Source organism: Lolium perenne, chromosome 4 (assembly GCF_019359855.2).
Source record: "Lolium perenne isolate Kyuss_39 chromosome 4, Kyuss_2.0, whole genome shotgun sequence".
Taxonomy (NCBI): Eukaryota; Viridiplantae; Streptophyta; class Magnoliopsida; order Poales; family Poaceae; genus Lolium; species Lolium perenne.
The window spans coordinates 231,954,267-232,026,355 of record NC_067247.2 but is presented as its reverse complement, the minus strand read 5'-3'; the positions used below and the strand labels follow the sequence as shown (position 1 = coordinate 232,026,355).

The window sequence follows — 72,089 nt, the reverse complement described above, 5'->3', positions numbered from 1 at the left end:
TTATATATGATAAACAAACACAATTGCATCAAAGAAACCAAAATCAAACCAATGCAAATCTCAAAACCTTCACACATATGATAATGGTCATATGTGCACTTTTTAACATCTTCCTCACTTTACCCCCTGGTTTTGACTTTTCTTCAAACTAAACTTGGTCAACTATTGCCATGTCATCCAAGAACATGTCAAGGTGAACAACTTTCCTGTTGACCATTAGTGCTAAAGTTGACCAGGTTGACCAATATGGATTTGACAAGTGGAGACTTTGAAACTAGGTGAAGATAACCCCAAATTTGAAATCTCACAAACCTTTGCCAAAATGACCACCACCACCACCAATCTTTCACATTATTTATATAATTGAGTTGCACCAAAAAGAATTTCAAAATTTGAAAAGAATTTTCATGCGGCCATTTCATCATACACTTGGCAGGCAGCATCTTGCTTTGGACACACACTCTAATACCCATCAGATTTTTGCCTACACCCCTTTTGGTTTGTGATCATCAACCTCCCTGTACCCTCCCTGCATCATCCTATGCCCTGCAGATCTGCTAAAGGTGAAGCAATGATCAAGAACTCACCATGCCAAGCACTCATGCCGGCCACCATGCCACCCTACCTCAACCCCTCTCTCTGGTCCATCAAACCTTATCAACTAGACTCACCAGGAAGTACTGGACATGCTAGACACGATGCCCCTCCAAACCATGCACGACAACGCCCGGGATGCGTCGTGATCACCACGCCAGTACACGCCAGCGCGCGCATGAGCATAACACTGGACGCCGCAGTACACCTCGCCGCCTGGTCGCGTTCGTCGTTCCCTCGCCTTCTCTCCTCGCACGCGTGATCACCACAGCCTCTGCTCCCTCCTGGACACACCCATTGGCTCGCGGAAGCCCGGACGCCAACGCCATGATCAAAACCTTCCGCCGCGGTACTGCGAGGACACCACCGTCGCCAGCCCGCCATAGACCATCATTCGGCATGCCATCACGCGCGTTAGCTCCGCCTAGACGTCGCCTACACGACGCGCCTCCTAGTTTGCCCCTTCGCGCCCTGGACAGCCATTGCCGTCAACGACCCCCACAGCACCCCGCGGCCACCTAGTACAACTATAAATAGAGACCTCCCGCGGCCAATTCTTTCACACCAGTCGCGTCCCCTCTTCCTCCTTGATCTCCTCGAACACCTCTGATACGTCTCCGACGTATCGATAATTTCTTATGTTCCAAGCCACATTATTGATGTTATCTACATGTTTTATGCACACTTTATGTCATATTCGTGCATTTTCTGGAACTAACCTATTAACAAGATGCCGAAGTGCCAGTTGCTGTTTTCTGCTGTTTTTGGTTTCAGAAATCCTAGTAACGAAATATTCTCGGAATTGGACGAAATCAACGCCCAGGGTCCTATTTTGCCACGAAGCTTCCAGAAGTCCGAAGGAGAGACGAAGAGGGGCCACGAGGGGGCCACACCCTAGGGCGGCGCGGCCCTGTGGTGTGGAGCCCTCGTGCCGCCTCTTGACCTGCCCTTCCGCCTACAAATAGCCTCCGTGACGAAACCCCCAGTACCGAGAGCCATGATACGGAAAACCTTCCAGAGACGCCGCCGCCGCCGATCCCATCTCGGGGGATCCAGGAGATCGCCTCCGGCACCCTGCCGGAGAGGGGATTCATCTCCCGGAGGACTCTACGCCGCCATGGTCGCCTCCGGTGTGATGTGTGAGTAGTCTACCCCTGGACTATGGGTCCATAGCAGTAGCTAGATGGTTGTCTTCTCCCCATTGTGCTATCATTGTTGGATCTTGTGAGCTGCCTAACATGATCAAGATCATCTATCTGTAATTCTATATGTTGCGTTTGTTGGGATCCGATGAATAGAGAATACTTGTTATGTTGATTATCAAAGTTATATCTATGTGTTGTTTATGATCTTACATGCTCTCCGTTACTAGTAGATGCTCTGGCCAAGTAGATGCTTGTAACTCCAAGAGGGAGTATTTATGCTCGATAGTGGGTTCATGCATTGACACAGGGACAAGTGATGTAGAAAGTTCTAAGGTTGTGTTGTGCTGTTGCCACTAGGGATAAAACATTGATGCTATGTCTAAGAATGTAGTTGTTGATTACATTACGCACCATACTTAATGCAATTGTCTGTTTCTTTGAAACTTAATACTGGAGGGGTTCGGATGATAACTTTGAAGGTGGACTTTTAGGCATAGATGCAGTTGGATGGCGGTCTATGTACTTTGTCGTAATGCCCAATTAAATCTCACTATACTCATCATGATATGTATGTGCATGGTCATGCTCTCTTTATTTGTCAATTGCCCAACTGTAATTTGTTCACCCAACATGCTGTTTGTCTTATGGGAGAGACACCTCTAGTGAACTGTGGACCCCGGTCCAATTCTCTTTCTTGAAATACAATCTCTTTGCCAATACTTGTTCTACTGTTTTCTGCAAACAATCATCTTCCACACAATACGGTTAATCCTTTGTTACAGCAAGCCGGTGAGATTGACAACCTCACTGTTTCGTTGGGGCAAAGTACTTTGGTTGTGTTGTGCAGGTTCCACGTTGGCGCCGGAATCACTGGTGTTGCGCCGCACTACATCCCGCCGCCATCAACCTTCAACGTGCTTCTTGACTCCTACTGGTTCGATTAAACCTTGGTTTCTTACTGAGGGAAACTTGCCGCTGTGCGCATCACACCTTCCTCTTGGGGTTCCCAACGGACGTGTCAACCACACGCATCAAGCAAATTTCTGGCGCCGTTGCCGGGGAGATCAAGACACGCTGCAAGGGGAGTCTCCACTTCTCAATCTCTTTACTTTGTTTTTGTCTTGCTTAGTTTTATTTACTACTTTGTTTGCTACACTAAATCAAAATACAAAAAAATTAGTTGCTAGTTTTACTTTATTTGCTATCTTGTTTGCTATATCAAAAACAAAAAAAAAAATTAGTTACTTGCATTTACTTTACTTGATTCATCATGTTTCCTTTTAATTTTACCACAAAAGACATACCGGTAGGACGTGGGTCTATAATTGGGAGAAATAATATAGAAGAATTCTTCAACCATGTTAGTACCGTTGACAATTTTGAGGATAGACACTTGGTAGACCTTGCGCCTACTTATGAAATTGCTGCTGCGCATTTAGTTCGCCTGTTGGAAACTAAATTTGTTAATCTTAATCCTATAATCCAACACATGTTTTTCACACTTGGTGATATGGAAGAAGGGGAAAAGAAAGATTTTGTTTTAGAAACCCTTCTTAGAGAATTTGGTGGTCTAGCAAGAGAAGCTAGAAAGGTCTTTGCTAAATTTAATATGCTTGGTTCTCATACTAATTTTGTTAGTCTCCTTGAAGAGATGGACATGGATAGAATAAGATACACTGATAATATTGATGATGGTGGGGAGATCAAAGCACCAATACCATGTAAACTCCTAGCTATGAATGATGCACTAGAAAATAACTATGCTTGGCTTGTTCCTGAAAACCTGTTTGATGAGAGTAGCACGCCTAAGACTAATGAAAAGGGAGATGCTAAAACTTATGTATCTAATATACTATGCCTGATTGAGAAAAATCCACACCCCGCTGTAGAAGCACCACCCTTCGATAATACTGGATACACACTTTCTGCGCCTAGCTGAAAGGCGTTAAAGAAAAGCGCTTATGGGAGACAACCCATGTTTTTACCTACAGTACTTTATTTTTATTTTGTGTCTTGGAAGTTGTTTACTACTGTAGCAACCTCTCCTTATCTTAGTTTTGTGTTTTGTTGTGCCAAGTTAAGCCGTTGATAGAAAAGTTCATACTAGATTTGGATTACTGCGCAGAAACAGATTTCTTTGCTGTCACGAATCTGGGCAAAATCCCCCTGTAGGTAACTCAGAAAATTATGCCAATTTACGTGAGTGATCCTCAGATATGTACGCAACTTTCATTCAATTTGGGCATTTTCATTTGAGCAAGTCTGGTGCCATTTTAAAATTGGTCAATACGAACTGTTCTGTTTTGACAGATTCTGCCTTTTATTTCGCATTGCCTCTTTTGCTATGTTGGATGAATTTCTTTGATCCATTAATGTCCAGTAGCATTATGCAATATCCAGAAGTGTTAAGAATGATTGTGTCACCTCTGAATATGTTAATTTTTATTGTGCACTAACCCTCTAATGAGTTGTTTCGAGTTTGGTGTGGAGGAAGTTTTCAAGGATCAAGAGAGGAGTATGATGCAACATGATCAAGGAGAGTGAAAGCTCTAAGCTTGGGGATGCCCCGGTGGTTCACCCCTGCATATTCTAAGAAGACTCAAGCGTCTAAGCTTGGGGATGCCCAAGGCATCCCCTTCTTCATCGACAACATTATCAGGTTCCTCCCCTGAAACTATATTTTTATTCCATCACATCTTATGTGCTTTGCTTGGAGCGTCGATTTGTTTTTGTTTTTGTTTTGTTTGAATAAAATGGATCCTAGCATTCACTTTATGGGAGAGAGACACGCTCCGCTTTAGCATATGGACAAGTATGTCCTTAGTTTCTACTCATAGTATTCATGGCGAAGTTTCTTCTTCGTTAAATTGTTATATGGTTGGAATTGGAAAATGATACATGTAGTAATTGCTATAAATGTCTTGGGTAATGTGATACTTGGCAATTGTTGTGCTCATGATTAAGCTCTTGCATCATATGCTTTGCACCCATTAATGAAGAAATACATAGAGCATGCTATAATTTGGTTTGCATATTTGGTTTCTCTAAGGTCTAGATAATTTCTAGTATTGAGTTTGAACAACAAGGAAGACGGTGTAGAGTCTTATAATGTTTTCAATATGTCTTTTATGTGAGTTTTGCTGCACCGGTTCATCCTTGTGTTTGTTTCAAATAAGCCTTGCTAGCCTAAACCTTGTATCGAGAGGGAATACTTCTCATGCATCCAAAATACTTGAGGCAACCACTATGCCATTTGTGTCCACCATACCTACCTACTACATGGTATTTTCCGCCATTCCAAAGTAAATTGCTTGAGTGCTACCTTTAAAATTCCATCATCACCTTTGCAATATATAGCTCATGGGACAAATAGCTTAAAAACTATTGTGGTATTGAATATGTAATTATGCACTTTATCTCTTATTAAGTTGCTTGTTTAAATACGATAACCATGTTCACTGGGGACGCCATCAACTATTCTTTGTTGAATTTCATGTGAGTTGCTATGCATATTCGTCTTGTCTGAAGTAAGAGCGATCTACCACCTTATGGTTAAGCATGCATATTGTTAGAGAAGAACATTGGGCCGCTAACTAAAGCCATGATCCATGGTGGAAGTTTCAGTTTTGGACATATATCCTCAATCTCAAATGAGAAAATTATTAATTGTTGTTACATGCTTATGCATAAAAGAGGAGTCCATTATCTGTTGTCTATGTTGTCCCGGTATGGATGTCTAAGTTGAAGAATAATCAATAGCGAGAAATCCAATGCGAGCTTTCTCCTTAGACCTTTGTACAAAGTGACATAGAGGTACCCCTTTGTGACACTTGGTTAAAACATGTGCATTGTGATGATCCGGTAGTCCAAGCTAATTAGGACAAGGTGCGGACACTATTAGTATACTATGCATGAGGCTTGCAACTTATAAGATATAATTTACATGATACATATGCTTTATTACTACCGTTGACAAAATTGTTTCATGTTTTCAAAATCAAAGCTCTAGCACAAATATAGCAATCGATGCTTTTCCTCTATGAGGACCATTCTTTTACTTTCAATGTTGAGTCAGTTCACCTATTTCTCTCCACCTCAAGAAGCAAACACTTGTGTGAACTGTGCATTGATTCCTACATACTTGCTTATTGCACTTGTTATATTACTCTATGTTGACAATATCCATGAGATATACATGTTACAAGTTGAAAGCAACCGCTGAAACTTAATCTTCTTTTGTGTTGCTTCAATGCCTTTACTTTGAATTATTGCTTTATGAGTTAACTCTTATGCAAGACTTATTGATGCTTGTCTTGAAGTGCTATTCATGAAAAGTCTTTGCTATATGATTCACTTGTTTACTCATGTCATATACATTGTTTTGATCGCTGCATTCACTACATATGCTTTACAAATAGTATGATCAAGATTATGATGGCATGTCACTCGAAATTATCTGTGTTATCGTTTTACCCGCTCGGGACGAAGCAGAACTAAGCTTGGGGATGCTGATACGTCTCCGACGTATCGATAATTTCTTATGTTCCATGCCACATTATTGATGTTATCTACATGTTTTATGCACACTTTATGTCATATTCGTGCATTTTCTGGAACTAACCTATTAACAAGATGCCGAAGTGCCAGTTGCTGTTTTCTGCTGTTTTTGGTTTCAGAAATCCTAGTAACGAAATATTCTCGGAATTGGACGAAATCAACGCCCAGGGTCCTATTTTGCCACGAAGCTTCCAGTAGTCCGAAGGAGAGACGGAGAGGGGCCACGAGGGGGCCACACCCTAGGGCGGCGCGGCCCCCCCTTGGCCGCGCGGCCCTGTGGTGTGGGGCCCTCGTGCCGCCTCTTGACCTGCCCTTCCGCCTACAAATAGCCTCCGTGACGAAACCCCTGAAAGCACGAGAGCCACGATACGGAAAACCTTCCAGAGACGCCGCCGCCACCGATCCCATCTCGGGGGATCCAGGAGATCGCCTCCGGCACCCTGCCGGAGAGGGGATTCATCTCCCGGAGGACTCTACGCCGCCATGGTCGCCTCCGGTGTGATGTGTGAGTAGTCTACCCCTGGACTATGGGTCCATAGCAGTAGCTAGATGGTTGTCTTCTCCCCATTGTGCTATCATTGTCGGATCTTGTGAGCTGCCTAACATGATCAAGGTCATCTATCTGTAATTCTATATGTTGCGTTTGTTGGGATCCGATGAATAGAGAATACTTGTTATGTTGATTATCAAAGTTATATCTATGTGTTGTTTATGATCTTGCATGCTCTCCGTTACTAGTAGATGCTCTAGCCAAGTAGATGCTTGTAACTCCAAGAGGGAGTATTTATGCTCGATAGTGGGTTCATGCCTGCATTGACACCTGGGACAGTGACAAAAAGTTCTAAGGTTGTGTTGTGCTGTTGCCACTAGGGATAAAACATTGATGCTATGTCTAAGGATGTAGTTGTTGATTACATTACGCACCATACTTAATGCAATTGTCTGTTGCTTTACAACTTAATACTGGAGGGGGTTCGGATGATAACCTGAAGGTGGACTTTTTAGGCATAGATGCAGTTGGATGGCGGTCTATGTACTTTGTCGTAATGCCCAATTAAATCTCACTATACTCATCATGATATGTATGTGCATGGTCATGCTCTCTTTATTTGTCAATTGCCCAACTGTAATTTGTTCACCCAACATGCTGTTTGTCTTATGGGAGAGACACCTCTAGTGAACTGTGGACCCCGGTCCAATTCTCTTTACTGAAATACAATCTACTGCAATACTTGTTCTACTGTTTTCTGCAAACAATCATCTTCCACACAATACGGTTAATCCTTTGTTACAGCAAGCCGGTGAGATTGACAACCTCACTGTTTCGTTGGGGCAAAGTACTTTGGTTGTGTTGTGCAGGTTCCACGTTGGCGCCGGAATCACTGGTGTTGCGCCGCACTACATCCCGCCGCCATCAACCTTCAACGTGCTTTTTGACTCCTACTGGTTCGATTAAACCTTGGTTTCTTACTGAGGGAAACTTGCCGCTGTGCGCATCACACCTTCCTCTTGGGGTTCCCAACGGACGTGTCAACCACACGCATCAACCTCCCTTGCCCCAATTTCACCGGAGCTGCTCCAATTTGAAGCCGACGGTCGCCGGAGCCCGCAGATCACCGTCGCCGATTCACGCCGCCCCAGGCCTCGCCACCGCTACCAGACGTTTCCTCGCTGTCAACAACGCCGCCTCGCACTCACCAGAACCCCGCGGGAACCTCCGTCACGCCGCCGACCCCCTACCTCGCCGGCGCAGCAAGCTCCCCTCCCCCGTTGACAACGATGACCCTCAGTCGTTCGATCATCTTCTAATCTGACGGACGAGGTGAGCCCTTACCGTTTCGGTGATTTAAACCCACTGACGCGTGGGACCCCCTGTCAGCAGGCCCGCGCCGTTACTGGGCCAGTTCCGTTATTCAAACCATTTCGGCCCATCTGTTTCCCGCGCAGCCCAACACTTTAAATTTGGTATTAATCCATTTTAGCAGTTATTCCATTCTGGTCTGTGCTATAAATTGAATAGTTAAAAATCTACAAATCCAAATTGAATGATTCAAATTGTTCCAGAAAGCTTATGAATTTATCTAGCCAACCCCACTGGTCTCAACCTCATATCTTGTGTAGAATTTGAATAGCAAAAATAACAAAAAAGATACTTTTCAGTATGCAAATAAATCTTAAAAATCAACCATTGTGAATTTTGAAGTGAATCCAATTGAAATAATTCACATTTAACAAACCCTAATTTTCTATGTGAAAAGATACTATGGGTTCTGTACATGATCATGGGCTAGAAGCAAAATATTGGCTATGTAGTCAATACTAGTCCATTTAAACTATATCCAAATTTTAGGAATTTAAATCTATGAGGTGTAGCACCTCATTTATATCATTATCACAAGTGATATGAAGTAATGTGTTGACCTTTAATTGCTTAGGCTCATACTTGCTCACTTGTAGAATTTAAATCAACATAGTATTTAAATTGCATTAGTTATTTAAATCACATGAGATGATGAATCTCATTTAAATCACTTTCCTCAAATAATAAATGTGAAGTGTTGACCTTGGTCAACATGTGATCATCCCTGGTTATTTGAGAATATTAAATCACCTCAATAGTAGTTTTTAAATTAGTTACAACTATGTGTTAAATCATATGAGAGGTATTCCTCTCATTTAAATCTTGTTCTCAAGTAATTCAACATGAGGTAGTGACCATGGTCTATATAATCTCATATTGAGTTATTTGGTGGCATTAAATCACTACCATGTTAGTATTAAATTGCATGAGGTATGGAACCTCATTTAAATCATTTTCTCAAATGATAAGTATGAAGAGGTTGACTTTGGTCAACCTAGGTCATATATTATTCATAAGAGAAATTAAATCTTAAGAAGAATTCAGTGAGAGGAAATTATTTCTCCAAACCAAAGAGAAACCCTAAGTTCAATTTTCAATGAGAGGAAATTATTTTCCTAATGTTAAATAAGGAAACCCTAGAATAATTGTTGGATAAATGTTAAGTAATGATGCTAGATCAATTGTGTGAGCCATTAAGGCTAATTAAGAATACTTAAGTGTTGTTTGGTGATTGTATCCTCGTATTCGTTTATAGACGCTAGTACCGGGGACTATCAAGAGGAAGAGGTCTTCTACCAAGAGGAAGAGCAAGAGAACTTTGATCACATCACCAACCAAGGCAAGCTATTACCAATGCAAGCTAGACTAACGCAAACTATTTTGGTTGCAAGTTTATATTCTTGCAAAGTGCAAAGCTCTACAAGAGCAAGGCACCATTACATTTTACTTTATGAACCTATCCCAAGTTTTTACTTTACAAGCTTTACTTGATTTTATTTATCAATGTTACTTTTTGGTTTATGATTCACTTGGTTGAATTATAGAGTAGTACAAGAGCATCACACTTAGCCTAGCAAGCTCCAAGATACTTAGCACCCCTCATAACTAGTTGCTAGTGCTCAAGATTAAAAGTGACTATTCTAGTTGGGAACTTGTGAATTGAAATGACTTTGAAAACCTTGGAATGATGAGTCATTCTATTGAGAGATTTTGAAGGTGAATATGACTGGTGAAGGACTTGGTGAATTTTACCAAAATCTGATGGTTGGGTTCGGATGCGATACCATTCCAATTTTACAAGTACCCCCACAATACCTGAATCTGGGTAAGGCTTAGCTGGAAACTTATGTATTTTAGTATGGGTTCCCTCTAAACAAGCGTCATAGGGGTTATGCCGAGGCTGCCTCCGTACTGGTGAAGTGATGTGAAATGACGTGAAATGAGGTGAATGTCCGGCCCAAGCCCTGTGCAGTTCCCAGGCTGACCGCGTGTCTTCACTGGGAGGCCAAGCTCATGGGGAGAGGTGCCTATACTAGAATATGTAAATGAAAGGTTAGGATTGGTAGTTCGCGAACTGCGTACGATAAATCAGGGCCAGTTACCCCTGACGAACTATTGCAATTGTTGTGGCACAAGTGTACAACCTCTGCAGAGTTAAACCTATTCGAATAGCCGCGTCCGCGGTTATGGACAGTTGGAAAGGCCATACTGTTCCGTCATCAGAATTTTTCTAAAAATATGAATGGTGACTTGTGACTTGAATTGAAAGGTGACTTTGACTTTGAATCACAACTGAGTTGTGGGAATGACACTAATGTTCCCACTTGAGTTAGTTAAATGAAGAGGCTTTGATTATTAAAGTGTTTATGAAATAAAACTGGCTTTATGCAAATGAAACTAGAGCTTAGAACCCCTTACTATAGTTGATAGTATTTACCTTAGTATTAGTTTGCGAGTACTTTAAAGTACTCATGGCTGTGTCCCTGGCTATTCAAATGGCCAGACTATGAAGACGAGTACCAGAACCCGGAAGAAGGACAGCAGGACGTCTACGACAACTAGGATCACTCCTGACATCAACAGTTGCCTGTGGAATAGATGGACTACTACTACGCTATTTCGCTTCTGCTATGTGTTATGTAATGAATAAATAGAACTTCTATTATTGTAATGAGACTGGATCATGTGATCCTTTATTTGTAAGACGATTATGGTATGTAATGAATGATGTGTTGTGATATCAATCTATTATGTCTCGCAAAAACAATATTCCTGGGATTGCGATGAATGGCATAATAGGCATCTGGACTTAAAAATCCGGGTGTTGACACTTTCGTACATTATCTTCACCATCAGCCCAACTGTTGGCAATCTCCATTAATTTAGCTATGGTCTTTGGCTTTTTGTGTCCAAGCTCCTCGATGTAAGATTCACGTCGGATGCCGTCACTAAAAGCGTTGATTGCTCTGTCAATGGAGACGTCTTCGGCAGCATTCAGGAGCTTGGTAAACCTCCTGATGTATGCGCGCATCGACTCTTTCGGCTTCTGCTGGCAATGACGTAATTCCTCAATTCCGACTGGCCTTTTATACATAGCCTAGAATTTTTTTACGAAAGCATCCACCAGCTCGTCCAATGATTTGATGGATCCCTTCGGCAGACCTCTTAACCATGATCGTGCTGAATCCTTCAAGTAGAGTTGTAGGCACTGCATTGCCGCTATTTGATTTCCCTTATGTAAGACTACGCTCTGCAGACAATCATCTATCCAGGACCTCGACTCCTGCTGTCCATCATACTTGGCAACGTCAGTAGGAGTCGGCTTAAACCTTTTGGGCGGCATTGTGTCGCGGATCTTGTAACTTAAACAATCGGTTTCTCTCATCTCGCCATCATATTCCTGGCTTTCTTCAGAATCGTCGTTGTCGTATTCTTCCCTTGCTGCTCGTCGTCGCCTAGCTCTGTCGATCCTGCTCTGAGTGATTTCATCTCGAGCATCCCTCGAACGATGCTTTGAACCGCTGGCTTGGAGCGCAGTTTTTCTTTTCGTAGAACTAGGTTATTTCCAAGGATTGCAAGGCTTTCCAAGGCACCCCGATGAGCTTGGGCCATGGGGCCTTCGGGTGCTGGTTGCTTTTTTAATTAAATACGCCGCGAGGTTCGCGGTTGCTCCTTCGACGGTCTTTGGCCTCAGCATGCCCGCAATGTCCGTGGCCATGAAAGATTTGGATAGATTTGACGTTATTTCTCTTGCATCATTCTCTGAGAGCCTGGACAACCTTGAATGATGCCTCCATGCGCCATGACTGCTTCGAGAGGCACTCCCGTGCGAGGCCCTGCGGCGCTCACTAGACTGATCCACTACGAGTATGCGACGATTGAGAGTAGCTTGCTCATTCAACAACTGCTCCCGATTCTTCTCCAAGATCCTTCGGTATGCATTGAGAGTACCAACCAAAGTCCCGACGGGAATTGGTGTATTGCTTGTTATGGCATCCCAAGCCGCTGCCCACTCTTCCTCCACGATGGTGTAATCGCTATCATCGTTGCTGGCGCTATTTTCAGAGTTACGCCGTCTGCTGGAGCGGGGAGTGCGATCTCCTTATTCTCCTCCGTTCCCCGCGTTTCCTGCATTGAGGGTAGCATAAACTTGGTGACGCGTTGTCCTCCAGGTAGTCATCCTGATGGCGCTGTAGATACTTTCTTCTCCCGATGAATATCTAGCGCTGCAGATGAATGGTGTATCGCTTTTTTTAAAGAGAACTGTGAGGCAAAGCCTCACAACAATTTATTTATTAAAAAACAGTAAAACCCAGCAGAGGTACATATATACAATATATACATGGAAACAGAAAAAGAACTATGGTAAAGAACCAATCCAAGCCTGGAGCCGAGCAACATCTTTCTCCTTAACCCTATGTTTATGCAGAGATATCTCATGAATAAAGTCTCTCTTCCATTGTGGGGAACCCCGGAGGTCAGGGCTAGACAAACCCAGATATCACATCTGGCATAAGCATAACCTAGATCTCTAGGGCCTACAGGGTGAGAATCGGTAACACAACAGTGACTCTACGACTGAAAGCAAATATATTACAACTCTTAGCAGAGTTAAGATCCAAATTTATTACACGCAGAGGTCACTGACCACAAATCAACAAGCAACGGAAAGCAAATTATGTTATCTAGATAACAAGACTGCAAAGGGCCTAAGAGGCCATAACATAAGGCGACGTCCCAGCCCATAAGTCTCAGGCTGCCGCCTGAGGAACTCCGAACTACTCGTCGACGTCAAGGTAGAAGCCACCATCAGTTGGAAGGATTTCCTCTGAAACAAAGCATGCAAGGCTGAGTACAGGGACTCAGCAAGACTTAGTACAACCTGTTAGCAAAGCGGTTTTGTGAGGCTTTATGTGGAACTTATTTTGCGGAAAGCCAGTTTTCCTTTGTAAACAGGAGGGAGCAGAAGCTCGTCTATTCAGACCATTTTCAAAAGGGGTAAGAGAGCGATATCAACTCTAGCTCTAAGATCATCATGTTGAATCCACCGAATCTTCATCATCACCTGAACCTGTTACCTAGGATCACCCCTCGACACCCTGAGAAGGGATCTTTATTCACACATAGATATCAAGTTTTACGATCAGGTTCAAGTTGTCTATGATCATCACGTCCTTTCCCAAGTCGTCCGTAACCGTGGACACGGCTTTTCGAAAAGATTTACCCTGCAGGGGTGTACAACTTTACCCACACGTGCCGACCGACTCTTAATGCCAGAACGTTAGCACACTTCCTTGGTGTGCCGGCAGAGGGTGGCGACCAAAACCTTTCCCTTACTTCGCCTATTCCATGAGTCAAACTAACTGGGGAGCTCCGTCATCGTAGGTAGCCATTCTCCGAGGCGGCCCCGGTCATTGTGTGCAGGGGATCCAGTTCAATGCCTCCAGCATCCTTCACCCCGGCCACGCCCTGTATGATGCACTTTGAAAACCTTTTCCACCTTTCCCCCATGCGTATGGCAAATGGAACTCGCAAACTAATTGACTCATGGGTAAGCTAGGTAAGTTCGGGCCAAGGGGTTCCCATGGGCCCCGTGTGGTTGTACGCTCAGTCTTGGTTCCAGAGGCAAGAACTCAGGTCCTAGTATCGGCGAGAACGAGTCAAATCACCACATCCCCATGTGGCAGCCCATCCAAGCCTTTAGCATGTTTATTAACATCGTCACTGATCTTACCACGTCATCCTATCAAACTAGGTTCATTCGTAGCTCTGATTCATCAACCGGATGGACCAGACTTCATCAGCTAAGCATGGCTAAGCATATTATATATATGGCTCTAGCGATGCAAACAAAGCTCAACCTAGTTTTGCTGGGAGCGGTGGATCAGGAACTTTGGGCTACAAAGATGGAATATGCACACATAGGATATCTACCACTGCCGATAAAACATATTTGAAGCGGATGCAATATGTAAGAACCAGAAGTAAAAGCATTTTGAAACCATATATGAACCAGGTTAGGGCTTGCCTTGTCCCTCGTTGTTCTGGTGCTGCTCTTCGGGGGCGTTGATCTCAGGCTCGCGTTCGATCCCTATCGAGAAGAACCAAATACCGGAAAGGAAGAGCACAATCAAGACAAGGTACAATGCAATGCACATACAATATGATGACATGTCATATTAAGAGGTTTAGGTAACCCTAGGTGCATCGACGGAAATTAAGGGGGTTCAGCATCGATCCCGGCATAAGAGGGGTCGATTTAGGGTTTCTACTAAGGCTCCACATTTAATTGGTTCAAGCATGTATGAAATATGGATAAACAATTAGGAAATGTTTTTCTGAACATTTTGATATATAATTTTATATTTTTCTGATTTAAAATGAATTACTTAGGAATTTCCAAAATTTAATTCATTTTAAATCAATTTCAGAAAATTATATAAATAATAAAAGTTGGACCCACATGTCATAATTTTATTCTTTTCTAAACATTTATGAAATTATTAAAATTCTGACCAGGGGACCCACATGTCATATTATTTCCTATTTAAAGAAATACAGAAATGATTTACTGAAATTACAGAAAATAGGGAAAATTGATTAATGACGTCACGCTGATGTCATGCTGACGTCAGCGCGGCCATGGCCTGCAGGTGGTGCTGCAATCCGGCGATTTGGGGGCCGATAGGAGGCGTGCTGGTGGGGGAATGGGGCGGCTCGGCGCACTGGGCCGTTTGGCGGTGGCGCCGCCAGCGAATGGTCGCCGGAGCTTCGCTGGAGACGAAGCCCGACGGCGACCGGGGCAGGTGCCACGGTGCGGGCGAGCTACGGAGGGGGAGAGGGCGAGGCGAGGACACTAGAAGATTGGCATGCTCACCCTGATGCCGATGGAGGTGACGGCGGGGCCGGGGGATGACCGGAGCGACGACGAGCGGTGGTTGCCGGGGTCGGGGACGGCGGTCGATTCCGGCGATTGGAGGCGAACGGCTTCGATTACGCTGGCCAGGAGGACCACGGCGGCGAGTAGGAGCTCCCTGGACCCTCGCCGGAGCACGGGGAGGCGAGGAACGGCGGGGGTGGCCGGCTACTGTTGGCTAGGGTTTCGGCCCTAGCACAGAATAGAGCGAGGGAGAGGGGATGTGAGGGTCCTAGGGTTCCTGGGCGGCGGCGAGCTATTTAAGGCCGTCGGGGGGCGGCGGAACACATCCGGGCCGCCGGCGCCATCGGGCGGACGAGCAGCTGCCAGCGAGCAGCTTGGCTCCGCGGGGAAGAAAGGAGATTTTTCAAAAAACCCCCTGGTAAGATTGCTGGACTGTGGTGGGGTTTGGTTGGGCCAACTTGGGCCGCGGCCAGAGAGAGGGAAGGAGAGAAAGAGTTGGGCTGAGCCCAGGGAAGAGAGAAGAGAGTTCTCCCTTCATATTTTTTTCTAGTTTTCTTTCTCTTTTCAAAATTCAAATTTCAAATCTGTTTTTGGATGGAAATTGGGAACTCAAATTTCAGATAATTTTCTAAACACACATGGCTTATTAAAGAACAACAAAACCATGTTGCTTATTTTGAAAAACTTGAGAAATTTGAGTGAGAAAGAAATAGAGAGGGATTTGCATAATTGAAAATTGAGATGCAAACTTTACTCAAATGCAAGCTACATGCATGAGATGCACATGATCACTCATTTATTTAAATAAACAAGGTTGGGATGTTACAACTCTACCCCCCTTACAAGAATCTCGTCCTTGAGATTCCTAGATTTTAGAAAAGAAGGAAGGGTACTCAGATCGTAAACGATCTTCTCGTTCCCAGGTTGCTTCTTGCTCATAATGATTAGACCACTGAACTTTCAGAAACTTGATGCTCTGACGTCGAGTTTTACGCTCGGCTTCATCAAGGATACGAACAGGATGTTCTCGATAAGTCAGATCCTCTTGAAGGTCAAGAGTCTCGTGATTAACACCACGGATAGGATCTTTGAAGCAACGCTTGAGTTGGGACACATGGAAGACATCATGAATTTCAGGAAAATTGGAAGGTAACTCCAACTTGTAGGAAACATTACCACGCTTGGCAAGGACGCGGAAAGGACCAACATAGCGAGGAGCTAGTTTGCCTTTGATACCGAAACGACGAACACCCTTGAGAGGAGTGACTCGAAGATAAGCTTGATCACCAATTTCATACTTCACTTCTTGATGATGGCGATCATAGTAGCTCTTTTGACGTGACTGAGCAGTTTTCAGACGCTCGCGAATGATGCGAACTTGATCTTCTGCTTCATTGATTATATCTGGTCCAAAGAACTTTCTTTCTCCAGTTTTGGACCAGTTCAAAGGAGTTCTACACCTTCTGCCATACAAAGCTTCAAAAGGTGCCATGCCCAGGCTAGATTGGAAGCTGTTGTTATAGGTGAACTCGGCAAATGGAAGGCACTTTTCCCAATCTTTACCGAAGGATATAACACAGGCCCTGAGCATGTATTCAAGAATTTGATTCACTCTTTCGGTTTGACCACCGGTTTGAGGATGATAGGCAATGCTGAAGGAAAGACGAGTTCCCATAGCTTTCTGAAAACTTTCCCAAAATTTGGAAGTAAACAAGCTTCCACGATCAGAGATGATCTTCTTGGGAACACCATGAAGAGTGGCTATCCGGGACGTGTATAGATCGGCCAGTTGATTAGCACGAATATCTTCCCGAATAGGAAGGAAATGAGCAACCTTGGATAGACGGTCAACCACTACCCATATAGCATCTTTTCCATTTTTGGTCTTAGGGAGACCGGTAATGAAATCCATGCCAATTTCATCCCATTTCCACTCTGGAATTGATAGAGGTTGCAGAGTGCCAGCAGGTCTTTGATGTTCAGCTTTTACGCGATGACAAACGTCGCATTCAGCAACAAACTTAGCGATCTCTTGCTTCATCCCGGACCACCAGAATCTTTGGCGAAGATCCCGATACATCTTGGTACTACCAGGATGGATGGAGAGTGGTGATTCATGAGCTTCTTTAAGGATTAGCTCTTTGAGATCCGATTTATCCGGCACGACTAGACGCTTACCGAAATAAACGGTACCTTGATCATCAATGGAGAAACATTTAGCAACTCCGCTAGCAATGTTCTTCTTGATCTCGGTAATGCCAGAATCTTGCTTCTGAGCCTTATTGATCTGGTCTTCAAGAGAGGGCTTCACCTCAAGATTAGCAAGGAATCCACTAGGAACAATCTCAAGGTTGAGTTTTGCAAGTTCCTCATAGAGATAAGGTTGCGCTTGCTTAACCATAAGATTGTTGCAATAGGACTTCCGACTTAGCGCATCAGCAACGACATTGGCTTTGCCGGGTTTATAGTTGAGACCCAAGTCATAATCTTTTATGACTTCTAGCCATCTTCTCTCATGCGATATTCAGATCCGGCTGGGTGAAAAGATACTTCAGACTTTGATGATCTGAGTACAACTCGCAACGATTACCATAAAGGTAAGGTCACCATTGCTTAAGAGCATGGATCACAGCTGCAAGCTCGAGATCATGAGTAGGATAATTGAGCTCATGTGGTTCCAACTGTCGAGAGGCATAGGCCACCACATGGCCATCTTGCATCAACACACATCCGAGCCCTTGGAGAGAGGCATCGCAATAGACAACGAAGTCTTTGCTTGTGTCCGGAAGGACGAGCACAGGAGCAGTAGTCAGCTTGGTTTTCAAAACCTGGAAACTCTCTTCAGCCTTTTCTGACCATTCGAACTTCTTGTCTTTCTTGAGAAGATCGGTCATTGGCTTGGCAATCTTGGAGAAATTTTCAATGAATCGGCGGTAATAACCCACCAGACCGAGAAAACTTCGAATCTCCTTAGCTGACTTAGGTGTCTTCCAGTCAAGAACGGCTTGAACTTTATCTGGAATGACTGCAACACCTTTTTCAGAGATAACATGACCAAGGAATATGAGCTCTTTTAACCAGAACTCACATTTTGAGAATTTGGCGTAGAGACGATGCTCACGAAGTTTGGTTAGCACCAGACGGAGATGTTCCTCATGTTCATCTTCGGTTTTGGAGTAGATCAGAATATCGTCGATGTAGACCACGACGAACTTATCAAGATACTCCATGAAAACAGAGTTCATGAGCCGCATAAAAGTGGCTGGAGCATTTGTGAGGCCAAAGGACATGACAGTGTACTCGTAAAGACCATAACGAGTTGTGAACGCTGTCTTTGGAATGTCCTCCTTGCGGATTTTGATTTGATGGTACCCTGATCTCAAATCCATCTTTGAGAAGACTGTGGCACCGGACAACTGATCAAAAAGATCATTGATTATAGGAAGAGGGTATTTGTTCTTGATTGTAACTGAGTTGAGCGGACGGTAATCAACAACCAGCCGCGGAATGTTGGTATCTCTCTTCTTGACAAAGAGGGCAGGGCAACCCCAGGAAGAAGTACTGGGTTGTATGAGGTTCTTCTCTTCTAACTCCTCTAACTGCTTCTTCAGTTCAACCAACTCTTCCGGAGGCATACGATATGGTCTCCAGGAAACAGGGGCAGTTCCGGGAACCAACTCAATGACAAAGTCCACACTTCGATCAGGTGGCATGCCAGGTAACTCTTTAGGAAAGACATCTGTAAAGTCACGGACCACCCAGACATTGGAGATTTCTGGTTTAGGTAGGGCTTCAATGGCATATAACTCGGCTTCAGGAGTAAACCTTGCCGATGGAGGTATTGCGGATGGAGCCCAGTATAGAATGCTTTTGCCAGAAAGATCGGTCAGTATAATAGACCTAGCTGAACAATCAATGACAACCTTATGCTTTACTAGCCAATCCATGCCCAAGATGACATCAATGTCAGTTGACTTGAGGTCAATGAGAGAGGTGGGGAACAACAGATGCCCTATACTGATTATGACCTCACGGGTAATCCAAATGGTTTGCCAACGAGACCCGGGAGTTGTGATCTCTAGAGGGGAGGGCATTGTCTCGAAGGGTATATCATGCTTTTGGGCAAACTCTTGAGATATGAATGTATGCGATGCTCCGGAATCAAACAAAACTGTAGCTAGGATTGAGTTTATATAGAGCGTACCCATTAGGACGCTTGGATACTCTTCAGCCTCATCAGCAGAGACATGGGTCAGACGGGCACGGCCAGAGGGATATTTGTAATCCTTCTTGGGCTGAGAATATCCACGACCAGCAGACTTCTGGGGGCACTCCTTTGAGTAGTGGCCAGGCTGACCACAAGAGTAGCAAGCACCACTAGGCACAGTACCCATGGCAGGATGATAGCTTGAACCACCAGAGGGTGGCTTAGAGTTACTGCCAGAAGACCTTGGTGCATAGGGAGCACGAGGTACAACACTATAAGGGATCCAGACTCGACGCTTCTTGTTGTGAGAGGAAGACGCACGAGAATCACCTTCTTCACGCTTCTTGGATTTTTCCATGTCCTTCCTTCCATTCTCCATTAGAAGAGCACGGTTATGCAGGTCTTGGAATGACTGGAAGGTGAAAGGCAGCATCTCATAGCGAAGCTCGGGGTTAAGTCCCTTGCGGAACAGATCTTGCTTGTCAGCATCATCAACCACATCACGGGGTGCATAGCGAGACAGCTGAGTGAACTCACGTCCATATGTCTCCACATCCAGCTTCCCCTGAGAAAAGTCCAGTAATTCCCTCCTTTTGATGTCCATGACAGTCTTTGGGATATAGGCTGCACGGAAAGCTGTGACAAATTCCTCCCAGGTAACATCATGTCCTCGCGCTTGAAGAGCCAGAAAACCTTCCCACCAAGAACCAGTGGCACCTTCTAACTGGTAGGTGGCGAAGTTCACGTGTTCACCTGGTGGAACATGAAGAGCGTTGAACTTGCGCTCGATGGTGCGAAGCCAATCATCAGCATCAAGAGGCTCCTTGGGATGGGTGAAGACAGGAGGCAGTGCACGGATGAAGTCCCCAAGTGTGACACATTGTTGGGACAACGTTCTGTGTTTTGAGCTACAGGCTCTAGGAGTTGTTCATTCCTCAGGCGGTTGGTCTCAATGTTGTTAAGAATCTGCGCCATTGTGGGAGGTGGCGGCAGTTCCGGTTCAGCATTGTTTTGTCCACGTCGGTTACGACCACGACCACGACCAGCCATCCTGAAGAGAAAGACAAAGACCATGAGAAATAGATTCCTTGGAAAGGATTCAACAGAATGATAACATTCACGGAATGGAAGGAACAAGATTCAGATCAACTGATGTAACTTTAGGAACACTGAGCTAAGCAACCAAGTACGAAGTACTTTTTAGAGAAAACAACCCAAACCCGTAGATCCTATAAGTTTGGAAATGACAGGGTAGAGGTAAAACCTTTTTCAATCAAAACAAGGTAAGATGACTCAGCATTAGAATGACACCAGATAAGAAGTAAAAAGAATCCTATTCAGATGTTTTCGCAAATAGTTTTCACAACTACTAGACTCAACATCGACCAGTCGAAAGGGTTTCCTATAGGCAGTCCTGCTCTGATACCAAAACCTGTGGGGAACCCCGGAGGTCAGGGCTAGACAATTTATTTATTAAAAAACAGTAAAACCCAGCAGAGGTACATATATACAATATATACATGGAAACAGAAAAAGAACTATGGTAAAGAACCAATCCAAGCCTGAGCTGAGCAACATCTTTCTCCTTAACCCTATGTTTATGCAGAGATATCTCATGAATAAAGTCTCTCTTCCATTGTGGGGAACCCCGGAGGTCAGGGCTAGACAAACCCAGATATCACATCTGGCATAAGCCTAACCTAGATCTCTAGGGCCTACAGGGTGAGAATCGGTAACACAACAGTGACTCTACGACTGAAAGCAAATATATTACAACTCTTAGCAGAGTTAAGATCCAAATTTATTACACACAGAGGTCACTGACCACAAATCAACAAGCAACGGAAAGCAAATTATGTTATCTAGATAACAAGACTGCAAAGGGCCTAAGAGGCCATAACATAAGGCGACGTCCCAGCCCATAAGTCTCAGGCTGCCGCCTGAGGAACTCCGAACTACTCGTCGACGTCAAGGTAGAAGCCACCATCAGTTGGAAGGATTTCCTCTGAAACAAAGCATGCAAGGCTGAGTACAGGGACTCAGCAAGACTTAGTACAACCTGTTAGCAAAGCGGTTTTGCGAGGCTTTATGTGGAACTTATTTTGCGGAAAGCCAGTTTTCCTTTGTAAACAGGAGGGAGCAGAAGCTCGTCTATTCAGACCATTTTCAAAAGGGGTAAGAGAGCGATATCAACTCTAGCTCTAAGATCATCATGTTGAATCCACCGAATCTTCATCATCACCTGAACCTGTTACCTAGGATCACCCCTCGACACCCTGAGAAGGGATCCTTATTCACACATAGATATCAAGTTTTACGATCAGGTTCAAGTTGTCTATGATCATCACGTCCTTTCCCAAGTCGTCCGTAATCGTGGACACGGCTTTTCGAAAAGATTTACCCTGCAGGGGTGTACAACTTTACCCACACGCGCCGACCGACTCTTAATGCCAGAACGTTAGCACACTTCCTTGGTGTGCCGGCAGAGGGTGGTCGACCAAAACCTTTCCCTTACTTCGCCTATTCCATGAGTCAAACTAACTGGGGAGCTCCGTCATCGTAGGTAGCCATTCTCCGAGGCGGTCCCGGTCATTGTGTGCAGGGGATCCAGTTCAATGCCTCCAGCATCCTTCACCCCGGCCACACCCTGTATGATGCACTTTGAAAACCTTTTCCACCTTTCCCCCATGCGTATGGCAAATGGAACTCGCAAACTAATTGACTCATGGGTAAGCTAGGTAAGTTCGGGCCAAGGGGTTCCCATGGTCCCCGTGTGGTTGTACGCTCAGTCTTGGTTCCAGAGGCAAGAACTCAGGTCCTAGTATCGGCGAGAACGAGTCAAATCACCACATCCCCATGTGGCGGCCCATCCAAGCCTTTAGCATGTTTATTAACATCGTCACTGATCTTACCATGTCATCCTATCAAACTAGGTTCATTCGTAGCTCTGATTCATCAACCGGATGGACCAGACTTCATCAGCTAAGCATGGCTAAGCATATTATATATATGGCTCTAGCGATGCAAACAAAGCTCAACCTAGTTTTGCTGGGAGCGGTGGATCAGGAACTTTGGGCTACAAAGATGGAATATGCACACATAGGATATCTACCACTGCCGATAAAACATATTTGAAGCGGGTGCAATATGTAAGAACCAGAAGTAAAAGCATTTTGAAACCATATATGAACCAGGTTAGGGCTTGCCTTGTCCCTCGTTGTTCTGGTGCTGCTCTTCGGGGGCGTTGATCTCAGGCTCGCGTTCGGTCCCTATCGAGAAGAACCAAATACCGGAAAGGAAGAGCACAATCAAGACAAGGTACAATGCAATGCACATACAATATATATATATATATATATTTTTTTTTGCGAAACAACCTGGCATTTTATTTATTCATCACTGCATAAGTCTTTACAAAGCATCGGAACGAGATAGTCAGGTACAACATTACACCAGGTTTGCTCATACTTACTACTGCAACCTCGTTTGGCTAAAATGTCAGCAGCTCCATTAGAACTACGGTGGGCATGCTTCACTACCACCTCCTGGAAGCCCCCAAGTCTATTCTTTAATTCCTGAACCAGTGATCCAGTTGACGATCGATCCAGCTCAACAGCTTTTAGTTTACTCACTGCATTGATATTGTCCAACTCCAGTATGATTTTCGGTATCCTCATCTCCTCCGCCAGAGCAAGAGCCTGACGACAGGCCAACAACTCCACCGTCTCCACATCTATGACATTGTCCACCTTAGATGAACGTGCTGCGAGGACATTGCCGTCATGGTTCCGAAGGATAGCTCCACATCCTCCTATCTTTTGTCCTAGATTTAGTGCTCCATCAGAATTTACTTTGATCCATCCCCTTGGAGGTTTTGACCATCCTATTGATGGGCGCACGTTCGTCTGAATATCATGTTGGTGCAGGTTCGCCCATTCATGCAGCAGATGGTGAATCTTCTGAGCTACTGAAACTGGGCTATTCAGTGTATCTTCATGTACAGCAGCATTTCTAGCTTCCCAAATCTCATATAAAGTTGTAAGAAAAATTTGAGCGGCATTTTCTTTCATCGTTTGCAGAGCATCAAGCATCCACCATTTGATTGTCCAGGCCGTTTGTCGATCATCGGAGGGCCGCGGCAGTTTATTTCCGCAGGCCATCCCAACTTCACGCCAGACATCACGAGAGTACGGACATGTCCAGAAACGATGAATTGTAGACTCCTCTCGTGCACAAAAAATGCATTTAACTCCATCTTTAATATGTCTTTTTTGTAGCTGAGATCCTACTGCTACCCCTTTTTGCATCACTCTCCAGGCATGAACTTTATATTTGTGTTGAGTGGATACATCCCATAGTCGCAACCAGCCTTTGTGATGGTTAGCTGATTCCTCTGAGGAATTACCTTTTTTATTAGCTAACTTGTTGGCTTCTTTGACATAATGGTATGCTGATCGAACTGTGAAAACACCCGATTTGGTAAGGTTCCACCCCCAGAAGTCCTCCCCTACACCTTCACCGATCTTTATTTGCAAGATATCTGTGGCATCAAGTGGGAAGCAAACCCTCCTTATCAATTCTTCATTCCACTCAACCGTCCCCTTTTTAAGCAAGTCAGACACTCGTTTTAGATTGTTTTTGCTTAGCTGACCAAAAGGGTGCCGCAGTGTGCATCTTGGAATCCAAGGGTCAGTCCAGCAATTTGTACCTTCACCATTACCAATTCTTTTAATCAAACCTTCTTTTAACAGCTCCCTTCCATGGAGGATACTTCTCCAAGTATAGGAGCATTGGCGCGGCTTTGTAGCCTCCATAAAAGAAGACGAACAGAAGTAGCGTGCTTTCAGTACCCTCGAGCATAAAGTATCAGGGTTTGTCAAAATCCTCCAACCTTGTCTGGCTAGCAGAGCTTGATTGAAAGCTGCCATATCTCGAAATCCCATACCGCCAATACGTTTTGATGTACACATTTGTTCCCAATTGACCCAGTGAACCTTCTTTTTTCCGTCCTTGATGCCCCACCAGAAATTTGCTGCAATAGTCGTTAACTTATTGCAAAGTTCATGCGTAAATTTGAAACAACTCATGGAGTATGCCGAAACTGCTTGTAAGACAGATTTAATCAGCGCTTCCTTCCCAGCTTTTGATAGACATTGTTTCCACCCTTGAACCTTGCCCCATGCACGCTCCAATATATGCTTGAATGCCCCATATTTGGAACGTCCAACTGATGTGGGAAGGCCAAGATATTTTTCATTTAGTGCTTCCGATTGTATACACATAATTTGCTTTAACTCTTCCTTTCTTTCCTCCGAACACCCTTTGCCAAAGAAAATGGATGATTTGTGAAAATTTACCTTCTGTCCAGAGCAAGCCTCATAGAGCTGTAAAACTGATTGTAGGGCTTGGAAATTGTCACTCGTTGCCTCCAGGAAGACATAGCTATCGTCAGCAAACAACAAGTGTGTAATATGAGGGCCCCCCTTCCTGCCAAACTGAACTCCACGTAGTCGTAACGCTTCTTGTTCCCTTCGTAGTAGTGATGAAAAACCTTCCGCACATAGAATAAATAGGTATGGGGAGAGAGGGTCACCTTGTCGCAAACCCCTCGTCGGATAAAAGCACTCAGACATGCCTCCGTTCAGTTTAACTGTAAATCGAACAGTTGTAACACATCTCTTGACCATATTAACCCATGCCTCTGAGAATCCCATCTTAATAAGCGCCTGTAAAAGAAAGTCCCATTCGACTCTGTCATATGCCTTCATCATGTCGAGTTTGATCGCACAAAGTGGGGTTTTCCGTTTCCGGCTCCGGATCGCGTGAAGGCACTCATAGGCTATGAAGACATTGTCAGTAATGAGACGTCCTGGAACAAACGCGCTCTGCTCTTCAGATATCAAAATTGGCAAAATTCTCTTGAGGCGATTTGCTAATACCTTTGAGGCCAGCTTATAAAACACATTGCAGAGACTGATGGGCCTAAATTGGGCAAGTTCCTCTGGGTTAGCCATCTTTGGGATCAAGACTAACACGGTCTCATTTAGCTCTTCGGGAGCCTCATGGCCTGACAGAAAATCACGCACAACGTCACACACAACTGGCCCGATAGCAGTCCAATGCTTCTGGTAGAACAAGGCCGGGAGACCATCTGGTCCCGGTGCCTTTGTTGGACCCATTTGCATTAGTGCTTTGTAGACTTCCGCATCAGAAACTTCTGCACTCAATTCAGAGTTCATATCATTAGTGACAAAATGCACAATGGAATTTAGGACAGTGTCCATACCATAGGATCCTTCTGTGGAATACAGATTGTTGAAGAAATCCCTTGCCATGGCTCTCATCCCCTCATCTGTGGAGCAAAAGGACCCATCAGCACACCGTAGACGTTTGATGGTATTTTTCTTCTGGCGGTGGGAAGCCCTGGTATGAAAATATTTTGTATTACGGTCACCCGCTTTCAGCCAATCCTGCCTGGACCTCTGCCTATACATGATTTCCTCTCTTTCATACAATTCATGCAAACGATTCCTCAGTGCAGCCACCTGTGATTCGTCTCTTGTACCTAGTGTTTGTAGCTCTGCTTCTTCAAGTTGTGATTTTACTGTTCTGATTTCTTTTCGTACTGAGCCAAAAACATCACGGCTCCATGACTGCATATGTGCCGATACACCCTTAAGTTTCTTCCACAAATTACACACAGTACCATCAAATGGATGAGAAGACTCCCATGCGTTTTCAAACATTTCTTGGTATTTTTCATGCCTTAGCCACATTTCTTCATACTGGAAACGGCTACCTACCCGGCACCTTGGTTCTTGTGATTGACCTTAAATGCACATACAATATTATGACATGTCATATTAAGGGGTTTAGGTAACCCTAGGTGCATCGACGGAAATTAAGGGGGTTCGGCATCGATCCCGGCATAAGAGGGGTCGATTTAGGGTTTCTACTAAGGCTCCACATTTAATTGGTTCAAGCATGTATGAAACATGGATAAAAAATTAGGAAATGTTTTTCTGAACATTTTGATATATAATTTTATATTTTTCTGATTTAAAATGAATTACTTAGGAATTTCCAAAATTTAATTCATTTTAAATCAATTTCAGAAAATTATATAAATAATAAAAGTTGGACCCACATGTCATAATTTTATTCTTTTCTAAACATTTATGAAATTATTAAAATTCTGACCAGGGGACCCACATGTCATATTATTTCCTATTTAAACAAATACAGAAATGATTTACTGAAATTACAGAAAATAGGGAAAATTGATTAATGACGTCACGCTGATGTCATGCTGACGTCAGCGCGGCCATGGCCTGCAGGTGGTGCTGCAATCCGGCGATTTGGGGGCCGATAGGAGGCGTGCTGGTGGGGGAATGGGGCGGCTCGGCGCACTGGGCCATTTGGCGGTGGCGCCGCCAGGGAATGGTCGCCGGAGCTTCGCCGGAGACGAAGCCCGACGGCGACCGGGGCAGGTGCCACGGTGCGGGCGAGCTACGGAGGGGGAGAGGGCGAGGCGAGGACACCAGAAGATTGGCATGCTCACCCTGATGCCGATGGAGGTGACGGCGGGGCCGGGGGATGACCGGAGCGACGGCGAGCGGTGGTTGCCGGGGTCGGGGACGGCGGTCGATTCCGGCGATTGGAGGCGAACGGCTTCGATTCCGCTGGCCAGGAGGACCACGGCAGCGAGTAGGAGCTCCCTGGACCCTCGCCGGAGCACGGGGAGGCAAGGAACGGCGGGGGTGGCCGGCTACTGTTGGCTAGGGTTTCGGCCCTAGCACAGAATAGAGCGAGGGAGAGGGGATGTGAGGGTCCTAGGGTTCCTGGGCGGCGGCGGCGAGCTATTTAAGGCCGTCGGGGGGCGGCGGAACGCATCCGGGCCGCCGGCGCCATCGGGCGGACGAGCAGCTGCCAGCGAGCAGCTTGGCTCCGCGGGGAAGAAAGGAGATTTTTCAAAACCCCCCCTAGTAAGATTGCTGGGCTGTGGTGGGGTTTGGTTGGGCCAACTTGGGCCGCGGCCAGAGAGAGGGAAGGAGAGAAAGAGTTGGGCTGAGCCCATGGAAGAGAGAAGAGAGTTCTCCCTTCATATTTTTTTTCTAGTTTTCTTTCTCTTTTCAAAATTCAAATTTCAAATCTGTTTTTGGATGGAAATTGGGAACTCAAATTTCAGATAATTTTCTAAACACACATGGCTTATTAAAGAACAACAAAACCATGTTGCTTATTTTGAAAAACTTGAGAAATTTGAGTGAGAAAGAAATAGAGAGGGATTTGCATAATTGAAAATTGAGATGCGAACTTTACTCAAATGCAAGCTACATGCATGAGATGCACATGATCACTCATTTATTTAAATAAACAAGGTTGGGATGTTACATCCATGATCTGAAAGATGGCCTTGTATGCTGGAATTTCTTGCCATTCCTTTGTTTCCAAATATGCCAGGCTGCTAAGATAACCACCTCTGTGAAAAAAGGCTTCCCAAACTCGTTCCTTGCATGTACAAATTTATCTTCAATGGTCATTCCCACCGACCAATCAATCTGCAAATAAGCCCACACTCTCATGTTGAACACACACTCAAAAAATAGATGAATTCTGTCTTCATACGCTGTGAATGACAACGAACACAAAGATGATCTGCCGTGACATTCCAATTTCTCCTTTTCAACATATCCTTTGTATTGAGCCTATCACTCATTAACAACCAGGCAAACACTTTAGTTTTCTGCAAACACTTACTACTCCAAATCCAATGATAAACCTTGCTACAGGTAAAACTTCTGAAACTGTGGCGATGAAAATGTTGAGCAGAATAATTTCCATCCTTCCATATAGTTCTCCATTCATCCTTCTCATCTGGCTATAAAACAACTCCTTGAATAAAGCTCTGCAACTCTGTTAATTCCATGGTTGCCTGCAGTGAAAGTGGCCTTTCAAACATGTCAGTGATATCAGGAGCAAGTAATGCCTCTTTGACAGATATAATATGATTCAGAATATAAGAATAAGGCCTGGGAAATTTGTCCTGAGGACAAATACCATTCCACTTATCTGCCGAGAATAGAGTTGTGCTTCCATCCTTTATAGTTACTAAAGTGACAGATCTATAGAGCTCAGATAATTTCATCACATCCCTCCACCAAAAAGACCCACAAAGCTTAGAACGGTGTATCGCTTGACCCCAATCCGTGCCTGGTGTCGCAGTTTAAGCAGTAGTATGAGGTCATATCGGATGACACGGAGTTATCGGATCCAACCGACATCAGGGACACCGACCGAGGGGTCGATGGTGGAGATGAATTCATCGAGTCTGTTAAACCAGCCGACAGATCGATCGATGATGACACGATTGGTCCTGCAGCCGATGACTTCCTTGCTGATCTGGGAACAAACGACTCGATTAGCTGAAGGATCCCTTCCGTGTTAACGTTGCAATGAACACTCCCGAACGTCATGCCCAAATTTCCTTGCAGATCCGAAAAGATCAAACGGGACGAATCATTGTGCGGGGTGAACTCGAAGGAGCCGAATCAAATCGAACTCCCTGAGCTTAGTGAAGAAGGTGCCGGCGGTGACGCTGGCGGTGTCGACGAAGCTGCCGATGACATGGTCGAATCTACCGATGCCGGATCTTGTGCCAATAGGGTTCCCACAGACGGCGCCAATTGTCGAGGGTACTCCTCGGAAATGCCTTCCGTAAGGGGCTTAGGGTATATGGAATCCTGTAGGCTGACACGAGACATCGGTTATCAAACAAGTGGGGAGAGCGATTTACCCAGGTTCGGGGCCCTCGATGAGGTAAAACCCTTACGTCCTGCCTGTCTGATCTTGATTATGAAAATATCGGGTTACAATGGGGTGCCGAAGGTTTCGGCTATGTTCTCGTCGAGAGACTAAGTTCTGTAGGGACCTAGCTCTAAACTTGCGGTGGCTAAGATTGCTAACATTGCGTGTGTCCTCAGTAGCCTCTCTCCTGGCCCTTATATTGGGAGCCAGGTCTCAAGAGATCTGTCCGGGTACGACTAGGTTACAAAGGATCCTAGCTCTAAGCTTTCCTTGTATTATTCATCTCCTTGTCTTGTTCTTCAAGGATTCTTCTTTAGAACCGACGTAGTGGCCCACCTGGCCATCGACTGCCTTCATGGGCCCCTGGTTGGGCCGCAAGAGGTAGTGTAACATTAGTTACCCGAAGGGCAATGCCCTCATCAGTTGGGCTGAAAAAGCACCTATTGCCAATGGATGTGGAGGTTGTTGTCTAAATTCCAATTAGTTTTGTTAGACAAGCTGACTTCTATGCCTGGCACTATGACTGAAGTGGAATGTTTTCAGTCTGCTCTGCACATAATATTCCAGCTGAAACAAAGAGGGGTCGGGAGAACTACTTTGATGGACGGGCTGAAATTTCAAATCAGGAGGAGTTTGAGTCTTCGTGGAAAAGGCCGTGGAAGGTGAAAGTTCCGTCAAAACGGAGAATTTTTGTGTGGATACTGGCCAAGGCTTGATGACGTTGGGACTCCAAGTGCAGAGTGTTGTGTCAGCAGAGTATTTTTCCCACAGGGAGAACTCGAGGGTTTATATCGAACTCTCTGGGAATGGATAAATATGTATCTCTCCCTCTCTTCTTCTATCAATCCTGCAAAATAAAATAAAACCTTGTATCCCCAACTCCACCGTGTGGTTGTCAAGCACAATATTTCGTATTAGTAATAGTAAAATAAAGTAGTGACAAAATTAAAGTAAACTAGACAAATAAAGTAAACTAAGTAAAAGTAGTAAATGGTTGATTTTTTTGGGGGTTTTGTATGCAAATAAGATAACTAAATATTTTCTTATTTCCAGATTAAAATAGTGCAGAAAATAGAAAGTAAGATAAATGCAATGGAAAGGTGCTTCTTATGATTAAAATTGGACCGGTGTTCATGAGTTCATTTGACTATTATCTCTTTTGAGTTGTAGTGGATAATAACAATGACATATAAAGAATATAACTTCAATATGTGTAAGAGATACACATTCATATGAGCATCACGTCCTAACATAGATATGAAGCAACACATCTCTCTTACACTCCACAAGAAAGGGAAAATCCATGCAAACTTGTATTAAGAATTAACAGAGTATAACCATAAGTACTTTAACATGATGTTTGATTATCAAATATGCTACCTTGAGCAAACAATATCGTCACTTTTGTCATGTACTCATGCGACGAACATAGCACATGCATTCACTTTATCCCTAGTGAGATAGCAAAAGAAAAGACAAATAATAGATCATGAATTTGTTGTCACTATCCAATCACTAAAACCATGCTATTCCATCTAACACACACATCACTCCACACACGTTCTCGCATATAAGTTGGATCAAAACCAATACTTAAGAATAGGGTACATAATATGCATCTATCAATACATCTTACACAGAGTAGAGTCAAATCTCATAGCACAATATCATAGAATAAAGATCCACCACATAGGTATTACATATATGACCATAATAATGTTGGTTAGCTCATATGGTACTAACATCTATGAAGAACATGAGTGGATCAAACTACTGTCACAAACCTGTAGTCCAGAGGTGGACTACTCCCCCTTGATCATGGTGTTGATGAGGAAGACGTTGGATAAGGTGGAGATCCCTCCGACGGTGGCTCCGATGGAGTTTCCCCCCTCCAATATCCGTTGCTGCAGCCTCTGTTTTCGTGTTTCTGTGTTTCTACGACATTCTCTGATAACCCCCAAGTGTAAGGGATCACCGCAGTACAGTTCGATAAGTATTTGAGTGTTGAACCCACGAGGAGCTGAAGGTAAACTATCTATTCTCTAAAGCCCTATAACCCACTAATATGGCCTTCTATGCAAAGCTAGGATCTATGGCGTGGTGGTGGTGTGTGTGTGTGTAGAGGTTTTACTAGAAACTATAAGTGCTGAAATTAAAATGCAAGAAGTAAAATACAAGACAAGTAAAGTGCAATAAAGTAAAATGCAATGAGATGAATTGAAGTGAAGTGGAGTAACTCAAGAGATCAAGTGTTCATGCAAATTGCTACTTCATTTGTGTGGCTGTCATAATTACTTAAGCTCACTATAGTCTTTTTAGTGCTTCTTCTAGGGAGGAGCCTTATATAGGTGTAGCCATAATGCCATATACATGTGCAAATACACCCCTAGTGATTGATCCTAAGGCCATTTTCATGAGAAAACAAAGGAATTATTAAGACATGCATTTAAGAATGTCCAACCACCGTTGTAAGTTTAAAGGTCCTCATAATTGCCCCCCCCCCCCGTTAACACGCATCTAAGAATCGGGACCAGGCTTCTATCACTCCTACTATCCCTTATCCTGTCAACATGCAACGGTGATAACCTTATGCATCCCATTGATATATGTGTGCACTCATATATCAATACATAAGACCATCATAGAAGATAACAAATACTTGTATGCAACCAACAACAAACTATATAACAATTGTCATGAACAATTCACTACTCCAACAAGGACATAGAAACACAATAGATCATGGGAAAATGGTAGATTGCAATACACATCATGTTTGCCAGGAGATTACAATAGGGAGATGATGGAGAAGTGTTATGTATGTTGATGAAGAGGTGTAGCCCGTGGAGGAGATGGCGATAAAGATCCTGATGAGCGCAGATTGCACACCGTTGGGGAAGCCCAAGAGGAAGGTATGATGAGCACAACAACAAGTTTTCACTCAGTAAGAAACCAAGGTTTAATCGACCAGTAGGAGAAAGGCGTGACTTCTGAAGGTGTTGCTAGCTCAAGATTGGCAGGGCGCACTACCGGCATCAGGACAACAACGTGGAACCTGCACACAAAACAACAAAAATACTTTGCCGCAACTTACAATGAGGTTGTCAATCTCACCGGTTTTGCTGAACACGGAGGATTAAATGTATCGAGTGGAAGGAGATGTTTGCAGTAATTAAAGAGAACAGTGCTTGCAGAAAGTAAACAGAACATGATTGCAGTAGATGAATTTATCAGTGTAAAGGAAAGGACCAGGGTCCACAGTTCACTATAGGTATCTCTCCATAAAGATAAATAACATGTTGGGTGAACAAATTATAGTTGGTAAATTGACAGAATACCGACCATACATGACAAGATGATTACTATGAGATTCGTTTGGGCATTACAACATAATACATAGACCTTAATCCAACTGCGTTATGACTAATAATCCAGCTTCCGGTTATCGTCCGAACCCCTTCCAGTATTAAGTTGGAAGCAACAGATTATCGCCTTAAGCAATGTGTGTAAAGTAAACAATAGAATTACCCTTGGATAAAATACTGTTGTTTTCTCCCTAGATAGTAGCAACATCACATCTATAATCTTAGAAGTTATTGTCACTCTTCCAGAAAACTAGAGGTATGAACCTACTATTGAGCATAATACCCCCTATTAGAGTCACAAGCATGTACTTGGCCAGAGTATCTACTAGCAATGGAGAGCATGCAAGATCACAAATAACATATGACAAGAATATATAATCGATATCAACATAGTATTCAATATTCATCGGATCCCACCAAACACAACATGTAGCATTACATAAGGATTTTCTTGATCATGTAGGGTAGTTCACAAGATCTAAACAGGAGGCACAAATTGGATAAGACAACCATCTAGCTACTGCTATGGACCCATAGTCCAGGGATGAACTACTCACACATCACTTTGGAGGCGGGCATGGCGATGTAGATGCCTCCGGCGATGATCTCCCCTCTGGCAGGGTGCCGGGAAGAGATTCAGAACCCTCCTGAGTTAGGGTCTGCAATGGCGGTCGCAACGGAACTTTTCGTGGATGGAGGCTCGGGTGTTTAGGTTTTTCCCGAGATCGTGAATAAATAGGCGGAAGGGCGAGGTCTGTGGAGCCCTGGGTAGCCCACACCACCCCTTGGTGTGAGCCTAGGCTTGGTCGTGCCAAGGCATGGTGTGGTCGCCCTGTGGCTCCTCTTCGACCCCCTCTGGACCATGTCTTCGTTACGAAAAAATATTGACTTCGGCTTTTGTTTCGTCCAATTCCGAGAATATTTCCTGTACAAATTTCCTGAAATAGAAAACAACAGAAAACAGGGAACTGACACTGTGGCATCTTGTTAATAGGTTAGTGCCGAAAAATGTATAAAAGTGCAACAAAGTGTGAGCAAAACATATATGAATTGGTGTAAAACAAGCATGGAACATCAAAAATTGTAGATACGTTTGAGACGTATCAGATCCCCGTGGCGGCGGCCACAGGAGGCGGTGACAAGGTATTGACTTGTCAATGTCTACTGATTGTAGACTAGGGTTTAGTTGGAAGTAGAGGGCAAGTAGATCTCGAGGGTTATGTTGGCAATGAAATCGATCCTCTCTTTCTCCTTCGACTCCCCCTTATATAGGAGGCGGAGCCGAAGGTTTCCTGATGTACAAGTTACAGAAACCGGGAGAATCTTTGAGTTTGTCCCGTAACAATTACAAGTCTTATTCCTAATACAACTCTATCTTCCCAAAACTAACTCGTATTTGGGCTTCCGGGCTTCATAAACTTCGGGTCGTGGGCCTTCAGTAAACCCTCGGTACCATCTTCGGCGGGTCCATTGGGGATGCCTATGTCAGTAGCCCCCGAGAATTTGTTTGAATCGAAGAATCAGGGAAAATCTCCATCTTTACAATTATCATATGATTTCTTCGAGTCAATAAATAACTTCCATAAAACAATCATATATTATACAGGGATAACGATAATTGGGGCTGGTTCATCTGACGGATCAGGTACCAGTTAACTTCTCTTGTGGAAATCCCGCAAAAACCTACTTCGAGATCACGTCCCTGGACATGATCTCGGGATACTGGCGTAATTCGACATGTGCCGCTTAAGGTCTTACCAGATGTCAAATTCCAGTTATGTTTTATCGGGTACCTAACGCGTCCGTTAGGATTTTCTTCGTATCTATTGATACGGAAAAGGTAGTAGAACGCAGTCAGAGGCGATGCCACGCCGCGCATGATGGATCCCGGGGTCTTACCTTCGCAAAGTTTTGCGGCATTCAGAGATTAAATCGCGACTAAGGCGCTATGAGATTATATTTTCGAATGCCCTTTTTCGGCTGCTGGAATAGCACATTTATTCGAGTCAACGGATGACTTGTATTTTGCTTATTTTGTCCTCCCGATGGGAGTATATGAAGAGTTATTCCATAACTCAAAATATGCTCACTGTCTTTTTTATTTCATCGGGTACGCGAACAGTGTTCCCGATGGGAGTAGCCCCCGAGGCTACAGCCAAGTGCTTGTACTTGGTTGTAGGCTCACCTTTTTAATGCTTCTATCGCTATATTGTCAACTTTTTTTTCCATTGCTTTCATCTTTATCGGGTGCGCGACCAGCGCTCCCGATGGGAGTAGCCCCCGAGGCTACAGTCGAATATTTATACTTGGCTGTAGGCTCCATTATTTTGTCTTTTTTGAATCATCTTGATACGCTTACAGCACGCGTCCGTTGGGAACCCCAAGAGTAAGGTGTGATGCGTACAACGACAAGTTATCCCTCAGTAAGAAACCAAGGTTTATCGAACCAGTAGGAGCCAAGAAGCACGTTGAAGGTTGATGGCGGCGGAGTGTAGTGCGGCGCAACACCAGGGATTCCGGCGCCAACGTGGAACTTGCACAACACAACCAAATTACTTTGCCCCAACGTGACAGTGAGGTTGTCAATCTCACCGGCTTGCTGTAACAAAGGATTAGATGTATAGTGTGGATGATGATGTTTGCAGAAAATAGTAGAACAAGTATTGCAGTAGATTGTATTCAATTAAAAGAACTAGCATGATGACCCGCGCATTTGCGCGGCTAGATTTGTCTAATTTTTTTGTGTATCACTTTACATTTTTCCAGTATTCACTCAATTTATTTTGAGATGGTTATGTGCTATTCCACGTGGAATTAAAATCATGGAACTTTGTAGCAAGACGTTGTGTGAAACATAATTTTGCACTCTCTACTATTTTTGTTATTAAAATTGCAGAGGAAGAGTTGGAGTATTGCTCTTTCTACTGGTAATTTCTCTCTTGGGAACTACTATGAATTTAATGTTCCCCTGCATGTCTTTGCACTAAAATTTATATATTTTTTTATACAGATGTTGTTGTCAAAAGATTAATTAAATGTGGCCCGCCAAATAAAAATTATGGGCGGATGAATAAATTTGCATTTTGGTTCATTTCTTTCCACTCATCCTCATTCCCTGTTGTCTACTTATTCTAATCAATTTTCACTCATGTGAAATCGGTATTATGGTTTGAAATTAAACTATGTGTTCTCATGCAGTTATTTTTTCCTTCTCTCTCAAACTATGTGGATTGAATTTAATTGCTATCCATCCAAAGCAATGTATGTAACCAAATTTATTTCGAATATATCTATATATATATCTCGCTCGCTGAATTTTTTTTATCAGCACCTTTCACGGACACTTCAGTGGGATTTTCCTAGGACCTTAGTGTTGCTGAGATAACACAACTTTGATTTGTTTAAATGCATAGATATTGGAATGGATCTGCCAATTATTCTTACCTGAATGTGTATGCCGCTTGTTCGAATTTCCACATATATATATCTGGCTAGCATACCACTTTTCCCACTTTCAGCTGGCGTGACCTCCATATTAGTCATTGCTAGTTCGCATGTATTATGGGCATCGATTGGACTATGTATCAAATAAGATTGCAGAGTTTCCCTAATTTTTTTTATATTCCTTATTATTGCAACCGCTATTTTCCTTATATTAAATTGAAGTAGAAACTTAGTTATTTGGGATTCATAACGATCACATATAGTTTTTTTGGGATATTCCTTTGCTTCTCATTCAAATGTGTGTGCATGTAACAGTGTTGTTTTAATATCAGACATCGTATTTTAATGTAAACATATTTATTTTTCTATGCATGCAATTCCTATAAATTACAGAAAATAATCTAATTGCTAAACCTGTTCTAATGATATTTTAAAGTTCACTTCATATATGAAAAAAAAATATTATACTTAACCCACCTGTTAATTTCATACATGATTAATTTTAGATACCAAGTAGAGGGGGGTGCTTCTCTTGAAGTTGCAGTATTTCTTCATATGAGTAAGTACAGCCGCTTGCAGTTGCATGTATTTCTTCGTATACCTTCCAAACCATGCATTTCCGCATGTTCCTTCAAGAAGAGGAGACCTGACCTGCCTGAGTTGACTTGATGAATTGAGGAGTGCGACAGGAAATTAAATCTGGAGGATGGAGTTGAACCTTAAACTTTTGGGTGTGCTCAGAATATTGGATACCTTGGTGTCATGGCGGCTCGTCAAATCTACTATCCGGCCGCTGTGTTTTCCCGCATAGACCGGGTTGCCATTGATCTAACCATCTCCGGGTCCGCCATCCGCTGACACGCCGCTTCTCACAATATTGGTATCAGAATTGCTGCAGAGGTCGCTACCTAGAAACCTTGTGTGTTCGGCAGTTTGCCAGCGTTTAAATTTGCAAAAGGTCTTACCGTCGTCATCTCAAGCTTGTTGTAGATTTTATGCACGACATGTGTAGGGGACACTTTCATACCCAGATCGGTCAACTCGGCTGCCGTTGTAGTCTTCGATATGCGATTCTGACGTTGTTGAGAAGAGAGAGGAGTCAGCACTCAGCCGTCGAGATGTACGATGTGCATACCCTGCAGAAGTGTTGGCTGGTAATAAGGTTTGATCGATCAGGAGAAAATAACGCAAATCGCGTCAAGAGAAAGCAAACATCTGTCTAAGATATACAACATGTACAACCTGCAAATATGTAGGTTGTACCGTAGCTACATACATGGAGCTGTTAAAGAAAAGATGAATATCATGTGATAGTACGTTCCTAGCTATATATAGGTTGTCTCGATGGTGCAAGTCTTTGATCCGAGCTAGATGTGTGGATTCCGGGCATTTGCGCATTGGTGGTATAGTGTGTGCAGGAGACACCCGAATTAATTTGACACCTAAACCGCTCATGTGCATGAACCTGGAGTATGTCGGCCATAGGACGCCGAGATGGCGGCGGGTCGGCAGGTCGAGGCCATAGCTTTGTTTTCCTTTGGATGGAAGAAGGGTCTGTGACTTTGTGCACCTAGCAAGTTGAAACCAAAAAACAGACGAACATACATGATTTAGAAAAAAGATCTATTCCCAATCTTACAAAAGGTGCCTCGTGAGTCTAAGAAGAGAATCTGACCTTACCGATAGAGGATGCCATGCATCTAGCTAGTTGAATCTATGATTTCGTGCTTGATCTAGCACTTGAACGTGCGGGCCGGCTCCTGTGGTGTCTTGCCGCCGTCGAGTCTTCGCGAGCGCTGATTATCTTGTTTGGTTGTAGTGCTGTTAGGAAAGACGCCGTCGATCGTATGACTTCGAAGAGCAGGCACATTAGCTGCCGGCGGAAGAAACAGACTGCAGTATGCATGCACAAAGAGAAAACAACTCTGGGTATATGATTAGTAGGAATTAGAAAAAACACTGTGATAAACGTTGCCGAACTAATCTACAATCTGGCACGCGTTACCTGCCTTTATTCGCTGGACTTCCCCAATATGGCCACCTGCGGCAGAAGATTTGTTTCCAACAATCATATTGGATGCCATGCTGGCCTACGGAATTGATGGAAAAGGAGCGATCTGGAGGGCGGATGCCATGCGTGGGAGGTTGAAGAAAGTAGCGATCGAGGGTGCATGATGTTTGTTTTTCTTTCTCAACGTGAAGAGATAAATCACTTCTTATGTGCCATCGCCAAATAGATACAGTTTTTATCGTGAGATTTAAATGGAGCCATGGAAGTTTTTTTTTCCATCGTACGTAATATTCCTAGTGCAAGATCAATCTAAGCCGTTCCTATTTCTAAACATTAGTTTGGCAGATCCCTACCGTTGGTTGGTTATTGTTTTAATAATATAATAGATGGACCGGGGTCCACAGTTCACTAGAGGCGTCTCTCCCATAAGATACATAGCATGTTGGGTGAACAAATTACAGTTGGGCAATTGACAAATAAAGAGGGCATGACCATGCACATACATGATATGATGAGTATTGTGAGATTTAATTGGGCATTACGACAAAGTACATAGACCGCTATCCAGCATGCATCTATGCCTAAAAAGTCCACCTTCAGGTTATCATCCGAACCCCTTCCAGTATCAAGTTGCAAACAACAGACAATTGCATTAAGTATGGTGCGTAATGTAATCAACAACTACATCCTTAGACATAGCATCGATGTTTTATCCCTAGTGGCAACAGCACATCCACAACCTTAGAACTTTCTGTCACTGTCCCAGATTTAATGGAGGCATGAACCCACTATCGACCATAAATACTCCCTCTTGGAGTTAAAAGCAAAAACTTGGCCAGAGCCTCTACTAGTAATGGAGAGCATGCAAGATCATAAACAACATATAGATAATAGATTGATAATCATCATAGCATAGTGTTCTCTATTCATCGGATCCCAACAAACACAACATATAGCATTACAGATAGATGATCTTGATCATGTTAGGCAGCTCACAAGATCCAACAATGAAGCACAATTAGGAGAAGACGACCATCTAGCTACTGCTATGGACCCATAGTCCAGGGGTGAACTACTCACTCATCACTCCGGAGGCTACCATGGCGGTGAAGAGTCCTCCGGGAGATGATTCCCCTCTCCGGCAGGGTGCCGGAGGCGATCTCCTGAATCCCCCGAGATGGGATTGGCGGCGGCGACGTCTCTGGAAGGTTTTCCGTATCGTGGCTCTCGGTACTGGAGTTATTATTGACGAAGGCTTAAGTAGGCGGAGGAGATAGGTCAGGGGGCGCCACGAGGGCCCCACACAGCAGGCCGGCGCGGCCAGGGCTTGGGCCGCGCCGCCCTAGCGTGTGGGCGCCTCGTCGCCCCACTTCATTTTCTCCCCGGTGTTCTGGAAGCTTCGTGGAAAAATAAGATCCTCGGCGTTGATTTCGTCCAATTCCGAGAATATTTCCTTACTAGGATTTCTGAAACCAAAAATAGCAGAAAACAGCAACTGGCTCTTCGGCATCTCGTTAATAGGTTAGTGCCGGAAAATGCATAAATATGACATAAAGTATGCATAAAACATGTACATATCATCAATAAAGTAGCATGGAACATAAGAAATTATCGATACGTTGGAGACGTATCAGCATCCCCAAGCTTAGTTCCTGCTCGTCCCGTGTAGATAAATGATAACAAAGATAATTTCTGGAGTGACATGCCATCATAATCTTGATCAATACTATTGTAAGCACATGTAATGAATGCAGCGATCAAAGCAATGGTAAATGTAATGAGTAAACAAATGAATCATATAGCAAAGACTTTTCATGAATAGTACTTTCAAGACAAGCATCAATAAGTCTTGCATAAGAGTTAACTCATAAAGCAATAATTTCAAAGTAAAGGCATTGAAGCAACACAAAGGAAGATTAAGTTTCAGCGGTTGCTTTCAACTTGTAACATGTATATCTCATGGATATTGTCAACATAAAGTAATATAACAAGTGCAATAAGCAAGTATGTAGGAATCAATGCACAGTTCACACAAGTGTTTGCTTCTTGAGATGGAGAGAAATAGGTGAACTGACTCAACATAAAAGTAAAAGAAAGGCCCTTCGCAGAGGGAAGCATTGATTGCTATATTTGTGCTAGAGCTTTGGTTTTGAAAACAAGAAACAATTTTGTCAACGGTAGTAATAAAGCATATGCATCATGTAAATTATATCCTACAAGTTGCAAGCCTCATGCATAGTATATTAATAGTGCCCGCACCTTGTCCTAATTAGCTCGGATTACCTGGATTATCACCGCAATACATATGTTTTAACCAAGTGTCACAAAGGGGTACCTCTATGCCGCCTATACAAAGGTCTAAGGAGAAAGCTCGCATTGGATTTCTCGCTTTTGATTATTCTCAACTTAGACATCCATACCGGGACAACATAGACAACAGATAATGGACTCCTCTTTAATGCTTAAGCATTCAACAACAACTAATTTTCTCATATGAGATTGAGGATATTTGTCCAAAACTGAAACTTCCACCATGGATCATGGCTTTAGTTAGCGGCCCAATGTTCTTCTCTAACAGTATGCATGCTCAAACCATTCAACTCATGGTAAATCGCCCTTACTTCAGACAAGACGGACATGCATAGCAACTCACATGATATTCAACAAAGAGTAGTTGATGGCGTCCCCAGGAACATGGTTATCGCACAACAAGCAACTTAATAAGAGATAAAATGCATAAGTACATATTCAATACCACAATTTGTCCCATGAGCTATATATTGCAAAGGTAAAGAATGGAAATTTTAAAGATAGCACTCAAGCAATTTACTTTGGAATGGCGGAGAAATACCATGTAGTAGGTAGGTATGGTGGACACAAATGGCATAGTGGTTGGCTCAAGGATTTTGGATGCATGAGAAGTATTCCCTCTCGGTACAAGGCTTAGGCTAGCAAGGTTATTTGAAACAAACACAAGTATGACCCGGTGCAGCAAAACTCACATAAAAGACATATTGTAAACATTATAAGACTCTACACTGTCTTCCTTGTTGTTCGACCCTTACTAGAAATTATCTAGACCCTAGAGAGACCAATTATGCAAACCAAATTTTAGCAAGCTCTATGCATTTCTTCATTAATAGGTGCAAAGTATATGATGCAAGAGCTTAAACATGAGCACAACAATTGCCAAGTATCAAATTATTCAAGACATTCTACCAATTACTACATGTAGCATTTCCCGTTTCCAACCATATAACAATTTAACGAAGAAGATTCAACCTTCGCCATGAACATTATGAGTAAAGCCTAAGGACATATTTGTCCATATGCAACAGCGGAGCGTGTCTCTCTCCCACACAATGAATGCTAGGATCCATTTTATTCAAACAAAACAAAAACAAAAAACAAACCGACGCTCCAAGCAAAGCACATAAGATGTGATGGAATAAAAATATAGTTTCACTAGAGGAACCTGATAATGTTGTCGATGAAGAAGGGGATGCCTTGGGCATTGATGCGTGTGGTTGACGTATTGTCTTTCCGTTCGACACGCGTCTGTTGGGAACCCCAAGAGGAAGGTGTGATGCGTACAGCGGCAAGTTTCCCTCAGTAAGAAACCAAGGTTTATCGAACCAGTAGGAGTCAAGAAGCACGTGAAGGTTGATGGCGGCGAGATGTAGTGCGGCGCAACACCAGGGATTCCGGCGCCAACGTGGAACCTGCACAACACAACCAAAGTACTTTGCCCCAACGAAACAGCGAGGTTGTCAATCTCACCGGCTTGCTGTAACAAAGGATTAGATGTATAGTGTGGAAGATGATTGTTTACAGAAAACAGTAGAACGAGTATTGCAGTAGATTGTATTTCAGTATAGAGAATTGGACCGGGGTCCACAGTTCACTAGAGGTGTCTCTCCCATAAGATAAATAGCATGTTGGGTGAACAAATTACAGTTGGGCAATTGACAAATAGAGAGGGCATGACCATGCACATACATATTATGATGAGTATAGTGAGATTTAATTGGGCATTACGACAAAGTACATAGACCGCTATCCAGCATGCATCTATGCCTAAAAAGTCCACCTTCAGGTTATCATCCGAACCCCTTCCATTATTAAGTTGCTAACAACAGACAATTGCATTAAGTATTGCGCGTAATGTAATCAATAACTACATCCTCGGACATAGCATCAATGTTTTATCCCTAGTGGCAACAGCACATCCATAACCTTAGAGGTTCTTGTCACTCCTCCAGATTCATGGAGACATGAACCCACTATCGAGCATAAATACCCCCTCTTGGAGTTACTAGCAAAAACTTGGCCAGAGCCTCTACTAATAACGGAGAGCATGCAAGATCATAAACAACACATAGATATAAATTGATAATCAACATAACATAGTATTCTCTATTCATCGGATCCCAACAAACACAACATATAGCATTACAGATAGATGATCTTGATCATGTTCGGCAGCTACAAGACCCGACAATTAAGCATAATGAGGAGAAGACAACCATCTAGCTACTGCTATGGACCCATAGTCCAGGGGTAGACTACTCACTCGTCACTCCGGAGGCGACCATGGCGGTGTAGAGTCCTCCGGGAGATGAATCCCCTCTCCGGCAGGGTGCCGGAGGCGATCTCCTGAATCCCCCGAGATGGGATTGGCGGCGGCGGCGTCTCTGGAAGGTTTTCCGTATCGTGGCTCTCGGTACTGGGGGTTTCGCAACGAAGGCTATTTGTAGGCTGAAGGGCAGGTCAAGGGGCGTCGCGAGGGGCCCAGGAGACAGGTCGGCACGGCCAAGGGTGGGGCCGCGCCGCCCTACCTCGTGGCCACCTCGTGGCCCCACTTCGTTGACTCTTCGGTCTTCTGGAAGCTTCGTGTGAAAATAGGCCCCTGGGCGTTGATTTCGTCCAATTCCGAGAATATTTCGTTACTAGGATTTCTGAAACCAAAAACAGCAGAAAACAGCAACTGGCTCTTCGGCATCTTGTTAATAGGTTAGTTCCAGAAAATGCATAAATATGACATAAAGTGTGCATAAAACATGTAGATATCATCAATAATGTGGCATGGAACATAAGAAATTATCGATACGTCGGAGACGTATCAGCATCCCCAAGCTTAGTTTCTGCTCGTCCCGAGCAGGTAAACGATAACAAAGATAATTTCTGGAGTGACATGCCATCATAACCTTGATCATACTATTGTAAGCATATGTAATGAATGCAGCGATCAAAACAATGTAAATGACATGAGTAAACAAGTGAATCATATAGCAAAGACTTTTCATGAATAGTACTTCAAGACAAGCATCAATAAGTCTTGCATAAGAGTTAACTCATAAAGCAATAATTCAAAGTAAAGATATTGAAGCAACACAAGGAAGATGAAGTTTTAGCGGTTGCTTTCAACTTATAACATGTATATCTCATGGATATTATCAATGCAAAGTAGTATAACAAGTGCAATATGCAAGTATGTAGGAATCAATGCACAGTTCACACAAGTGTTTGCTTCTTGAGGTGGAGAGAAATAGGTGAACTGACTCAACAATAAAAGTAAAAGAATGGTCCTTCAAAGAGGAAAGCATCGATTGCTATATTTGTGCTAGAGCTTTGGTTTTGAAAACAAGAAACAATTTTGTCAACGGTAGTAATAAAGCATATGTGTTATGTAAATTATATCTTACAAGTTGCAAGCCTCATGCATAGTATACTAATAGTGCCCGCACCTTGTCCTAATTAGCTTGGATTACCGGGATAATCGCAATGCACATGTTTTAACCAAGTGTCACAAAGGGGTACCTCTATGCCGCCTGTACAAAGGTCTAAGGAGAAAGCTCGCATTGGATTTCTCGCTATTGATTATTCTCAACTTAGACATCCATACCGGGACAACATAGACAACAGATAATGGACTCCTCTTTTATGCATAAGCATGTAGCAACAATTAATTTTCTCATATGAGATTGAGGATATATGTCCAAAACTGAAACTTCCACCATGGATCATGGCTTTAGTTAGCGGCCCAATGTTCTTCTCTAACAATATGCATGCTCTAACCATAAAGGTGGTAAATCTCCCTTACTTCAGACAAGACGGATATGCATAGCAACTCACATGATATTCAACAAAGAGTAATTGATGGCGTCCCCAGGAACATGGTTATCGCACAACAAGCAACTTAATAAGAGATAAAGTGCATAAGTACATATTCAATACTACAATAGTTTTTAGGCTATTTGTCCCATGAGCTATATATTGTAAAGGTAGAGGATAGAAATTTAAAGGTAGCACTCAAGCAATTTACTTTGGAATGGCAGAGAAATACCATGTAGTAGGTAGGTATGGTGGACACAAATGGCATAGTGGTTGGCTCAAGTATTTTGGATGCATGAGAAGTATTCCCTCTCGATACAAGGTTTAGGCTAGCAAGGCTATTTGAAACAAACACAAGGATGAACCGGTGCAGCAAAACTCACATAAAAGACATATTGTAAACATTATAAGACTCTACACCGTCTTCCTTGTTGTTCAAACTCAATACTAGAAATTATCTAGACCTTAGAGAGACCAATTATGCAAACCAAATTTTAGCATGCTCTATGTATTTCTTCATTAATAGGTGCAAAGTATATGATGCAAGAGCTTAAACATGAGCACAACTATTGCCAAGTATCACATTATCCAAGACATTTTAGCAATTACTACATGTAGCATTTTCCAATTCCAACCATATAACAATTTAACGAAGAAGAAACTTCGCCATGAATATTATGAGTAGAGCCTAAGGACATACTTGTCCATATGCAACAGCGGAGCGTGTCTCTCTCCCACACAAAGAATGCTAGGATCCATTTTATTCAAACAAAACAAAAACAAAACAAACCGACGCTCCAAGCAAAGCACATAAGATGTGATGGAATAAAAATATAGTTTCAGCGGAGGAACCTGATAATGTTGTCGATGAAGAAGGGGATGCCTTGGGCATCCCCAAACTTATACGCTTGAGTCTTCTTGATATATGCAGGGGTGAACCACCGGGGCATCCCCAAGCTTAGAGCTTTCACTCTCCTTGATCATGTTGTATCATCTCCCTCTCTTGATCCTTGAAAACTTCCTCCACACCAAACTCAAAACAACTCATTAGAGAGTTAGTGCACAATCAAAATATACATGTTCAGAGGTGACATAATCATTCTTAACACTTCTGGACATTGCACAAAGCTACTGAAAGTCAATGGAATCGAAATATCCAGCGAACATAGCAAAATAGGCAATGCGAAATAAAAGGCAGAATCTGTCAAAACAGAACAGTTCGTAATGACGAATTTTATTGAGGCACCAGACTTGCTCAAATGAAAATGCTCAAATTGAATGAAAGTTGCGTACATATCTGAGGATCACTCACGTAAATTGGATTAATTTTCTGAGTTACCTACAGAGAATTAGACCCAGATTCGTGACAGCAAAGAAATCTGTTTCTGCGCAGTAATCCAAATCTAGTATGAACCTTACTATCAACGACTTTACTTGGCACAACAAAACACTAAACTAAGATAAGGAGAGGTTGCTACAGTAGTAAACAACTTCCAAGACACAAATATAAAATAAAATTACTGTAGTAAAAACATGGGTTGTCTCCCATAAGCGCTTTTTTTTAACGCCTTTCAGCTAGGCGCAGAAAGTGTGTATCAAGTATTATCAAGAGATGATGCGTTGACATCATAATTTGTTCTAATAATAGAATCAAAAGGTAACTTCATTCTCTTTCTAGGGAAGTGTTCCATACCTTTCTTGAGAGGAAATTGATATTTAATATTACATTCCTTCATATCAATGATAGCACCAACAGTTCGAAGAAAAGGTCTTCCCAATATAATGGGACAAGATGCATTGCATTCAATATCCAAGACAACAAAATCAACGGGGACAAGGTTATTGTTAACGGTAATGCGAACATTATCAACTTTCCCCAAAGGTTTCTTTGTAGAATGATCAGCAAGATTAATATCCAAATAATAATTTTTCAATGGTGGCAAGTCAAGCATATCATAAATTTTCTTAGGCATAACAGAAATACTTGCACCAAGATCACATAAAGCATTACAATCAAAGTCATTGACCTTCATCTTAATGATGGGCTCCCAACCATCCTCTAGCTTCCTAGGAATAGAAGCTTCACGTTCTAGTTTCTCTTCTCTAGCTTTTTTGAGAGCATTTGTAATATGTTTCGTGAAAGCCAAATTTATAGCACTAGCATTAGGACTTTTAGCAAGTTTTTGTAAGAAATTTATAACTTCAGAGATGTGTCAATCATCAAAATTCAAACCATTATAATCTAAAGCAATGGGATCATCATCCCCAATGTTGGAAAAAATTTCAGCAGTTTTATCACAGGCAATTTCAGCAGTTTTAGCAGTTTCAGGCAGTTTTTCGGGCTTTGCATTAGAAGTGGAAACATTGCTAACACCAATTCTTTTATTAGTAATAGTAGGAGGTGCAGCAACTTGTGGAGCATTAGCATTGCTAGTGGTGGTAATAGTCCAAACTTTAGCTATATTATCTTCTTTTTCATTTTCTTCTCTTTCCCACCTAGCACGCAATTCGGCCATCAATCTTATATTCTCATTAATTCTAACTTGGATGGCATTTTCTGTAGTAACAATTTTATTATTAAGATTTTCATTAGGCATAACTTTTGATTTCAAAAGATCAACATCAGCAACAAGACTATCGACTTTAGAAGCAAGTATATCAATTTTCCCAAGTTTTTCTTCAACAGATTTGTTAAAAGCAGTTTGTGTACTAATAAATTCTTTAAGCATAGCTTCAAGTCCAGGGGGTGTGTTCCTATTATTGTTGTAAGAATTCCCATAAGAATTACCATAGCCATTGCCATTATTATAAGGATATGGCCTATAGTTGTTACTAGAATTGTTCCGATAAGCATTGTTGTTGAAATTATTATTTTTAATGTAGTTTACATCAACATGTTCTTCTTGGGCAACCAATGAAGCTAACGGAACATTATTAGGATCAACATTAGTCCTATCATTCACAAGCATAGACATAATAGCATCAATCTTATCACTCAAGGAAGAGGTTTCTTCGACAGAATTTACCTTCTTACCTTGCGGAGCTCTTTCCGTTTGCCATTCAGAGTAATTGATCATCATATTATCAAGAAGCTTTGTTGCTTCGCCAAGAGTGATGGACATAAAGGTACCTCCAGCAGCTGAATCCAATTGGTTCCGCGAAGAAAAATTCAGTCCTGCATAAAAGGTTTGGATGATCATCCAAGTAGTCAGTCCATGGGTTGGGCAATTTTTAACCAAAGATTTCATTCTTTCCCATGCTTGTGCAACATTCTCAGTATCCAATTGTTTAAAATTCATTATGCTACTCCTCAAAGATATAATTTTAGCAGGGGGATAATATCTACCAATAAAAGCATCCTTGCATTTAGTCCATGAATCAATACTATTCTTAGGCAGAGATAGCAACCAATTTTTAGCTCTTCCTCTTAATGAGAAAGGGAACAATTTTAATTTTATAATGTCACCATCTACATCCTTATACTTTTGCATTTCACAAAGTTCAACAAAATTATTAAGATGGGCAGCAGCATCATCAGAACTAACACCAGAAAATTCTCTCGCATAACAAGATTTAGTAAAGCAGGTTTAATTTCAAAGAATTCTGCTGTAGTAGCAGGTGGAGCAATAGGTGTGCATAAGAAATCATTATTATTTGTGGTTGTGAAGTCACACAACTTAGTATTTTCAGGAGTACCCATTTTAGCAGTAGTAAATAAAGCAAACTAGATAAAGTAAATGCAAGTAACTAATTTTTTTGTGTTTTTGATATAGCAAACAAGATAGCAAATAAAGTAAAACTAGGAACTAATTTTTTTGTATTTTGATTTAGTGCAGCAAACAAAGTAGTAAACAAAATAAAGCAAGACAAAAACAAAGTAAAGAGATTGCGATGTGGAGACTCCCCTTGCAGCGTGTCTTGATCTCCCCGGCAACGGCGCCAGAAATTTGCTTGATGCGCGTGGTTGACGTATTGTCTTTCCGTTCGACACGCGTCCGTTGGGAACCCCAAGAGGAAGGTGTGATGCGTACAGCGGCAAGTTTCCCTCAGTAAGAAACCAAGGTTTATCGAACCAGTAGGAGTCAAGAAGCACGTGAAGGTTGATGGCGGCGAGATGTAGTGCGGCGCAACACCAGGGATTCCGGCGCCAACGTGGAACCTGCACAACACAACCAAAGTACTTTGCCCCAACGAAACAGCGAGGTTGTCAATCTCACCGGCTTGCTGTAACAAAGGATTAGATGTATAGTGTGGAAGATGATTGTTTGCAGAAAACAGTAGAATGAGTATTGCAGTAGATTGTATTTCAGTATAGAGAATTGGACCGGGGTCCACAGTTCACTAGAGGTGTCTCTCCCATAAGATAAATAGCATGTTGGGTGAACAAATTACAGTTGGGCAATTGACAAATAGAGAGGGCATGACCATGCACATACATATTATGATGAGTATAGTGAGATTTAATTGGGCATTACGACAAAGTACATAGACCGCTATCCAGCAAGCATGCATCTATGCCTAAAAAGTCCACCTTCAGGTTATCATCCGAACCCCTTCCAGTATTAAGTTGCTAACAACAGACAATTGCATTAAGTATTGCGCGTAATGTAATCAATAACTACATCCTCGGACATAGCATCAATGTTTTATCCCTAGTGGCAACAGCACATCCATAACCTTAGAGGTTCTTGTCACTCCTCCAGATTCACGGAGACATGAACCCACTATCAAGCATAAATACCCCCTCTTGGAGTTACTAGCAAAAACTTGGCCAGAGCCTCTACTAATAACGAAGAGCATGCAAGATCATAAACAACACATAGATATAAATTGATAATCAACATAACATAGTATTCTCTATTCATCGGATCCCAACAAACACAACATATAGCATTACAGATAGATGATCTTGATCATGTTCGGCAGCTCACAAGACCCGACAATTAAGCATAATGAGGAGAAGACAACCATCTAGCTACTGCTATGGACCCATAGTCCAGGGGTAGACTACTCACTCATCACTCCGGAGGCGACCATGGCGGTGTAGAGTCCTCCGGGAGATGAATCCCCTCTCCGGCAGGGTGCCGGAGGCGATCTCCTGAATCCCCCGAGATGGGATTGGCGGCGGCGGCGTCTCTGGAAGGTTTTCCGTATCGTGGCTCTCGGTACTGGGGGTTTCGCAACGAAGGCTATTTGTAGGCGGAAGGGCAGGTCAAGGGGCGTCGCAAGGGGCCCAGGAGACAGGTCGGCGCGGCCAAGGGTGGGGCCGCGCCGCCCTACCTCCTGGCCACCTCGTGGCCCCACTTCGTTGACTCTCCGGTCTTCTGGAAGCTTCGTGTGAAAATAGGCCCCTGTGCGTTGATTTCGTCCAATTCCGAGAATATTTCGTTACTAGGATTTCTGAAACCAAAAACAGCAGAAAACAACAACTGGCTCTTCGGCATCTTGTTAATAGGTTAGTTCCAGAAAATGCATAAATATGACATAAAGTGTGCATAAAACATGTAGATATCATCAATAATGTGGCACGGAACATAAGAAATTATCGATACGTCGGAGACGTATCATGCATCCCCAAGCTTAGACGCTTGAGTATTCTTGAAATATGCAGGGGTGAACCACCGGGGCATCCCCAAGCTTAGAGCTTTCACTTTCCTTGATCATATTGTATCATCTCCCTCTCTTGATCCTTGAAAACTTCCTCCACACCAAACTCAAAACAACTCATTAGAGGGTTAGTGCATAATCAAAATTCACATGTTCAGAGGTGACATAATCATTCTTAACACTTCTGGACATTGCACAAAGCTATTGAAAGTTAATGGAATAGAAAAATCCATCAAGCATAGCAAAACAGGCAATGTGAAATAAAAGGCAGAATCTGTCAAAACAGAACAGTTCGTAAAGACGAATTTCTAAGAGGCACCAGACTTGCTCAAATGAAAATGCTCAAATTGAATGAAAGTTGCGTACATATCTGAGGATCACTCACGTAAATTGGCATAATTTTATGAGTTACCTACAGAGAATTAGGCCCAGATTCATGACAGCAAAGAAATCTGTTTCTGCGCAGTAATCCAAATCTAGTATGAACCTTACTATCAAAGACTTTACTTGGCACAACAATGCAACAAAACTAAGATAAGGAGAGGTTGCTACAGTAGTAACAACTTCCAAGACTCAATTATAAAATAAAAGTGCAGTAGTAAAATCATGGGTTGTCTCCCATAAGCGCTTTTCTTTAACGCCTTTCAGCTAGGCGCAGAAAGTGTGTATCAAGTATTATCAAGAGATGAAGCATCTACAGCGGGGTTTGGAGTTTTCTCAACCATGCATTGTATTTTGGATACATAAGTTTCAGAGGCTCCCTTTTCATTAGTCTTGGGCTTGCTACTCTCATCAAACAAATTTTCAGGAACAAGCCAAGCATAATTATCATCTAGAGCTTCATGCATTGCTAGGAGCTTACAAGGTATTGGTGCTTTAATCTCCCCACCATCATTAACATTATTAGTGTACTTAATTCTATCCATATCCATCTTTTTAAGTGTTCTTTTAAAATCGGTGAACATATCAAGCCTCTTATGCTTAATAAAAACCTTTCTAGCTTCTTTGGCTATATCCTCAAATTCTCGCACTAGGACTTTTAAAACAAAATCTCTCTTTTCTCCCCTCTCCATATCAGAAAGTGTAAGAAACATGTGTTGTATCATGGGGTTGAGACTAATAAATCTAGCTTCCATCATGCGTACCAAACAAACAGAGGCATCTTCATAAGTAGGGACAGCTTTTGCCAGGGGTATATCTTTAAGATCTTCGTGCATACTAACATGGGTGAAAAATTCTTCTATATTATCTCTTCCAATTATAGACCCTTGTCCCACATGTATATCTTTTAAAGTAAAATTAGGAGGAAACATGATGAAGTAAGTAAAGCAAATGCAAGTAACTAATTTTTTTGTGTTTTTAATATAGCGAACAAGATTGCAAATAAAGTAAAACTAGCAACTAATTTTTTTGTGTTTTGATATAATGCAGCAAACAAAGTACTAAATAAAATAAAGCAAGACAAAAACAAAGTAAAGAGATTGGAGGTGGAGACTCCCCTTGCAGCGTGTCTTGATCTCCCCGGCAACGGCGCCAGAAAAAGAGCTTGATACGCGTACAGCACGCGTCCGTTGGGAACCCCAAGAGGAAGGTGTGATGCGTACAGCGGCAAGTTTTCCCTCAGTAAGAAACCAAGGTTTACCGAACCAGTAGGAGCCAAGAAGCACGTTGAAGGTTGATGGCGGCGGAGTGTAGTGCGGCGCAACACCAGGGATTCCGGCGCCAACGTGGAACCTGCACAACACAACCAAATTACTTTGCCCCAACGTGACAGTGAGGTTGTTAATCTCACCGGCTTGCTGTAACAAAGGATTAGATGTATAGTGTGGATGATGATGTTTGCAGAAAACAGTAGAACAAGTGTTGCAGTAGATTGTATTCAATTAAAAGAATGGACCGGGGTCCACAGTTCACTAGAGGCGTCTCTCCCATAAGATAAATATCATGTTGGGTGAAGAAATTACAGTTGGGCAATTGACAAATAAAGAGGGCATGACCATGCACATACATGATATGATGAGTATTGTGAGAATACTTTTTTTACCCCTGGACACACGTGTAATTCATGAAACCAATTCTCTCACCATCCAACGGCGCGGCGCTTCACTGGCGTGACATAAATAGTCTTCTTCTTTCTCAGAAATCCCCTTCACTGCGCCGCGCTCATATCCCCTCTCTGTAAAAAAACCTCCACTGCAACCAAAAAAGCTCCTGCGCTCATCCGCATCCTCAATTTCTCCAACGCCATTGTTGATGCCACTGCGTGCAAGGCTCACAAGGCACGCCATCCCCGAAGCAAGCATGGTGACACAATATCTGGAGGTGTCCGAGTGGGAGAGATCTAAGATCTCAAATCAAGACGCGAACTTGATGAAGAAGCTTGGCTTGACGAAGAAAGAGGGGGCGCTGATCTTCCCCAGTGAAGAAAGCTTTCCGTCGCCCCCATCCAATATCGGGTAACCTTCGTTGACCACCTCATCCGTGACCTCTCCGCCCCTATCCATGAATTTCTTCGTGGATTGCTTTTCGTGTATGGGCTGCAGCTGCACCAGCTGACTCCCAATTCTATCCTCCATATTTCTATCTTTATCACCCTCTGTGAGTGCTTTCTCGGGACCCAACCGAATTGGGCCCTGTGGAAACGCATTTTCTGCATTCACCGCAATAGCTCCCACAACATCGCCTACAATATAGGTGGTGTTGTTATCTGTGTCCGTCCTGACGTCGATTATTTCGACGTCAAATTCCCCGACTCCGTCCAAGGGTGGCGCAGGAGATGGTTATATGTCCGCGAGGAATGCTCCGACTCGATGGAATACAACATCGCGCCCTTTGATGGCAGCGCAAAAATTCTTCGACGCCGATCCTGGGATGCAGAAGCCACCGAAGAAGAAAAAACGACGATAGATGCACTGATAAAGCGCATCCACGAGCTGCAGATTACCCGAGGCAAAGAGTTATCGGGTATTCAAATTACTGCGGATTTCCTTAGGATTAGAGTGCAGCCTCTGCAGGCTCGCAAAAACCCTTTGTGGATGTATGCTGGCGATAAAGACGTCGATCGCATATCCGAAGATCTCTCTGTGAAGGATTTGGAGAAGCTCGTCCGACGTGTTTCATCTCTAAGCAAGAAAGATTCATTTCCATCTTCTTGCCGAGTAGAGCCGTTTAGTAGCACCAATCCCCTTCCCAAGGTAAATGACCTGTGTAACATCCCTGTTTTGCTAAACATAATTAGGAGTTGTTTTGTGCATCATGAGCATCATGTAATTTGCATTAAGAAAAATTTGCAAATAAATTGAAGTGGAAACCCTAGATTTATGCAAGTCTTTCTCTATTTGAAATGTGTTCACATGTTTGAAAACCTCAAAATAAAAATGTGTGGACTTTCAACTTTTATTAGGAAGGCCACTAAATATTTTCTATAAAGTTTGCAGTTATTTTGAATCTCTCAAAAGGTTGCAAAAATAGAAAATGATATGGAAATATGGCCTGTTTTTAAATTTCCCCGGAAATTTCCAAGACATAGGGGGTTTTCTGAAAAACCACCCCTTGTCTTCTACCTACAGCCACACAGGCTCCTGCCTGTCGCCGCCTGCGTCGTCGATCCCCGAAGGGATTCGCGCCGCCGCTCGCCGCCCCTGGGCGGGGATAAGCCTCCACGACGCCCTGCCCTCTCCCCTCACTCACCTTCCCTTCCTCGCTCACTCGCGGAGCTCTCCTGAAACCCTAGCACGGCCGCCGTTCAGCACCGCCGCTGCCGGCCGCCCGAAGCTCCGGCGAGCATCCTGGAGTCTTTGCCTTGTCAGGTGCTACCTCCACACCGAAGGAATCGACGCGGGTGGCCAGGAATCGACGCCGCCGTCCGCGTCTTCCTGAACGTCGGCTGGCCGTGTCATCGCTATCTGACCTCTCCGGCCACTCCATGGCGTTCATGGTGAGCAGTCAGTTCTCCCGAGCTTATCTGTTCTCTCTCTCTCGATCAGGTATAACTGGTAATGACCACTTCATATTCAGAATCATCTTCGTACAGAAGTTTCCGTTGTTTGCTACTCGCTGTTGGTTTAGAGGCAAACCAGTTTGGTACGTGTGTATGTAAGCCTAGAAGATGCACACACAAACATCAGTTTCTAAACACATACTCCGGTTTGTAATCACGCATATGTTGCTGTTAGTAATCCTGGCCAGAGATAGAAGAAGGTTCAGCTTTACATGCTCCTGGCCTGCAAATACGTATCAGATCATAGTGTTTGTCATGGCAGCTAGTACACCTTCTGTAGAAACTAAAGTTCGGCTACACACACTTTTCGTGTGAGCACTTGTTCCTGTCAATATGATCTGCTAGTACCATATTTCTGAGTGATGTTTAATACAACTTCAGGACTGGTCGTCAATCTCTGAAAAAAAAAAATAGTAAAAACACACTCTAAACTTAGACTTGCTGCAGCGTTACTCTGTATATAGTTATCCTAGCTAGTTTCAGGATGTCAGGTTAGCTACAGCCATGCCTTCTGGAAGTGACGTTTTCACTAAGTTCAGCACAGCCTCGGCATGTGTAGTCGAGTCCAGACTAAACCATGTCGCTTACTGGTTTCTGAGCTGAGAGGAGTACCTAGTAGCTGCCTTCTTTGAAACTCGTTCCCCCCTGTTGCAGGAATTTCAGGAAATGTGAAACCTGATAAAATCCATAAGTAATTCATACTTTAACCGAAAATTACAAACCAGATATCATAATGTTCAGAAAAGTGAAACCTACCTATTTAAGTTATTATCATGCATTTTTGAACAACTTCAATTAACAATTTTGTTAGAATAACGAAATACCACTTTATGGAAGTCATCGAAATGCAATGTTTTTATGCACTTGAATTCCATTTAAATTGATGATGTATTAGGGTTAGTTTCCATACCTTTAACATGTCATATCATCATCCTTGTATGAGCATTGCATCGATGCCACGTGTTGATTGTTTTACCTTTCCGGTATTTGCTTCTTCGCGATCGATAGAGTACGAGTCCGAGACGATGAAGATCAACAACACCGAAGATCAATAATTGTCCACCGACGAACAAGTCAAGCATGGGATCTTCGAAGATCCACTTCATTTTTGTCAGGGACAAAGGCAAGCCCTAGCCTGGTTCATACAAGTTTTACAAATGCTTTTACTCTGGTTTCTACATATTGCATACGGTTCAACTGTCTTTTATCGATAGATAGAGTTACCCTATCTATTGCATGTTTCACCCTTGTAGCCTCAAATACACGATCCACTGCTCCTAGCATAACTAGGTTTGGCATGTGTGCGTCGCGAGAGCCTTTATCTCTTTATGCTTAGCCATGCTTAGTTTCTTACGCTATTTACTCCGGTCTTCGGACTGGAGCCATACAATGAAATGAAACTAGCATGACAGGTTGACGTGGTAAGTATAGAGCTGTTGATAAACATGATTAAAGGCTCAGACGAGAGGCCATATTGGGATGTGGTGGGTTGTTTCGTTTCTGCCGACCCTAGGAACCGAGTTCTCGCCTCTTGAACCAAGACTGAGCGTACAACCATACGAGGCCCTATTATGGTACCCTCTCGACTCACTAACTTGCCTAGTAGATTCCATGAGTCACATAGTTTGCGCGTTACCTGGATATATGCATTGCATTTTTGCTTGGGGGAAAAGGTACATAACAGGCAGGTAAGCGTGGTCGTGGTGGCTAGGGGTTGCGGCCTCTGGGGAAACCCACCTCGGCTCACATCGTTAAGGACCGACTTCGGGAATTGACCCGTTACGGCGGAACAATCCTTAGCGCGTGACTCATGGTCTCAGCGACAGCAAGGTAAAGGTCGTGGTCGACCACCCTCTGCCAGCTCTCCAAGGAAGAGAGCTAATAGCTTGGCATTAAGAGTCGGTTGGCACGTGTGGGTAAAGTTGTGCACCCCTGCAGGGTTAAATCTTTTCGAAAAGCCGTGTCCACGGTTACGGACGACTTGGGAATGGATTCTGTGATCATAGACAACTTGAACCTAATCGTAAAACTTGGCAATCAATGTGTGTTTACGAATACCTTCTCCGGGTGTTGAGGGGGTAATCCGAGGATAGTGGTTCTAGATGATGAAGATTGGTGGATACAATATGATGATCAATAGAGATAGAGTTGTCGCTCTCTTTTCCCCTTTCAAAGGTTCTGAGTAGTCGAGCTTCTTCTCCCTCTTGTTTGTTAAAGGAAAACTAGCTTTACGCAAAAGAAGCTCCACAGAAAGCCCGCATACCCGCTTTGCTAAAAGGTTGTACTAAGTCTTGCTGAGTCCCTGTACTCAGCTTTGCATGCTTTTGTTTCAAAAGAAGTCGCTCCAACAGATGGTGGTTTCTAGTCGACATCGACGAGTAGCTTGGGGTTCCCAGGTGGCAGCCTGGAATCTATGGGCTGGGACGTCGCCGTTATGCTCCTGGCCTCTTAGGCCTTTTGCTATCTTGCTATGTCTAATAGCATAACTTCGCTTTCGTTGATTGATGTATGCCAGGTCAGTGACCTCTGTTTGTAATACTTTGGTTCTTCGCTCAGTTATGAGCTTGTATTACCTTTTGAGTCGTAGAGTCACTGTTGTGTTACCGATTCTCTCACTGTAGTCTCTCGAGCTCTAGGTTAGGCTTATGTCAGACGAAGATCTGGTATTTGTCTAACCCTGATCCCGGGGGTGCCACAACCTGTCCTCTCGCAATTTTGTTCTTTCGACTACTATCTTGCATAAATTGTCTTCTTTATTGTTTCGACTACTTTTTTGCTGAACTTTTCTGTTGATGATTTTCTTCTTTAGAAACGCCAAGTTTTGTCCTCTCTGCCTCCCCTTCCTGAAGGTGGGGAGGTTGATGAACGTACCGTCGTTACTGACGACGCGAAGGGTACTTCTCGCCCTAAGAGCGAAGTCATAGGATCCCAAAAATCCGCGGCTTCCTCTGAAAGAGAGACTGAATCCGACGCTTCCGAGTCGGTGCACTCTCTCCCTTCCGCTGCTTCCCCAAGGAATAGGAGAAAGAGGGGTGATGTCGAGGACTCCGGCACCTCCAAACCCGGTGGATCACCTGCCGAAGAAACTGCTCCCGAGGAGGAGGAAGCCTTCAATCCTTACGAGGAAGCCCTCGTTAGCTCGTAAGCTACCCTGCCTTGTTTTTCTTTTTTGCATACTACTTGTGCATTTTCTCATACTATCTTTTGTGGACAGTGACGAAGAAGAAGAACCTGATGCCAATGTGACTGCTCCCACGAGCACGTCGCAAACTTTGGTTCTTTCGGAAACTCGTCGCGCAGCGAAGGGAACTTCGCCTCCTCAACAAGATCTGGAAATGTCGACTCCTGCCACCAGCCCCCGAGCCCCCACGCCAAAGAGAGCGAGGATTGAACTTGGCAAAGAACCGGGCCTCTTGGCCGGGAGCTCGACTCCTCCTCATTTGGATGACGTAAGTATCCTTGCGACTATTTTACCTTCTCTCGACTTTTTCTCTTCTTAACCTTTCTCGCAACTTTCTTTTTTGATCAGCCTCTGATGAGGGAATTCATTCGCCTTGGTACTCAATTCATTGGGTACCGCGATACTGTAGATAATTTGAAAGGTACACTTTTCTATTGTCTTTATTTTTCATGCAATGATCTATCTTGCTGTATATCTTTAACACCTCTACCACGTTCCCTTCCTCCAGAGGCTCTTGCCAAAGCTAACAAGTGAGCCGATGACTTCGCCAGCAAGCTTGAACAGAGTGAGAAAGCTCGCGAGAAGGTTGATACGTCTCAAACGTATCTATAATTTCTTATGTTCCATGCTAGTTTTATGACAATACTCACATGTTTAATATACACTTTATATCATTTATACGCTTTTTCCGGCACTAACCTATTAACAAGATGCCAAAGAGCCAGTTCATGTTTTGTGCTGTTTTTGGTTTCATAAATCCTACACAGGAAATATTCTCGGAATTGGACGAAACGAAAGCCCAGGGTCTTATTTTTCCACGGAGCTTCCAGAAGACCGAAGAGGATACGAAGTGGGGCCACGGGGCGTCCTCACCATAGGGCGGCGCGGCCAAGGAGGGGCCTGCGCCGGCCTATGGGGTGGGGCCCCCGTGCCCCCCGACTCTGCCCTTCCGCCTACTTATACTCTCTGTCGAGAAAACCCTATTACCGAGAGCCATGATACGAGAAAACATACTGAGACGCCGCCGCCGCCAATCCCATCTCGGGGGATTCAGGAGATCACCTCCGGCACCCTGCCGGAGAGGGGAATCATCACCCGGAGGACTCTACATCACCATGATCGCCTCCGGACTGATGTGTGAGTAGTTCATCCTTGGACTATGGGTCCATAGCAGTAGCTACATGGTTGTCTTCTCCTCATGTGCTATCATGTTTAGATCTTGTGAGCTGTCTATCATGATCAAGATCGTCTATTTGTAATGCTACATGTTGTGTTTGTTGGGATCCGATGAATATGGAATACTATGTCAAGTAGATTATTGATCTATCATATATGTGTTTTTTATGATCTTGCATGCTCTCCGTTGCTAGTAGAGGCTCTGGCCAAGTTGATACTTGTAACTCCAAGAGGGAGTATTTATGCTCGATAGTGGGTTCATGCCTCCATTGAATCTGGGACAGTGATAGAACGTTCAAAGGTTGTGGATGTGCTGTTGCCACTAGGGATAAAACATCAATGCTTTGTCTAAGGATATTTGTGTTGATTACATTACGCACCATACTTAATGCAATTGTCTGTTGTTTGCAACTTAATACTGGAAGGGGTGCGGATGCTAACCCAAAGGTGGACTTTTTAGGCATAGATGCATGTTGGATAGCGGTCTATGTAATTTGTCGTAATACCCTAAGTAAATCTCATATTAGTCATCATGATATGTATGTGCATTGTTATGCCCTCTCTATTTGTCAATTGCCCAACTGTAGTTTGTTCACCCAACATGCTATTTCTTATTGGAGAGACACCACTAGTGAACTGTGGACCCCGGTCCATTCTTTTACATCTGAATACAATCTACTGCAATCATTGTTCTCTGTTGCTCATTGCAATCAAACATCATTTTCCGCACCATACGTTTAGTCTTTTGTTTACAGCAAGCCGGTGAGATTGACAACCTCACTGTTAAGTTGGGGCAAAGTATTTTGATTGTGTTGTGCAGGTTCCACATTGGCGCCGGAATCCCTGGTGTTGCGCCGCACTACACTCCTCCACCAACAACCTTCACGTGGCCTTCATCTCCTACTGGTTTGATAACCTTGGTTTCTTACTGAGAGAAAACTTGCTGCTGTACGCATCACACCTTCCTCTTGGGGTTCCCAACGGACGTGTGCTTCACGCGTTATCAAGCCCTTTTTCTGGCGCCGTTGCCGGGGAGATCAAGACACGCTGCAAGGGGAGTCTCCCACATCCAATCTCTTTACTTTGTTATTGTCTTGCTTACTTTACTTTATTTACTGTTTTGTTTGCTTTCTCCATATCAAAAACACAAAAAAATTAGTTACTTGCTTTACTTTATTTACCGTCTTGTTTGCTTTCTCCATATCAAAAACACAAAAAAATTAGTTACTTGCATCTACTTTATTTAGTTTGCTTTATTTACTACTGCTAAAATGGGTACTCCTGAGAACAGTAAGTTGTGTGACTTCACTAGCACAAATAATAAAGATTTCCTATGCACACCTATTGCTCCACCTGCTGCTACAGCATGATTTTATGAAATTTAACCTGCTTTACTAAATCTTGTTATGAGAGAGCAATTTTCTGGTGTTAGTTCTGATGATGCTGCTGCCCATCTTAATAATTTTGTTGAACTTTGTGAAATGCAAAAGTATAAGGATGTAGATGGTGACATTATAAAACTGAAATGGTTTCCTTTCTCCTTAAGAGGAAGAGCTAAAGATTGGTTGCTATCTTTGCCTAAAAATAGTATTGATTCATGGACTAAATGTAAGGATGCTTTCATTGGTAGATATTATCCTCCCGCTAAAATTATATCTTTGAGAAGTAGCATAATGAATTTTAAGCAATTGGATAATGAACATGTTTCCCAAGCATGGTAAAGAATTGCCCTACCCATGGACTAACTACTTGGATGATCATCCAAACCTTTTATGCAGGATTGAATTTTTCTTCGCGGAACCTATTGGATTCAGGTGCTGGAGGTACTTTTATGTCCATCACCTTAGGCGCCGCAACAAAGCTTCTTGATGATATGATGATAAATTACTCTGAATGGCACAGTGAAAGGACTCCACAAAGTAAGAAGGTAAATTCTGTTGAAGAAGCCTCCTCCTTGAGTGATAAGATTGATGCTATTATGTCTATGCTTGTTAATGGTAGATCTAATGTTGATCCTAATAATGTTCCTTTAGCTTCATTGGTTGCTCAAGAAGAGCATGTTGATGTGAACTTCATTAAAAATAACAATTTCAAAAACAATGCTTATAGAAATAATTTTGGTAACAACAATTATATGCCATATCCTTCTAATTCTTATGGTAGATCTGTTTTGCCTAATGAGGAAAAGATGCTAGAAATTGAAAGAGCTACTAAGAGATTTATGCAATCAAAATATGAGCAAAATCAATTGTTTACTAAAACTATGAATGAACAATCTGCCTTGTTGAAAAATATAGGGAATCAACTTGAAAATTTGAATATGGAAATTTTTGGTTTGCAAACTAAGCTTTCAAATGCTGAAAACTGAATCTCATACATGTATGAGTCACAATCTTCTTTAATTAATAAAATGGCTGCTAAACCTGAGGATAATGATAACAAAATTGTTACTACAGCAAACGCTATCCAAGTTCGAATTAATGAAAATATTAGATTGATGGCTGAATTGCATGCTAGGTGGGAAAGAGAAGAAAAAATTGCTAAAGAGAATAATGTAGCTAAAGTTTGGACTATTACCACCACTAGTAATGTTGATGCTTCACATGTTGCTAAACCTCCTACTATCAATGCTAAAATAATTGGTGTTGACAATGTTTCTACTCCTAATGCAAAGCGTGCAAAACTGCCTGAAGCTGCTAAAACTGCTGAAACTGCTTATGATAAAACTGCTGAAATTTTTCAGAATATTGGGGACAATGATCCCATTGCTTTAGATCATAATGTTTTAGATTTTGATGATTGTCATATCTCTGATGTTATTAAGTTCTTACAAAAACATGCTAGAAGTCCTAATGCTAGTGCTATAAATTTGGCCTTTACAAAACATATTACAAATGCTATCTTTAAAGCTGGAGAAGAGAAATTAAAACTTGAAACTTCTATTCCTAGGAAGTTGGAAGATGGTTGGGAGCCCATCATTAAGATGAAGGTCAATGATTTTGATTGTAATGCTTTATGTGATCTTGGTGCAAGTATTTCTGTTATGCCTAAGAAACTCTATAATATGCTTGACTTGCCACCATTGAAAAATTGTTATTTGGATGTTAATCTTGCTGATAGTTCTATAAAGAAACCTTTGGGGAGGATTGATAATGTTCACATTACGGTTAACAATAACCTTGTCCCCGTTGATTTTGTTGTCTTGGATATTGAATGCAATGCATCTTGTCCTATTATTTTGGGAAGACCTTTTCTTCGAACTGTTGGTGCTATTATTGATATGAAGGAAGGGAATATTAAGTATCAATTTCCTCTCAAGAAAGGTATGGAACACTTCCCTAGAAAGAGAATGAAGTTACCTTTTGATTCTATTATTAGAACAAATTATGATGTTGATGCTTCATCTCTTGATAATACTTGATTCACACTTTCCGCGCCTAGCTGAAAGGCGTTAAAGAAAAGCGCTTATGGGAGACAACCCATTATTTTAGTACATCAATTTTGTTTTATATTTGAGTCTTGGAAGTTGTTACTACTGTAGCAACCTCTCCTTATCTTTATTTTATTGCATTGTTGTGCCAAGTAAAGTCTTTGATAGTAAGGTTGATACTAGATTTGTATTACTGCGCAGAAACAGATTTCTTGCTGTCACGAATTTGAGTAGGTCTCTCTGTAGGTAACTCAGAAAAATCAGCGAAAATTCATGAGTGATCCTCAGATATGTACGCAACTTTCATTCAATTTGAGCTTTTTCATCTGAGCATGTTAAGTGCCTCTAAAAAATTCTTCTTTACGGACTGTTCTGTTTTGATAGATTCTGCCTTTTATTTCACATTGCCTCTTTTGCTATGTTGAATGGATTTCTTTGTTCCATTAACTTTCAGTAGCTTTGAGCAATGTCCAGAAGTGTTAAGAATGATTGTGTCACCTCTGAATATGTGGATTTTTCATTATGCACTAACCCTCTAATGAGTTTGTTTTGAGTTTGGTGTGGAGGAAGTTTTCAGGGGTCAAGAGAGGAGGATGATACAATATGATCAAGAAGAGTGAAAAGTCTAAGCTTGGGGATGCCCCCGTGGTTCATCCCTGTATATTTCAAGAAGACTCAAGCATCTAAGCTTGGGGATGCCCAAGGCATCCCCTTCTTCATCGACAACTTATCAGGTCACCTCTAGTGAAACTATATTTTTATTCCGTCACATCTTATGTGCTTTACTTGGAGCGTCTGTATGTTTTTATTTTTGTTTTTGTTTGAATAAAATCGGATCCTAGCATTCTTTGTGTGGGAGAGAGACACGCTCCGCTCGTTCATATGAACACGGGTGTTCTTAGCTTTACTTTTAATGTTCATGGCGAAGGTTGAAAACTGCTTTGTTCATTGCTATTTGGTTGGAAACAGAAAATGCTTCATGTGGTAATTGGTATATTGTCTTGAATAATTTTATACTTGGCAATTGTTTTGCTCAAATAGATCATGTTTAAGCTCTTGCATCATGTAATTTGCACCTATTAATGAAGAACTACCATAGAGCTTGTTGAAATTTGGTTTGCATGATTGGTCTCTCTAAAGTCTAGATATTTTCTGGTGAAGTGTTTGAACAACAAGGAAGACAGTGTAGAGTCTTATAATGCTTGCAATATGTTCTTATGTAAGTTTTGCTGTACCGGTTCATACTTGTGTTTGCTTCAAACAACCTTGCTAGCCAAAGCCTTGTACTGAGAGGGAATACTTCTCGTGCATCCAAAACCTTGAGCCAATACCTATGCCATTTGTGTCCACCATACGTACCTTCTATGTGGTATTTTTCTGCCATTCCAAAGTAAATTGCTTGAGTGCTACCTTTAAAACTTCATTCCTTGTCTTTGCAATACATAGCTCATGGGAAAATAGCCTTAAAAACTATTGTGGTAAAGAATATGTAGCTTATGTATCTTATTTCTTATAAGTTGCTTGTTGAGCGGTAACCATGTTTCTGGGGACACCATCAACTATTACACCTTTGTTGAATATCATGTGAGTTGCTATGCATGTTCGTCTTGTCTGAAGTAAGGGTGATTTATCATGATCAAATGGTTGAGTATGCATATTGTTAGAGAAGAACATTGGGCCACTAACTAAAGCCATGTATCATGGTGGAGGTTTCAGTTTGGACATTAATCCTCAATCTCTTATGAGAATATTATCTGTTGTTGAATGCTTATGCATTAAAGAGGAGTTCATTATCTGTTTTCTATGTTGTCCCGGTATGGATGTCCTTAGTTGAGATCTATCAAAAACGAGAAATCAAATGCGATCTATCTCCTTGGACCTTTGTACAGGCGGCATAGAGGTACCCCTTTGTGACACTTGGTTGAAACATATGTTATGCAATGATAATCCATGGAAATCCAAGCTAATTAGGACAAGGTGTGAGCACTATTGGTATTCTATGCATGAGGCTTGCAACTTATAGGATGCCTTATGCATAACACATATGAATTATTACTACCGTTGACAAAATTGTTTCTATGTTTTGAAAATAAAAGCTCTAGCACAAAAATAGTAATCCATGCTTCCCTCTGCGAAGGGCCTTTCTTTTACTTTATGTTGAGTCAGTTTACCTACTTCTTTCTATCTTAGAAGCAAACACTTGTGTCAACTGTGTGCATTGATTCCTACATACTTGCTTATTTGCATTCATCATATTACTTTGTGTTGACAATTATCCATGAGATATACATGTTGAAGTTGAAAGCAACTGCTGAAACTTATATCTTCCTTTGTGTTGCTTCAAAACTTTCTACTAAGAATTTATTGCTTTATGAGTTAACTCCTATGCAAGACTTATTGATGCTTGTCTTGAAAGTACTATTCATGAAAATTCTTTGCTATATGATTCAGTTGTTTAGTCATTGTCTTTACCATTACTTTGAATCACTTCATTCATCTCATATGCTTTACAATAGTATTGATCAAGATTATGATAGCATGTCACTTCAGAAATTATCCATGTTATCGTTTACCTACTCGAGGGTGAGTAGGAACTAAGCTTGGGGATGCTTGATACGTCTCAAACGTACCTATAATTTCTTATGTTCCATGCAAGTTTTATGACAATACTCACATGTTTTATATACACTTTATATCATTTATACGCATTTTCCGGCACTAACCTATTAAAAAGATGCCGAAGAGCCAGTTCCTGTTTTGTGCTGTTTTTGGTTTCAGAAATCCTACACAGGAAATATTCTCGGAATTGGACGAAACGAAAGCCCAGGGTCTTATTTTTCCACGGAGCTTCTAGAAGACCGAAGAGGATACGAAGTGGGGCCACGGGGCGCCCTTACCATAGGACGGCGCGGCCAAGGAGGGGCCCACACCGGCCTGTGGGGTGGGGCCCTCGTGCCTCCCCCGTCTCTGCCCTTCCGCCTACTTATACTCTCCGTCACGAAAACCCTATTACCGAGAGCCACGATACGAGAAAACATACTGAGACGCCGCCGCCGCCAATCCCATCTTGGGGGATTCAGGAGATCACCTCCGGCACCCTGCCGGAGAGGGGAATCATCACCCGGAGTACTCTACATCACCATGATCGCCTCCGGACTGATGTGTGAGTAGTTCATCCTTGGACTATGGGTCCATAGCAGTAGCTAGATGGTTGTCTTCTCCTCATGTGCTATCATGTTTAGATCTTGTGAGCTGCCTATCATGATTAAGATCGTCTATTTGTAATGCTACATTGTTGGGATCCGATGAATATGGAATACTATGTCAAGTTGATTATTGATCTATCATGTATGTGTTGTTTATGATTTTGCATGCTCTCCGTTGCTAGTAGAGGCTCTGGCCAAGTTGATACTTGTAACTCCAAGAGGGAGTATTTATGCTCGATAGTGGGTTCATGCCTCCATTAAATCTGGGACAGTGACAGAAAGTTCTAAGGTTGTGGATGTGTTGTTTCCACTAGGGATAAAACATCAATGCTTTGTCTAAGGATATTTGTGTTGATTACATTACGCACCATACTTAATGCAATTGTCTGTTGGGGTGCGAATGCTAACCCGAAAATGGACTTTTTAGGCATAGATGCATGCTAGATAGCGGTCTATGTAATTTGTCGTAATGCCCTAAGTAAATCTCATATTAGTCATCATGATATGTATGTGCATTGTTATGCCCTCTCTATTTGTCAATTGCCCAACTGTAATTTGTTCACCCAACATACTATTTCTTATTGGAGAGACACCACTAGTGAACTGTGGACCCCGGTCCATTTTGTACATCTGAATACAATCTACTGCAATCATTGTTCTCTGCTGCTCATTGAAAACAAACATCATTTTCCACACCATACGTTTAGTCTTTTGTTTACAGCAAGCCGGTGAGATTGACAACCTCACTGTTAAGTTGGGGCAAAGTATTTTGATTGTGTTGTGCAGGTTCCACATTGGCGCCGGAATCCCTGGTGTTGCGCCGCACTACACTCCTCCACCAACAACCTTCACGTGGCCTTCGTCTCCTACTGGTTTGATAACCTTGGTTTCTTACTGAGAGAAAACTTGCTGCTGTTCGCATCACACCTTCCTCTTGGGGTTCCCAACGGACGTGTGCTTCACGCGTTATCAAGCTCTTTTTCTGGCGCCGTTGCCGGCGAGATCAAGACACGCTGCAAGGGGAGTCTCCCACATCCAATCTCTTTACTTTGTTATTGTCTTGCTTACTTTACTTTATTTACTATTTTGTTTGCTTTCTCCATATCAAAAACACAAAAAAATTAGTTACTTGCTTTTCTTTATTTACCGTCTTGTTTGCTTTCTCCATATCAAAAACACAAAAAAATTAGTTACTTGCATCTACTTTATTTAGTTTGCTTTATTTACTACTGCTAAAATGGGTACTCCTGAGAACAGTAAGTTGTGTGACTTCACTAGCACAAATAATAATGATTTCCTATGCACACCTATTGCTCCACCTGCTGCTACAGCAGGATTTTATGAAATTAAACCTGCTTTACTAAATCTTGTTATGAGAGAGCAATTTTCTGGTGTTAGTTATGATGCTGCTGCTGCCCATCTTAATAATTTTGTTGAACTTTGTGAAATGCAAAAGTATAAGGATGTAGATGGTGAAATTATAAAACTGAAATGGTTTCCTTTCTCCTTAAGAGGAAGAGCTAAAGATTGGTTGCTATCTTTGCCTAAAAATAGTATTGATTCATGGACTAAATGTAAGGATGCTTTCATTGGTAGATATTATCCTCCCGCTAAAATTATATCTTTGAGAAGTAGCATAATGAATTTTAAGCAATTGGATAATGAACATGTTGCCCAAGCATGGTAAAGAATTGCCCTACCCATGGACTAACTACTTGGATGATCATCCAAACCTTTTATGCAGGACTGAATTTTTCTTCGCGGAACCTATTGGATTCAGCTGCTGAAGGTACTTTGATGTCCATCAGCTTAGGCGCCGCAACAAAGCTTCTTGATGATATGATGATAAATTACTCTGAATGGCACAGTGAAAGGACTCCACAAGGTAAGAAGGTAAATTCTGTTGAAGAAGCCTCCTCCTTGAGTGATAAGATTGATGCTATTATGTCTATGATTGTTAATGGTAGATCTAATGTTGATCCTAATAATGTTCCTTTAGCTTCATTGGTTGCTCAAGAAGAGCATGTTGATGTGAACTTCATTAAAAATAACAATTTCAAAAACAATGCTTATAGAAATAATTTTGGTAACAACAATTATATGCCATATCCTTCTAATTCTTATGGTAGATCTATTTTGCCTAATGAGGAAAAGATGCTAGAAATTGAAAGAGCTACTAAGAGCTTTATGCAATCAAAATATGAGCAAAATCAATTGTTTACTAAAACTATAAGTATTGCGATGATAATCCATGTTAATCCGAGCTAATTAGGACAAGGTGCAGGCACTATTGGTAATCTATGCATGAGGCTTGCAACTTGTAGGATATAATTTACATAATGCATATGCTTTATTACTACCGTTGACAAAATTGTTTCTTGTTTTCAAAATCAAAGTCTAGCACAAATATAGCAATCGATGCTTCCCTCCGCAAAGGGCCATTCTTCTACTTTTATGTTGAGTCAGTTTACCCATTTCTCTCCATCTTAAGAAGCAAACACTTGTGTTAACTGTGCATTGATTCTTACATACTTGCTTATTGCACTTATTATATTACTTTATGTTGACAATATCCATGAGATATACATGTTATAAGTTGAAAGCAACCGCTGAAACTTAATCTTCCTTTGTGTTGCTTCAATGCCTTTACTATGAATTTATTGCTTTATGAGTTAACTCTTATGCAAGACTTATTGATGCTTGTCTTGAAAGTACTATTCATGAAAAGTCTTTGATATATGATTCAATTGTTTACTCATTGTCTTTACCATTGCTTCGAATCGCTGCATTCATTACATGTGCTTACAATAGTATTGATCAAGATTATGATAGCATGTCACTTCAGAAATTATTTTTGTTATCGTTTACCTACTCGGGGCGAGTAGGAACTAAGCTTGGGGATGCTTGATACGTCTCAAACGTGTCTATAATTTCTTATGTTTCATGCTACTTTATTGGTGATACTCACATGTTTTATACATACTTTATGTCATATTTATGCATTTTCCGGCACTAACCTATTAACGAGATGCCGAAGAGCCAGTTGCTGTTTTCTGCTGTTTTTGGTTTCAGAAATCCTAGTAAGGAAATATTCTCGGAATTGGACGAAATCAACGCCCAGGGGCCTATTTTTCCACGAAGCTTCCAGAACACCGAAAGGGAACCGAAGTGGGGCGACGAGGCGCCGCCACACTAGGGAGGCGCGGCCCAGGGGGGCCCGCGCGGCCCTAGCATGTGGGCCCCTCGTCAGCCCTCCGACTTCGCCCTTCCGCCTACTCAAAGTCTTCGTCGCGAATACCCCAGTACCGAGAGCCACGATACGGAAAACCTTCCAGAGACACCGCCGCCGCCAATCCCATCTCGGGGGATTCAGGAGATCGCCTCCGGCACCCTGCCGGAGAGGGGAATCATCTCCCGGAGGACTCTTCACCGCCATGGTCGCCTCCGGAGTGATGATTGAGTAGTTCACCCCTGGACTATGGGTCCATAGCAGTAGCTAGATGGTCGTCTTCTCCTAATTTTGCTATCATTGTTGGATCTTGTGAGCTACCTAACATGATCAAGATCATCTATTTGTAATGCTACATGTTGCGTTTGTTGGGATACGATGAATAGTGAATGCTATGTTATGTTGATTATCAATCTATCATCTATGTGTTGTTTATGATCTTGCATGCTCTCCGTTATTAGTAGAGGCTCTGGCCAAGTTTTTACTTGTAACTCCAAGAGGGAGTATTTATGCTCGATAGTGGGTTCATGTCTCCATTAAATCTGGGACAGTGATAGAAAGTTCTAAGGTTGTGGATGTGCTATTGCCACTAGGGATAAAACATCAATGCTATGTCTAAGGATGTATTTGTTGATTACATTACGCACCATACTTAATGCAATTGTCTGTTGTTTGCAACTTAATACTGGAGGGGGTTCGGATGATAACCTGAAGGTGGACTTTTTAGGCATAGATGCATGCTGGATAGCGGTCTATGTACTTTGTCGTAATGCCCAATTGAATTTCACACTACTCATCATAACATGTATGTGCATGGTCATGCCCTCTTTATTTGTCAATTGCCCAACTGTAATTTGTTCACCCAACATGCTATTTATCTTATGGGAGAGACACCACTAGTGAACTGTGGACCCCGGTCCATTCTTTTACATCGAATACAATCTACTGCAGTACTTGTTCTACTGTTCTCTGCAAACAATCATCATCCACACTATACATCTAATCCTTTGTTACAGCAAGCCGGTGAGATTGACAACCCCACTGTTAAGTTGGGGCAAAGTATTTTGATTGTGTTGTGCAGGTTCCACGTTGGCGCCGGAATCCCTGGTGTTGCGCCGCACTACACTCCTCCACCAACACCCTTCACGTGGCCTTCATCTCCTACTGGTTCGATAACCTTGGTTTCTTACTGAGGGAAAACTTGCTGCTGTACGCATCACACCTTCCTCTTGGGGTTCCCAACGGACGTGTGCTTCACGCGTTATCAAAGGTCGAACAAGACGCTGCATCTGTTGGAGATCTTCGGAAGAGACTCCATCAAGCGGAAACCGCTTTAAGCGAGAATATAACTCAACAAACTGCTCGCGAAGAAGATGTCATTGGCCGCCTGCAGTCGCAGAATTGACGATTTGTCAATAAGTTAATTAATCCCTTTGCTCGGATCCCTTCCAAGATTAGCTCTCCCTGTATTTGTTGATAACCCAAAATTCGTTTCAGTAGGAAAGATGGTTCAAGACTTTGAACTTGAAAGGCCTGAAGGGGACCGTCTTCTAGATGCCCTTTCTATCCTTGAGATTCACGGGGACCTGGCGCGCCGTAGTATTGCTGATGCGCGAAATGCATTCACACGCCTTTTTCCCTACTTCTTCCCGAAGAAAAGCACGCCGGAGCCCTTCTCTGAGCTTGCGAAGTGCTATATTCCCGATGAAGATCTTGGGCTAGCTTTGCGGCAGGAAAACCTGAAGATTGGTGTCAAAGGCACCATAGCTTTGGTTGCCGAGAGCCAACAAAGCATCGAATGGGCGAAAGCTGGCGAGACGAAGAAGATCAGCAAGGAGAGATGGAAAACTTTGATCAAGGCTGCCAAGCCGCATTCGAAGAAGATCCTCTCCTTCCTCGGATACAAGCCAGCTACTCCTTCCAGTTCTGCCAAGCCGGAGGTCAAGTAGACCATAATGTCTTTGTTTTTTCTTTCTCCGCTTCTTTTGATGTTGTCGCCTTAGTACTGTCTTGCGGCAGCTTGCCATTGGTTCAATAGGAACCAATTCTTGTAATGAACGTGTAAATATCCGAAAGATTAATGGAATGCTATTTTGCAAAGTGATTGATGTCGGAATTTTCTCTCCAGTTGCTTTTTGACAACTATACCGCGATACCTCGTTCCTCGGATGCTTTGCCCGCTTCCTCCTACTCGAGGAAAACGTCTGCTGATGATTTCGTTGAAGATTCTTCGAACGCTGGTCCAGTACAAGATTTGAACGAACTTCGACAACAACTCCAGTCGATGAAGAAACAAGCACTTGTGATGATGGAACAATCTCGAAAATCATCCGAGAGGTAGAAAATTGCTCTTCAACAGGCCCAGGAAGCCTTAGCTTTAAAAGAGGCTACAGTCGCTGAAGCTGCGCATGCTACTTCCCGAGAAGATTATATGCTTGAGTTGATGGCTGATGCTAGCCTGGATATGGCGGGTATGCTTCATAAGTTTGAAATTCCAGCCTACTTTATTTACTTGTTTTTCATCTCTCACTATGATACTTTCGTCGAGTAGGTTCTTTTTTGGATACTGCTGTCGAAGACCAACGAGTTGACGTGAGATCAAATCTACCTGTCAAACTTGCTCTGGACCATGGCTCTAGCTTTTGGGGTACACCGGATCGTACCCGACGAATCATCAGATTTCAAGACTGCGCGGGTCAAGTCCGTGATTATCTTGATTTCTGCACAAGGACGCTGGCCCTGGTTTATAACACCATGTTTCCTCGAAACTCCTAGCCAAGACCCTTCCTGACTTGATGAATAAATTCAAGGATGCTCCTCGAATACATGAGTTCGTGAAGGCCCAATTGACTGCTGGAGTTAGGTTTTCTATGATCATGTTGCAGATCTGCTACCCGAAGTTAGATATGACCAAAGTCGTTGAAATTTTCCATGCAAAACTGAAGAGACGGAGGAGGAATATCGACAAAATCAACGATGTTGTAACCCCCGTGGCCGAGGAAATGATGGATGATCTACTTCGAATGGATGCTGAATTCTTCATGAAGGGTAACTATACTGATCACATGGGTGCCACTGCTGACGATGAAAGAGTGAACATAGATGACCTGATAGGATATGACTGAAAATCTACTTCTTTTGTCAAAAAAATTCTTGACAAAGGAAACATGTATATTGTAAGCACTATGTATATTGTAATAAAAATCTTATATGTTTTTTCTTTCCTCTAGCCCCCGAGCTTTTTCGGTGGCCAGTGTTTTTATCTTTATTGGTTTGCGAGGTATTTTGTACCAAGGCAAATATCTTGTAGATTGTATATTGCGAAGATTTGTGTATATATATTGATTTTTCCGGTTGCAAGCCCCCGAGCATGTCGAAGAAAAAGATGTATATCACCAATATCTTTATTATATTGCAGCACCGTGAGCCCGCCTCATTAAAAACCTTCCAGCCCCACTCGGTTCCCTGAAAGGAAAAGAGTGCGTCTGAAAACTCGCGGGCGTTTCAGTACATTGTATGTTTACATATGTGTCTATATTTCAATTTAGGCGTAAAAACTCCTAAGCTGCGCCACGTTCTAGGGATTTGGCTCGGCGATCCCTGTCTTCTTGTCCTTTATCCTGTATGCTCCTCCTTCAATTACTTCGGTGACGATGTACGGGCCTATCCATGGCGACTCGAATTTCTCATGGCTATCTTGCGTAAGCCGAAGGACTAGGTCGCCAACTTGGAAGGACCTTGGTCGCAAATGTCGACTATGATAATTTTTCAAGTCTTGCTGGTACTTGGATACTCGTGATAGAACCTCGTCTAGAGCTTCGTCGAGTGCATCGACATCATCCTCCAATGCCTTTTTTGAAGTTTCTTCGTCATATTCCGCCACTCTTGGAGAGTTGTGTTCTATTTCTATCGGTAGCACTGCCTCGGCTCCATGAACTAGGAAAACGGAGTTTCTTGTGTCGCTGTATTGGGTGTTGTCCGTATACTCCATAACACGCAAGGCAATTCCTCTGGCCAGGTATGTCAAGCTTTTTCCAATGGTGTTAGCAGACATTTCTTGATGCCATTGCAGATGATTCCGTTTGCTTTTCGACTTGACCATTGGTCTGCGGGTGCGCAACCGATGCAAAGTGTAGTTTAATACCTACCTCTGCGCAATATGCCTTGAATTCCTTGGAGGTAAAATTGCTGCCTGATACGTCTCAAACGTATCTATAATTTCTTATGTTCCATGCTACTTTATTGATGATACTCACATGTTTTATACATACTTTA

At 42.7% G+C, this 72,089-nt stretch overlaps 1 protein-coding gene across 1 annotated transcript; it reads left to right on the top strand.

Annotated features, from left to right (window-relative positions):
- Nucleotides 1-53,135: 53,135 nt before the first annotated feature.
- LOC127326131 (uncharacterized) lies at nt 53,136-58,122 on the top strand. The gene is made up of 5 exons (XM_051352990.2): nt 53,136-53,529; nt 56,402-56,733; nt 56,807-57,041; nt 57,122-57,194; nt 57,282-58,122. Exons 1-5 carry the CDS (start codon nt 53,518-53,520, stop codon nt 57,305-57,307), a joined length of 678 nt encoding a protein of 225 aa, XP_051208950.1. The 5' UTR covers nt 53,136-53,517; the 3' UTR covers nt 57,308-58,122.
- The last annotated feature ends 13,967 nt before the right edge of the window (nt 58,123-72,089 follow it).

What these genes read in the sequence shown, in the direction of transcription:
- LOC127326131 (XM_051352990.2), top strand. An exon ending in CTCCTCCTCATTTGGATGAC is followed by an intron (nt 57,042 to 57,121) that starts GTAAGTATCCTT and finishes TTTTTTGATCAG; the next exon opens with CCTCTGATGAGGGAATTCAT. An exon ending in TACTGTAGATAATTTGAAAG is followed by an intron (nt 57,195 to 57,281) that starts GTACACTTTTCT and finishes CCCTTCCTCCAG; the next exon opens with AGGCTCTTGCCAAAGCTAAC.